This window comes from Desmodus rotundus, chromosome 2, assembly GCF_022682495.2.
Source record: "Desmodus rotundus isolate HL8 chromosome 2, HLdesRot8A.1, whole genome shotgun sequence".
NCBI lineage: Eukaryota > Metazoa > Chordata > Mammalia > Chiroptera > Phyllostomidae > Desmodus > Desmodus rotundus.
Window position 1 is genome coordinate 115307529 of NC_071388.1, and position 72089 is coordinate 115379617.

General features: G+C 40.5%; 2 protein-coding genes and 1 long non-coding RNA gene across 6 annotated transcripts; 2 read left to right on the top strand and 1 right to left on the bottom strand.

The window, feature by feature from the left end:
- Positions 1-10869: 10869 nt before the first annotated feature.
- TSN (translin) lies at positions 10870-22153 on the bottom strand. 2 transcript variants are annotated; one of them, XM_024569694.4, is made up of 6 exons: positions 21841-22151; positions 20627-20720; positions 19337-19433; positions 17577-17692; positions 16788-16867; positions 10870-13327 (listed from the first exon to the last, which is right to left on the bottom strand). In XM_024569694.4, the coding sequence occupies exons 1-6, from the start codon at positions 21904-21906 to the stop codon at positions 13094-13096; spliced, it is 687 nt and encodes a 228-aa protein (XP_024425462.1). In that variant the 5' UTR covers positions 21907-22151; the 3' UTR covers positions 10870-13093. The 2 variants fall into 2 exon arrangements, with proteins under 2 accessions (XP_024425462.1, XP_024425463.1); XM_024569695.4 differs by lacking the exon at positions 16788-16867 and having other exon boundaries at positions 13116-13327; positions 21841-22153.
- Positions 22154-22240: 87 nt separating this feature from the next.
- On the top strand, positions 22241-33059 carry LOC139440698 (uncharacterized). 2 transcript variants are annotated; one of them, XR_011650880.1, is made up of 3 exons: positions 22241-22377; positions 31294-31630; positions 32721-33059. It is a non-coding gene; the product is annotated as an uncharacterized lncRNA (long non-coding RNA). The 2 variants fall into 2 exon arrangements; XR_011650879.1 differs by having other exon boundaries at positions 22247-22377; positions 31341-31630.
- Positions 33060-36949: 3890 nt separating this feature from the next.
- On the top strand, positions 36950-44809 carry NIFK (nucleolar protein interacting with the FHA domain of MKI67). 2 transcript variants are annotated; one of them, XM_024569749.4, is made up of 7 exons: positions 36950-37130; positions 38103-38240; positions 40951-41059; positions 42148-42359; positions 43546-43611; positions 43730-43801; positions 44243-44809. In XM_024569749.4, exons 1-7 carry the CDS (start codon positions 37026-37028, stop codon positions 44420-44422), a joined length of 882 nt encoding a protein of 293 aa, XP_024425517.2. In that variant the 5' UTR covers positions 36950-37025; the 3' UTR covers positions 44423-44809. The 2 variants fall into 2 exon arrangements, with proteins under 2 accessions (XP_024425517.2, XP_024425518.2); XM_024569750.3 differs by having other exon boundaries at positions 38109-38240.
- Positions 44810-72089: the final 27280 nt, after the last annotated feature.

Consider the following 72089-nt stretch of genomic DNA (forward strand, 5'->3'; position numbering starts at 1 on the left):
TAGGTAGAGTACTTAGGAACAGGTGGAGAGGAAAGTGAAAAAGAACAGTCAAAGCTACTCCCAGGTGTTGGGCCTCAATGGCTGAGAGGTAGTGGCAGGTATAGTAAACACTTGGGATTAGCCAGGCTGAGCTGGATTTGAACCACAGACAGGCTGGAGGACAGCAGCTACTCCTCTGCTCTGATCTTCAGTTTCTTCCTCTATCAGTGGAAATAATGGCCAACACAATTATTGTTGGGCAGATTAAATCAAACACTGCATAGAACCCCCAGCACAGTACCCAGCATTTAGTGCCTCTACCCTAGTGCCACTGACAAAAATAGAAATCATGATCAGGAATGTGGGAAGATAAATGGCAAGGTATTATTATTATTATTATTATTATTATTTATTATTATTATTATTATTAAGATACATCCCCAGTCAGGTTGCATATATGAGTCAACCAATGCATTAATAAATGGAACAACAAATCAATGTTCTCTCTCTCCCCCCCCCCACCCTGACCCCCTCTCTCTGAAATCGGTTAAAATTTTAAATAAATAAAAGTTAATATCTGGGTGCAAAAAAATGAAGCCCTAAAATCCATTGATTCTAGTCTTTTTTGACACTGATTATGGGTCTTTGTTTCAGTTACATGAATTCTGGATCTTATTAGTTTCTTATTAAAATAGGAGAGCTCAATTCACTGACTCTGCACTCAAAATAACCCCTTAATGATTAAAACTATCTTGCAGTCTTGCCCCAGAAAGCAAAAACAAACACCTAGCCCTTTGTACTTCCCAACTGTAAAAAACAGCCTGGCTTCCCAATTGTCAGGGTGAGCAAAAAGTTCATCAATGGCAGGTTTGAAAATAGGGACATGACAGAGGAAGCCAAAGGGGAGTCTTTTCTGACTTCAGAAACGGTCTCAATGGAAAGTCCAGCTGGTACATCCAGTTTGTGAGGCCAGATTCTATCACTGAAACAGACAGCTGAAATGGACGAACACAGAACTCTAGCCAGAGCAGACCGCTGTGGGTAAATGTTAATATTAAATGACACCAGATGATCATGAGTAACTAACAGAAGGGAAAGGGTAAACTAAAAATAAAAGGAGGTAACTAATAGCCCAGCTTTCTTGTCTGAGGATTCTACATACTTCCACCGGTGTATTTTCCTTCAGCCAAAACCCCTAAAGTCTTTAGAGTAAGGTAAGGATTATGGCAATAGGAGGAAGCAGTGTACATGTATCACATTTCTATCAGTCCCAGCTCCTGCATGAACAGACATGAACTAGACCTTTTGGTATCTCTGGGCCATACCAGAAGAAAAGGTGTCTTGGGCCACACATTAAATACATTGCAACGTGTAATCACGAAAAAAATCCCGTAATATTTTAAGTAAATTCACGATTTTGTGTTGCATCACATTCACAGCCATCCTGGGCTGCATGCAGCCCACAGGCCACGTGTTGGACACTCCTGAACTAGAGAATGGCACAGGCCTCTGCTCCTCTCCCATCCTCTCCGCAATCTTGAATCCCCTCTACAGGCTCCCTAGGTTGATTACTATTACAGACCTATCCACTTCTCTCCCACACCTCTCCCACCTTCCAAGAGCTCCTTCATAGTCAGAGATTCAAACATCTACTCTACCAACTCTATCTTAAGGACCCTCATCTCATCTTAGGGCCCTAAATTCTGGTCCAAAAAGGACAGCCACTTGTGCAATATCTCACTATTAAACTCAACACTAGCATAATTGAACTTCTCATCTTTCCCCCCCAAAATAGCTCCAACTTTCTCATATTTATTCTTTCAGAAGCTCAGGCACCTTTGACTCCTTTTAATGCCTCTTCCCTTGTCTTAGTCTGTTCATGCTACTGTAACATAAATGCCATAGACTGGGTGACTTAAACAGAAATTTATTTCTTACAGTCCTAGAGCCAAAAAAGTCTATGATGAAGGCACTTGCAGATTCGGTGTCTGGTGAGGGCCCGCTTCCTGACTCAGAAACACCCATCTTCCAGCTGCGTCCTCACATGGTGGGGAGGCTGGAGAGAGCTCACTGGATCCCTTTTATGAGGGCACTAAGGCCACTCATGAGGCGTCCACCCTCATGACTTAATCATCTGCCACAGACCCCACCTCCTAATACCATCTAATTGGGAATTAGGCTTCAATATATGAATTTGGGAGTGATGTAAACCTCAGTCTGTAGCATTTTTCTACCCCCAATTCCAGTCAGCACATTTACTCAGTTTTTTCTGTGAAGTGTATTTCATCTGTACCTTAACCCTGTCATGCCCATCACCAGCTACCCAGGCTGACGCTTATAACCTCAAAGACAGCAGGAGCTTCCTCACAGATCTCCCTGCCTTTGCTCTCTCCGCATGGTAACATAACAGAGCCAGGATTCTCCTGCACCTTCTCCTCAAAACAAAAGTATCCTAGTCTTTCCTTGCCTACTACTCACAGCCCAAATTCCCTAATCTCTCACTTCAGGTTTTTCTAAATTTAACAACCCAACCTTGCCATAATTGTCCCCTCCATTCAAAAGAGTGAAATCCTCATTCCCATTAAATGTCTAATACATTTCTGCTTTGGTTTCAATTATTCTGCCCATCCAAAATCACCTAGTTCCATGCTTCTCTCCTAGTACTATAAATACCTAAATCCTACCTCTTTCATGAACCAGTTCAAATGATACCTCCTAAATTCCTACAGCAACTGTTCACGTTACTTAGCAATGAAGTACTATTATGACACCTTGTCTATGAGCATCTTGAATTTTAACTTATTGTAGGGAACCCTCAAAGATTGCTATTGAAAAAACAGACTGGCAGTTCCTTAAAACACTAAACTTAAAATTACCATTTTTACCAGTCTCCTAGGTATATATCCAAAAGAAACAGAACTATCCATTCACAAAAAGACTTGCACAAAAGGAGGAAAGATGGCGGCGAGATAGGTGGGAGCAGAGTCCACTTCCCCCTGCGCATGGGTAGAACACCTAGCCGATCTTCTGAGGAACAGAGTGAACAGCCAACAGTATCCCAGCATGTATGAAAGACTGGAGGCCAAAAACTGTAGAGGATATTGAAAACTCAGATGGTAAGGGGAGTACTTCAGGACAATAACGTCCCTGGGACCAGAGCAGGGACTGGACCCAGGCCCAGTGCCTGCTGGGTCTGCCCCGGGATTCTTGGCAGAGAGCCAGGTCAGTGGCTCCCTCCCCTGCCAAACAAGGTTTGAGCAGCACCAGGAGGGATCTGGATGCCTGAAGTCACAGGGGGGGAATAAGAACGAAGTGGCAAACACACAGGGGCAGTGTGCACCCACTGAGACTGTGGACACCAGCTGGTAACAGTTGGGCAGTGATGGACCAGATAGTCCCCAGTTTGGCTGGAGAGTTGGGCTGTGCGAGAGGACAAGCACTTGTTTGGAGCAGTAGGCTTGAATAGGAGGGATTTTTCAAAAATAAAAAAATAAAAAACAGGCACTCAGTGGCTGTTTAGGGAATGCTCCTGCAGCAGCCACCCCTGCCTCCTGCACCCCTACGCCCCTGCAGTGGCAGTGCTCCCGCTGCAGCAGCAGAGGCTGAGCACTCATGCCTGCAGCCCCAGGGGCAGAATGCGCCTGACCCCGCTGGCCCTGCAGCAGCAGCAGCAGAAACTGTGTGATCACACCCAAGGCCCCAGACGGCACACACCTGACCCCACAGCCCAGTGGCTGCCCATCTCGCCCCAGCAGCGGAGGTCAAAAGCTCACACCTGCAGCCCCAGGATGGAGCATACCTGACCCTGCCACCCAGAGGCACCCCGCACCCAAACACAGCACCCCAAATGCAGCAGCAGAGGAGGCGCACATCCGCATCCTCAGCGGCAGCCACTGAGGTGCCCAGGCCCTGCACGGCCAACTTGCTCTCTAAGAGGAAGGCGGAGACACCCCTGAAGAGGAGAGCTGCAGGCTCAGGAAATCAGCAATCCCAGGGAAGACTTAACTCAGTGGAGGGGAGTGCTGAAGAGACTCCAACAGCCTAGCATCTAGGACAGCAAAGAGCGAGAAGGTGGCTTGTGAGTTGCCCCCAATTGGTGCACCTCAAGGACAGCACAACCGGTGGGCTAAAGGCATAGGCCTGGCACAGAAGGGCACTGGGGGGCCCAGCAGCAAACAGAGGAACTGGGCTGGAAGCTGGGCAACAGCGAAGAAGAGTGCGGCTCAACCTGGACCCCATCCCTGCAAACCACAGAAAGGGAGAAAAGTGAAACCAATCCCCCCTCAGCCTGCTGCAGCCAGGAAAACCAGCAGAACTGGCTTGGCCAGTTTAAAGCCAACAGGAGGCTTTTATTTTTTTTAATTCCTTCTTCCTTCCTCTCCATCTTTCTTTTTTTATTCTTTCTTCCTTTCTTTCTTTTTTTATTTTCTTCCTTTTTTTTTTTTTTTAAATTCCCACATGTGAGACAATGAAACCTGGAACTGTGAAAGACCCAAGTCAGATCCAAAGAGAGTTCATCCCAACAACCAAGACAGTGAGACAAATTTCACTTTGCTACTCCAGAGACTTGTAAAATTATTGTATATCTGTATTATTATTTCATTATTCTTACATGTTTTCTTTTATTAGTATTTTTTTATTTCTCTTCATTCTGTTTAGTCTTCTTCCCTTGGTTCGTTAAATTGCATTGACTGATTGGAATCCCTTGTTCTCTTTTTCACAGTGTATTTTTAATTTTGTTACTTTCACTTCACTTATGTTCCAATAGCACACTACTCTAGGTCCTGTACCTCCTATTCTTCTTATTCGGATCACATAGATTCTGTCACATGATTGTTGTTCCATTACTATTCTAAATAATTGCTTCCATACAGTTGTCAATACTATACAGCACCCCTCCTGGATCTTAGCTCACTTCACTGTTTCCTAAACTTTAATATTGTGGTGGTTAACTCTAGTCTCTCACACATTACACCTATTTTCTATCATTTATTCTCACTTTACATCATAATCAGACCTCCCACACACTCCCTTTCTAGATTCAACTCATAATCCTTCCCCCTCTAACAAGAGTCTTATCTTTTCTCCACCCTTTCTAAACAGAGGCTACTTGGGTGAAACATCATGGTTAACACTATACATATCCAAAAGATCTCCCATCTCTTCTCTATGGGTCCTTACTGTAAATCCCATAGAATATATTCCCACTCTCTTAAACCATTTTGCCTTCCCCCTTGAAAGGATCACAAAAAAGAGTAGGTGGGAGCTGTGAACACCACTATACCTGCTGGAAGGAAAAACGAAAAACCACCAACAATCCAAAACTTATGGGACACAGCAAAGGCAGTCCTGAGAGGGAAGTTCATGGAGATACAGGCCTACCTAAAGAAGAGAGAAACATTTCAAATAAAACACCTAACCCTACACCTACAAGAACTCGAGGAACAACAACAAAGAGAGCCCAGAGCAAGTAGAAGTAAGGAAATAACCAAGATTAGAGAAGAATTAAATGACATAAACTAAAAGCACAATTCTAAGGATCAAGAAATCCAGGAGCTGGTTCTTTGAAAAGACAAACAAAATCAACAAGACTTTAAGCAGGCTCATCAAGGAAAAAAGAGAGAGGACCCAAATAAACACAACCAGAAATGAAAAAGGAGAAATTACAACTGATACCACAGAAACAAAAAGGATTTTAAGAAATTACTGTGAAGACCTATATACCAAGATATTTGAAAACCTAGGTGAAATGGACAAATTTTGAGGAAAATATAATCTTCCAAAACTGAATGAAGAAGCAGCAAAAAGCCTGAACAGACCAGTAACAGCTGATGAAATGGAAGCAGTCATCAAAAAGCTTCCAACACACAAAAGCCCTGGACCAGATGATTTCACAGGAGAATTCTACAAAGCATTTGAGGAAGAGCTAACCCCTATCCTTCACACAGACTATTCCAAAAAATTAAAGAAGATGGAAGACTCCCAAACTCCTTTTATGATGCCAGCATCATCCTAATCCCAAAACCAGATAGAGACATAACAAAGAAAGAAAACTTCAGGCCAGTATCGCTGATGAACATAGAGGCTAAAATCCTCAACAAAATATTGGCAAACCGCATCCAGCAATACGTTAAAAAGATCATACACCACGATCAAGTGGGATTCATCCCAGGGATGCAAGGATGGTACAATATTCCCAAATCAATAAACATAATACAGCACATCAATAACAGCAAAGACAAAAATCACATGATCATATCAATATATGCGGAAAAAGCATTTGATAAGGTACAGCACCCATTTATGGTAAAAACACGCAGCAAAGTGGGAATAGAGGGAACATCCCTCATTGCAATAAAGGCCATATATGAGAGACCTAGAGCCAACATCATACTCAATGGACAAAAACTTAGAGCTTTCCCACTAAGATCAGGAACAAGAGAAGGATGCCCGCTTTCACCACTCCTATTCAACACATTATTGGAAGTCCTAGCCACAGCAATCAAACAAGAAAAAGAAATAAAAGGCATCCAAGTTGGAAAGGAGGAAATGAAACTGTCACTGTTTGCAGATGACATGATAGTGTACATGGAAAATCCTATAGACTCCACCAAAAAACTACTTGACCTAATAAATGAATTTGGCAAAACAGCTGGATAAAAAGTCAATATTCAAAAATCAAAGGCATTTTTGTACACCAACAATGAAATACCAGAAAAAGAAATCAGGAAAAAATTCCCATTTGATACAGCAACAAGAAAAATAAAGTACCTAGGAATAAACCTAACCAAGGAGGTAAAAGACCTGTACTCAGAAAATTACACAACACTGAAGAAAGAAATCAAGGAAGACACAAACAAATGGAAGCATGTACCATGCTCATGGATTGGAAGATTAACATCATCAAAATGTTCATACTACCCAAATAAATTTACAGATTCAAAACAATCCCTATTGAAGTACCAATGACATATTTCACAGATATAGAACAAACATTTCAGAAATTTATATGGAACCATAAACGACCCCAAATAGCTGCAGCAATTTTGAGAAAGAAGGACAAAGTAGGAGGGATCACAATACCTGATATCAAACTGTATTACAAGGACACTGTATTCAAAAACAGCCTGGTACTGGCATTAACAACAGACACATAGACCAATGGAACAGAACAGAGAGCCCAGAAATAAACCCAAGTCTCTATGGTCAATTAATATTTGACAAAGGAGGCAGGAGCATAAAATGGAGCAAAAACAGCCTCTTCAACCGTGTTGGGAGATGTGAACAGATACATGCAAAAAAATGAAACTCAATCACCAACTTATAGCCATACACAAAAATAAATTCAAGGTGGATAAAAGACTTAAATATAAGTTGTAACACCATAAAAGTCCTTGAGGAAAACATTTGCAGGAAAATCTCAGACATTCCACGCAGCAACATCCACACAGACACATCCCCTAAAGCAAAGGACATAAAGGAAAGAATAAACAAATGGGACCTCATCAAAATAAAAAGATTCTGCATGGCTAAAGATAACAGCATTAAAATGAAAAGAGGACCAAGTATATGGGAAAACATATTTGCCAATGATACCTCAGACAAGGGCCTGATCTCCAAAATATATAAAGAACCCACACGACTCCACTCCAGGAAAACAAATAACCCAATTAAAAAATAAGCCCTTGAACAGACACTTTTCCAAGGAGGACACACAGAGGGCCCAGAGACATATGAAATGATGCTCAGCATCACCAGCCATCAGAGAGATATAAATTAAAACCACAATGAGGTATCATTTCACACCCATGAGAATGGCCATCATAAACAGATCAACAAGTGTTCGAGAGGATGTGGAGAAAAGGGGACCCTAATGCACTGTTGGTGAGAATGCAGACTGGTGCAGCCACTGTGGAAACAGTATGGAATTTCCTCAGAAAACTAAAAATGGAACTGCCTTTTGCCCTGGCAATTCCACTGCTGGGATTATACCCTAAGAATCCTGAAACACTAATTCAAAAGAACCTGTGCACCCCAATGTTCATAGCAGCACAATTTACAATAACCAAGTGCTAGATGCAACCTAAGTGCCCATCAGTAAATGAGTGGATCAAAAACTATGGTACATTTATACAATGGAATACTATACAGCAGAGAGAAAGAAGAAGCTCCTACCCTTTGCGACAGCATGGATGGAACTGGAGAGCATGATGCTAAGTGAAATAAGCCAGGAAGTGAGGGACAAATACCATATGATCTCACCTTTAACTGGAACATAGTCAACAAAAGAAAAAAGCAAGCAAAATATAACCAGACACATTGAAATTAAGAACAATCTTACAATAACCAGAGTGGGGGGGGGAACAATGGGGGAGTTTTAGGAACTACTATAAAGGACACATGGACAAAACCAAGGGGGAGGGTGGAAGTAAGGAAGGGAGGTGGGTTTGGCTGTGGTGGGGGTAGTGGGGGGTAAATACAGACAACTGTAATTGAACAATAAAATAATTGGAAAAAAAAAAAAACAAAGGACTTACACAAAAATGCTCACAGCAGCATGATTCGTAATAACCCAAATACTGAAAGATAAATCCTCATAATCTGATAAATGGGTAAAATGTGGAGTATCCACACAACAGAATACTAATCAGGAATCAAAAATAATAATATGGACGAACCATAAAACATTATGCTATGTGAAGACATAACAGATCATATACTGTATGATTCCATTTATATGAAATATCCAGAAAAGGCTTATTTATGGAAATGGAAATTTAATTACTGATTGCCCAGGGAGTGGGAACAGGGACCTTCGGGGGAGATAAAAAATGTTCTAAAACTGATTTATCAGGATTATTGCACTATTTGGTAACTTAAATCACTGAATCGTACATGTGATGAGTCAGTTTTATATGTAAAATGCACTTTAATAAAGTTTTTAAAAATTTTTAATTACAGTAGGTGCTCTAGTGTTAGTTATTTTATCTTTTACCTGTTTTTATCTTTTCTCACCACCCTCTCTGCTGCAATTATACACTAAACATCTTAAGGTACAAAGCCAGTCTCCCACTTATTTTTATGCTAATTTCAATGTGAACTGCACCTAACCCAAAGCTGTACATACACTGTGTTCGTAAGTATTTGTGGATTTGATTTGTGCCTTGTCAGGCTATGGAGTGATGCCGTCAAGAGCATCAAGGAAGAAATGGTGTGTGTATGTGGAAGTCTGAATCACAGCTGCTCCACTTCATAGCTACGAACTCAGGGCAAGTTTATGAGCCTATTCCCCAGGTCTCAAACGGGGGGGGGGGGGGGGGAAAGTAGTAACTGCCTTATGGAGTTACTATTAGGATGAAATGAGGGGTTCTGGATAAAATGTTTAGCCCGGTGCTTGAAACATTAAGACCTCATTGAATGTTGGTTTAAAACATGCATATACAAACCCTACCACAAACGTTAATACACCAGAGAAATATTTCTCAAACAGGAAACTACCTTCAACAAAGAGGGCAACTACAGATTGAGCTTTCTTCTTGTCATCCACCAGGCATTTCACCTGTGGCAACTGAAATTAAAAAGTAAATTTTAAAATTATAATTTTTTTTTTAAAAAGAGTGGCCCCAGGACTTTTCTCCCTCCCCAGCCCATTTAAAGTTATTGATCACCAGAAATACTACTAATCATTTAATAAAAGAAACTAAACACCTCCCACAACTTCAACAGTGTCTGCCTCTCCTACTCTCTCCAAGGTGGGAATTCACTTCCTAGCCCCCTTGGTGTTTAGCAGGGCCACATGTCCAGTTCTAATTAACAAAGAGAGGGAGTAACATATCACTTTCAAACCAGAGCAGTTGTTCAAGACCCTCCACAGTGCTTTCCCTCTCCCACAGCAACTGTCAACAGTCCAGTCAGTGGCTGCTCTGTGACCTAGATGAGAACGTGCAGCAGATCCCCCAGCATCCTGCAATGCACAGGGAGTGTGAGAAATACACTTCGTTCTACTTCTGTGGGTTTTGGGGGTTGTTTCCACAGCATAATCTAGACTTGCCTACACAAGGTTCTCAGGCTGTGAAACTATCTTAAATCTCTCACCACCCACAAAAAACCTTCTGAAGACTTTATTCTCTGGCTTCTGTGACAAGCCACACTTGCCCTGTGTTCTGGCAACCTAACCATTTCTCCATCTTTTCATGGACTCTACTTCCTCTAACTCACTAAATCCTGTTAACCAGGGTTTTGTCCTCTGGTCATTACTGTTTTCATTCTACATGTTCTCCAGGGAGACCTTACCCACTCGCTTGGTTTATCTACCATATATGCTAAAGCCATCCAAAGTTATCTCCAGGAAGGCTGAGTTTCCCTCACACCCAATGTCCTGCACAACCTAGCCAGTCCATAAGCATCATAAATCCAACATATCCAAAAGCAATGCATCATCTGCCAAGCCTCCTCCAGATATGCATTTCCTCCTACAACCCCTAACTCAAATAACAGCACCTAAATCCACTCAGTCACCCAGATCAGAAACCTGAGTTACACCAGACTCCTCCCTCTCTCTCACCCCACCCTCATTCAACCAACCAGTCCAGTCAACATCACCTCCTTTAAATGTTTGTTAGTTTGAGGGGAAGGGAGATTGTTTATTTTTGTTTATGCTTATTATAGTGAATACTAAGGAAAGTTATTTCAGGGTCTGAATACATCTTATTTTGGTGTCAGCAGTGACAGTCATGCTCTACCAAAAGAGGCAAATAGTTAAGTCCAGACCAAGAAAACAAGAACTAGGATTTGTGAGTGCACAATTATGAACTTATGCCAGTAGCAACTTGAATCTTCAGATCATCTCCTTAGCTACTCGTTTAAGTAATATCTCAGAACAATGGCAAAGCAGCTTTCATTCTTTATTAAAGTCTCTTAAGCATTACTCATAGTACCGTTCAAGTTTAAGACAGGGCAAATCTTACGACGTTTTAAGTTCTTTTCTTCCTCTTCTAAGTCTATGAAGAAAGCAACCACTAATTCATCTCTATTTTCTCTAACCTGCTTGATTTTCTAAAACTGAATAAAGCAATTCTGGTACAGTAAAACCAGAGCCAATGCTTCTCAACAGCTTCAGTTAAAATACTTGCTAATTTCACAACCAAGGTAGATCACACAAATGGTACCTGCACATTACGGTACAGTAATGTGCCTGCTGTCCTTTTAATTATTTTCACTATTACACAGCAGTTTGTGCTTATCACGCCAGTCTTTCCACCTCAAACATTCAGAATTTACTCTGAACTGTAATTGAAAAAATTTTTAAATGTTTTAATTTTAAAAAAGAATTTATTCTCCATAGAGTTCTCACAGCAGCACACTAAATTATGAAAGACCCCCCAAAAAAGTTTTTATTGCTTTACTATAAGCCAGCAACAAACACAAATGAATAATTATAAACATGACACTTCTAAATTCTCAAAGGGAGTTATAGGACCAGAATGTGCTCCTACACTTAAAATGCTTTTGTTGAAACTAAAACCCACAACTTCTGCCGAGAAATTTAATATTTCCAAGCAGAATCAATTTAAGTAAGAGGCAAAGAAAACTATTATCAAATTTACTGCCTAAGTGTGATCGTGTAATTAAAAGTCTATTATACTCAATCCAGACAGCGCTATTACCGCACAATGCAGATGACCATCGTAAGTACTTTATAGATCCTAACTCCTTTTCTAAGAACTTCTGCAGAAAGAGCTGTCAGGAAGTTTTCTAAAATCCAACAACGTAGAGCAATATATGCCTCATTTCTACTTCTTTCCTCACGATGGAAAATTTGGTCAGTACTTCATTCAACCTGATAAAAGCTTTGACTTCCATGCCAAATATCCCACTGTATAAACAGGGAGCTCAAACTGGAATCAGGCAAGAAAGGGTGATACATCTAAAATCTTCAGATTATTCTGGAAATACTACCACCTTCCTTTCAGTGAGCTCCAAAAAACTGTGGATTGTCACCATTTTAATAACTTCAATCCAACAGTAAAAATGACATGGCAAATATTCTTAGTACTACCTGAATATGGGGAGGGGAAGGAGTGTGCCAACAAGATTTACATGACTTGCCCAAAACTATAAATCTAAACCTGACTGTTGGAGAGTCTTTAGCTACCTAAAATTGCTTACTCTAAAACACAGTACCAATCAACTGTTTTATATTGTTTGTTTTTTTTTAATCCAAGGTTTTTCTCTTTCTTCTGGACAAAGCACAGCATTTTTCTCTCAGAACACACCAATCAGGCAAATTAACTTGACTGGGTGGCTTTATACTCACACACCCAACAGTCTAGCTGGCTGCTAGGAAAAAGGTTTCAAATCTTAGAAATTTATCACGTGAAGTGCTAAAGATGTGTCTGAAAATGATTTTTAAATGTTTGCAATAGCAAAATGTTAAGGCAACATCAGGAAACCTAGGTGTTTAAAACTTTAAGCCCTACCCATCTTCCCTCCCAGTAAGTAGTCAAATGATATTACTCAATCCTTTAGTACAAAAACTTCCCAATATCTTGGAACTTGACTTTGCAGTTTAATTCTATATTCTGATGGCAGTGAGAGAATCCTGAAGCTGTAACTCCCTTGCAAAGAATTTCAACATCTGATTTATTCACCAGGCTTAAAATGCAGGAAGAAAATATAAAGTAAGTTTCCTTTGCTTAACAACCATCCTTTTTAATTATCTGTTTTCATACTATATCCAGGCTATACCTCTGTACGGATGGCTAATTTGGGTACAGAAAACATCAAGGACGACTTCTGAAGACTCACAAGACAATAAACTTATCAATTGGTATCAGGGTAAACAAGAAATGAACTTTACCAAGAGACTGACATTTGCACTTTTTGACAGAACTGGAGAGCAAATTCACTGAAACAACAAAGAAATACCTATCCTTGTAGAGGCTATTCTTTTACCCCTAAAGAAGTGTTTGAATTCTGATACACACCATACAACTGGCCAAGAAAATAAAGCGTGGTGCTTAGCAACGGGGCGTGGTAACTACGGTGAGCAGAACTGTGCTCACCCTCACTGGCAACCACTGAGATCAGCAGGGCCAGGCATGGGTAGAGTCTCCTATTTCTCTACACAAGCTGCTGCTGTCTCCTTATTGAAGCCTCGGATGGAGAGATCATAGACCACTTCCTCTACTTTCTTCACATCGTACTTCAAGCCATCATAGCGCTTCCTCAGGGAGTCGTTTTTCAGGTTGAGAAGGCGGAAACCAGAATCCAGCTCATTGATGAAGGTGGAGATGTGAAGGGGCCGGGAGTAGTCTCCAGCAGTCACACTGTTGACAGACAGCCTTGACTATACAAGGAAAAAGAAACTGGGATGCGTTACAAGGTGGCTCCTTCTTAACACGTCCTCCAAATCACAATTACAAGACCCTCAGGCCACAAAACTTTTCCATACTGTCTTCAATAATTACATTTTTGACAAATGCTTAATATTACGAACTTAATAACTTAAGAAATCCTTCCCCTTTTGTTGGAGTTTCTATGGTCTACAACTTATTTTTCTTAACTATTATTAGTAAACCCATAGTAAATACCCTCCTAACAGCTCAAGTTTTCATCTTTAGAATTATTTTTACAACATAATTTCTCAGGAAAGAGACCAAAGGATAAAAGCAAGAATAATTCATAAAGTTGTGTAGGTAAGTTGTTCTTGAAAACAATTATATGAATTAACAGTTACCAGGAACACGTTTTGCCACTATTTTGAAACAGGTATTATCACCTTTTACAATTCACACATCAGTAAATATGCATAGCTACCTCATCCTTAGGACTGGCATTTCTCTGATGATCAGCAAAACATAACACACACAGTGCACAGTCAGTGACTATCTGGTGACCAACAGATGGTTTATAAATGAACAGACGCCCTGAATTTTTGTACCCACTTAAAAGAATGATAGTGAAGTGGGAAGAACAAAAAAGCAAATGGCTCCAGGACCAGACAGATTCACTAGTTAAATCTATCAACATTGAAAGAAAATTAAGCCCTGACTGGTGTGGCTCAGTTGGTTGGGCATTGTCCCACAGAGAAAAAGGTTGCCAGTTCGATTCCTGGTCAGGGCATATGGCTGGGCTACAGGTTCAGTCCCAGGTCAGGGCATGTACAAGAGGCAACCAATAGATGTTCCTCTTCCTCCCTTTCCCTCTCTCTAGAAATAAATAAATAAAATCTATAAAAAATAAAAAGAAAGAAAATGTAATACTTATCCATCGCCAATTTTTCCAAAAAATTAAAGAGGGAGGAATGAATGCTTTCTAAGTCACTTCACATGGCCAACATTATTTTGAAACCCAAACCAGGTAGGGACAACAACAACAACAAAAAGGTTACAGGTCCCTATGTCTGATAAACATAGATGTAATGGTCCTCAACAAAATACTAGCAAATCAAATACAACAATACATTAGAAGGATTACACACCACAAGCAAATAGAATTCACTGCAGGGACACAAGGATGGTTCAACATTTGCAAATCAATGTGGTACACATTAACAAAACAAAGGCTAAAAATCATACGATCATCTAAGTAGATGCAGAAAAAGCTTTTGACAAGATACACCATCCATTTATGAGTATAAAAAAAACCCAGCTCTCAATAAAATCAGTAGAGAAGGAAAAGTACCTCAACATAATAACAGCCATATATGACAAATCCACAGCTAGCTAACTTCATACTCAACAGTGAAAAACTGAAAGCTTTTCCTCTAAGATAAGGAACAAGACAAGGATGCCCACTCTTACCACTTTTATTCAACATAGTATTAGAAGTCCTACCCAGAGAAATTAGGCAAGAAAAAGAAATAAAAGGCATCCAAATTGGAAACGAAGAAGTAAAACTGTCACTATTTGCAGATGACATGATTTTATATATAGAAAACCCTATAGATTCCACCAGGAAGAACTATCAGAAATAATAAACAAAAACAGTAAAGTTGCAGGATAATCAATATACAGAAATCTGTTGCATTTCTCTATGTTAACAATGAACTATTAAAAAGAGAAATAAAGAAAAGGATCCCACCTACAATTACAACAGAAATAAGTAAGGGCCCAGAAATAAACCTACACATATATGAACAACTAGTTTACAACAAAGGAGCCAAGAATATACAATAAAGAATCAATAAATGTTGTTGGGAAAATTGGACAGCCTTATGCAAAAGAAAGAAATTAGACCACTATTGTACACCATATATAAAACTTAACCCAAAATGGGTTAAAGAGTTAAATGTAAGACTTGATCCAATAATATACAAAGACAGTCTTAGTGGTGGTTTTGTGAGTATCTCCAAAGACAAGAGAAACAAAAACCAAAAACAAATGGGACTACATTAAACTTAAAAACTTTTTCACAGTATACAAAACCATCAACAAAACAAAAAAGACAACCTACCAAATGGGAGAAGTATTTGCAAATGGGATTAATATCCAAAATACACAAAGAACTCATACAACTCAACAAAAGAAACCTAATTAAAAATGGGCAGAGGACCTGAAAAGTCGTTTCTTCTAAGGAAGACATACAGATGGCCAACAAGTACATGAAAAGATGCTCAAATCACTAATCATCAGAGAAATGCAAACTAAAACCACAGTGAAATTATCACCTCACACCTGTTAGAATGGCTATTATCAAAAAGATAATTTTTTGCTTTATGTAATGGTTTAATGTACAAAGTTTTACAGGCATTTTTGGGACTTCAAAAAACAGAACAGCGCTCAATGGGTTTAACAGGTTGTGAATAAAAGAAACAATTCCAAAACCAAAATTGAAACAAGCAAACTACATACCAAGATGCACTGAGAAAAATAAGCTGTAATAAAACCTCATTAAATAAAATTCATTAGGGACAAGTTTGGGTGACACTGTAAATAAATTTAAATGAACATTTAAATTCTTCATTAAATGCAAACGTATTTATTTCAAGGATAAAGACTAAATTGAATATATCTAAAAAAACAGTGTGGCCTCATAAAAATCCTTGGGAAAGGTACTGTAATGTAATTGAAAAGAGTGATTCATAATTGGCATATGAACTGGTAAAAGGGTGCCTTTTAAAGACAGCTTTAAAATTACTTAAAATTACTGTTCGGATAATAAGTACTGGTGAGAATGCAGAGGAAAGGGAACCCTCACACACTGCTGATGGGAATGTAAACTGGTACAGTCACCATGAAAAATAGTACGGAGATTCCTCAAAACACTAAGAATAGAACTACCATATGGTCTACCTATTCTACTTCTGGGTATTTATCCAAAAAATATAAAAACATTTATTTGAAAAGACATACACACCGTATGCTCACTGAAGCGTTATTTGTAACAGCCAAAACATGAAAAAAACTTAAGCGTCCATCAGTGGATAAATGAACAATGAAGTGGTACATTTACAATGGAAAACTACTCAGCCCTAAGAATGAAATCTTGCCATTTGTGACAACATGGATGTACCTTGAGGGTATTATGGCAAGTGAAATAAGATAGAAACATAAATGCCATATGTTCACACTTATATGTGGAATTTAAAAAAGTAAGTAAGTAAAACAAAACAAAAACAAACTCTTAGACACAGACTAGTGGTGTTTACTGGAGATGGGGTTGGGGTGATGGAAGTGAGCATGCAAGGGAGTATATAAATACCAAGTTATAACACTGTACACCTGAAATTTCTATGTTATTAACCAATGTTAAATTAAAAAAAAATACAAAAAAAAAGTCAAATTGAAAATTACTAAGCATATTACCAGTTCACTAGCAAGAATTAAAATTCCTGAGAGATAATCTTCTACATCCAGATGAAATCCTTTCTCCCGATCTGGCTCAACTAAAAAAATATCAAAGTAAAGATAAGGTCATGATATGAATACAAATTAAGCCTTAGCATTTTTTTTAATATGTATGTGTGTGCGCGCACACACACACAGTTTCCTCCAAGTAAATGGAAAAGGAATGGATCACAAACCTTTTGTTCTAATAATTTTTATTTTTAATTACAGTTGACATAAAATATTAACCTTAGCAACTAGACCTCACTGCAAATTTTTCTAGTTCTTAAGCAAAATTCAATTTTCCCTTCCATTCTTCTCTCAAAAAGTAATACCACAAAGAATGGTATCTAGTTATGTCAGAGAACAGCTGTTTTCAGAAGATGCAGAGAGAAGCCTGCAACTGACTTCATATGGTTGTCAGGGGCACACAAATGCACACATATAGGCACAGATACACACAAGTGGGGAGACTAAGCAGACTGACAAAATGTTAACAAGTAGTGAGTCTAAAGAGGTGTAAACAGGTGTTCACCGTACTATTCTTCTAATTTTTCTATAGCCTTGTAATTTTAAAAAACTAAAATTTACAAACAAAATACCCAGGTACAAAGAACATATTTTTAGTTTTTGTGTTTCCAAGTAACTGGTTTTCCATATAGTTCTCATTTGTTATCGTAAATAGAAAGTATAAGCCAACAGCCCCTCCCACCAAAAATTAACCTCCCATGCCTGAATCTGCAGATCAACACTAATGAAGACACTTACTGCCAAGAATTTCTGTAACTGCTTCTCGAGTCACTAGTGTTTCTGATTCCAAGTACACAACAAATGCTGCCAGGAAGACCAAGCGCTGCAACACAAACCTCCAGTGCTCGTGAAATCTGCATGAATACAAGCACATTTAGGTTGATGAACTAGAGACCTTAAAAAAAGATGAGTTTAGTACAGTCTGATTCAAACATTTTAGAATTGGAATCCTTTTTCAAATAAAATTTTACATGAAACCTCAATATATAAAATATGTAAGAGCAATATGACATTAAATGTATTAGATGGATTTAGTATAAATAATCCAAGTTCAAATTCATGACCATTACTTATGATCCAATTTTATGAATACAAAAATTTGCAACTGAAGACTACGGATGACAAGTTTAATGAATAAGAACAATGATACTACTCTGAGAAAAATAAATATTGGCAACTGAAGACTGATGAAAACAATTGCACATCAGCTTCAACACCTAACTCATTCCTACACTTTGAGTGTAGGATATCAGGGTAATCCTGATTCGTACATACGAGAAATAACTATCATTGCAATCACTAAAAAAATAGCCTTAAAACCTCAGGATACTACAGTTAAACTAAGCTGGAAGCCTGAAAAAAAAAAAAAAAAGGAAATTACAACCCCTAGATATTTATGATACGCCTCCTGATTTTCAAATATAGCAACAAATTCAGAAAAAGATTTCAACGCAATGTGGGCCAAACAAAATCTCCCAAGGGCGAGATCAGCCGTAGGGCAGCCTGTGTGTGATCTCTAAAGCCCGTGACGGTTCAGCCATCCTACTTTCCTATGCTTCAGTTACTAGCTTAGCAGGGGTTAACACACTTTCTCCTTGAAGGCCCAGGTAGTAAATATTTTAAGCTTTGTAGGCCACTTCCAGTCTGTGTTACATATTCTTATTTGGCTGTTTTTCTTTTTTAACAACCTTGAAAATATAAAAGCAATTTTCAGCTTCCAGAGGCAGCAGGCCACAAGTGGTCTGCCTATCCCTGCTTTAAACAATGCTATGAGATTGTGCTATCCACTCCCCACATACACATTCTATATATTGCCCATATATGTTTCTTATAGGAATTTTTTTCAGTAAGAAAACAAACATAAGCAGAAATTTTAGGTTCTCATATTTACCATATTTCATCAATATTCAGATGCAGTTTTTCTGTTTGTTTAACATCTGTGAAATCAGGATGCATTTTATGATGTACATGTTTCACAATTATGACTGGCAATAATATATCTTCCATGGAGGTACATAAAATAATGAACACCTTAAAATGAATGGTGGTGTAAATTCAACAATATATGGCATAAAATATAAGATAAATATGTTACTTAGCAGTGAAATTCAACCTTTGAGGTTAAACTCAAATCGATGTATATTTTGTCACCTAATACCATAACCCTAATAGCACAGATATGGTTCATCCAATTTCACAAGTAACTTAAATATACTAAAAAGATATTCTCTACTTTGACTTCATACAATAAATATTTTCAACTGCTTTTTCATTGCAAAAATCACACATTTTTTAAAAAATTTTTGAAAATAAAATCACTAATTTTGTCACCCTCAAAATACCACCATTAACAGTTTCTTTTTCTTTTTGTTCTATATAAAGAGATTTTTACCTAGTTCTAGGCAATTGTTCAGTACATACTATTTTTCTGCCTTTCTTTTTTACTTAACATTATAAAATGATGCTACTTTTGTTTTTTTTTGTTTTTTTTTACAAACCTGTAATACTGTTCAGCAGGGAATTTGGTCTTCAAAGACATTAGATGGGTTTTTACAGTACCAAAATATTCTCGAGCTTTCAAACACCTCTTTGGAACTGATCACACAAAAAAGATAAACATAAAAATTCAAGACTTAGCAAATTTCAAACACAGTTCTTGCTTAATAATCTATGCAGTCTACCTGGAAATAAACGAACTTCTTTTACAAAAGCTCATGACTAAGTATAGGGTATGCATCTCTTCTTTTCAACCTGACTTTTGAAATTTCACCTCTACTTTCTCTACTGAGTAACCAATGCTGAAAAATAAATAAGAAGTTTGCTGAAAGGGAATGTTAGGAAACACACTGGTAAACTATCATAATCTCATCCTTACAGGGATGTGCACCAGATGCATCCCTAGACAGTCTTCAAAGGAGGCTTAAAGTTGAACTGCTTCTAGCCCTCATTATTTGGTCACAAAGAAGTTTTATCAATTATTCTCAATTAGGCTGACCAACTACAAATCATTAAGAAAAATGACTTGCCCCCAACACCTGTAAATTACATTATTACATAATTCTCTATCTGAAAGTGTATTTCAACTCTTTCAGTTGTGCTGACTGCACCTTACAAGGGAGGTTCTATGTCCTAATTTATTATAATTGATCTCCATTCAACAGACTAACTGTAAACACATTCAGAACACTTTACACTGGCCATTTCATATCTACAAATGCATATTAAACCACATTAAGCCCTGGCTTGTGTCTCTCAGTGGACTGAGTGCCAACCTACAAACTGAAGGGTCACTGGTTTGATTCCTAATCAGAGAACATGGTTGGGTGGCCCGCCAGGTCCCCAACTGGGGCTGTGTGAGAGGCAGCCGAACCATGTTTCTCTCCCTTTTTCTCCCTCCCTTCCTCCCTCTCTAAAAAATAAGTAAAATCTTTAAACCATATTCAATGACTGAAAGGTTTTGACTGGGGCTTTTTTTAAGTGCCAATAAAAATTGCTAGATACACAAGTGAGCTATGATACTACTACCATTATCATCAACAGAAATCTATCACAATAGAATACATTCCGTATTATGTGAAAGTGGAAAATCAACCAAAACACAGCTTTCTGTAAACCTGTGAAAATGATCAACTCACCTACTTCTCCAATTTTTATTCAACACAAAGCATGAGGAACATTTTTCACAATAAAATTATACAAAGTGGAAATGTCTTTTGGATGGAAAGTAACTCTTTAAATGAGATTAATCAATTGGATTAAACCCTTCAAAATCAAAACAAAGCACTTACTGTCTTGAAACCCAGCACCCTGATGGACCCCTTGCAGTAGAGTTAAAATCTCCCGAGCTGTTTGTTCTAAACTCTGTACTACTTTTCGGATTTCCTAGAAAAAGATAAAAATCAAAGTAGCAGATAAATTAAACATAATTATTATCATAACCTCAAACCAATTCAAAAAACTAACAATCTTTACAAGTCCTGAACTAGTACACAAAACACCCAGGTTTGAATCCTGACTTCTCCACTTACTTTCTCTACGAGACCTTCAGGGAGTCATTCAAAAGCCTTAGGTTTCTCATGTAACCTTCAGAGGATAAGAAATACCCACCCACCCAAACTATGCCACAGGAACACTAAAAAAATTAAAGGAGATAAGGTATCTAAACATAATTTGTAAAGAGAACAAAGAAATGCAAGACAAGGGATGGGTATTTTTTCATTCATTCATTTTACAAATATTCACTGAGTACATTCATGTGCTACGTATTGTGTAAATACTGTAGAACCAAGTATAGTCCCATTCTTTCCGGCAGTTTAGAGAACGCTGAGGGAGACAGACGCTTAAAAAATAAGAATTGCAGAAATTTCTTAAAATGTTAAGGCGTTACCAGAAGGCATGACAAGCAAAAAGGTCATTTGAACTGTGAAATCAAGGAGATGAATATAAGATAACCAGGAAGAGAGGACCGAAGCAAATTTCAGGAACGGCAGAGTACCTGCAAAAACTCTGAGGCATGCGACTATTTGGGGAACTGGAGAAATGAAAGGGAGGCAAAGTGAACATAATATACAACAGAGGATAGCATAAAATGAGATTGGAGACAGGAACACACACGCCCACACGCCTGTGGGCCACACAGTGTTGGACTTTTATCCTACGTAGAATGAGAAGCCACAGTTTTAAAGGCCAGGCGGTGCTTTGAAGACATGGACAACACATAAAACACACATTGAGTCGTAAGAGCTAACCGAGTCATTGACATAAACTAATGCTAAAGAGGAGGAAAACTGACACTCAAATGAGGTAGGTGACGCCGAGAAGACGAGACCAGAATCGGGAGTGGGAAAAGGAACGCTCCCTAGGCTGACACAAGAGCGAGAGCACCCCACTGTCAGCGGCTTCCCCACCGCTCGAGACTGAGCAACGGAGAAGGGCTGAGGGCTGTGACCCACCTAAGCAAGGAAAGGGAAAGGGAAAGGGGATGGAAAGAGAAGGGGCTCACCTCCCGGATATCCTGCTCGGCAGCCAGAAAACCCTGCAGCTCCACGAAGATCTCGCTCACAGACATGGCGCCGGCTGCACAACTATCAGAGAGTGTGGCAAGAGTAGCCGGCTAAGTGCATTCACCAGGCAACCAGTCTACAGTGGGTCTGAACGGCCGCCACCACCTCCGCTTCGTCTGCTGGGGCCTGAACTACTGCCGTCGCTGGGGTCCTCCGAGGCCCTGGGCGCGCAGGAAACCGGGCTGTCCGCCGCGATGCCTAGGGTGCGGCCCACGGCCTCTAAAGCGGAGGAGCGCGCTCAAAAGGCTGGGAACGGCAGAGGCGGGTAGGCGGGGCTTCCCTCGAGGGATCTTCCAACAAGCACGGCCGGAAACGGCTCGGAAAGAGGGCCCTCAGGGCAGGTGGGACTGACGGAAGTGGGGGCGTGGCTCGGAGGTGGTGCGAGCACTTCAGCTAACTTGATGTGGAGATTACAGTCTAAGAACGAGAAAGAAAGCGATGCTTTACGTTTGCAAAAAATACTGGGGAAAGTAAGAGTAAGTGGGATGGGATGGGAGCAAAAATTTTATCCTTGCGCTTTTAACGCCTTCTCTGTGTTAATATTACCTATTTTTACCTGTTTTTGAATTATATGACTTCACACATCTTGTTAACCAGTGGTCGCTGGTGCCAATTCAACGCCAACAGGAATCCCCAATTTGGGGTGTGGTGAAAAAGGAAGCTTTATTCAGTGGAAAACAGCAGTTATGATGTAGCAAAACTGTGAGGAGGTCCTGGGTCCATGCTTCTTTCTGCTAGACAGTTCTGCTCTGTTTCATGCTGGTCTGTCCAGAGCTGGTTAGCTCCCAGAAAAAGGAAACACAAGCTGGGGAAAGTGCGCTTCCAGAGACTGGGGGGGGGGGGCTTATGTAAGACAGAAGACTCCAAGGCATCTGGTTCCTAAAAGGTCTGTCCTCATGCAAATGAGGGCTCCAAATCCTCACAGTCTGATTAGTTCACAAGGCACTGTCCTGATTGGTCGGAATGGGGCCACTCTGGGAAGTGATAAAGTGAATATAGTTTGCACAGCTCCAATCGGATGGGGCAAGGCTCAGTCCTATGAGTTGAAATAGGATTCCAGGAATTCCTCCGAGGTGTTGGCTCAGATGGCAGAAACACAGTGCAGTCAAGCAATTCAGTTCAGAGGCAGTTCAGCGCAGCTTTCTCCCTGAAGTGCAGTTAGCATGAAAAGTTCCTATGTAAACACGACTGCTAGGCTCCGGTTTGTTTGTGTGTTCTCTAATTTGAGCCCAGTTGGCCACCAGTAGCCCTTTTTAGTAGATATTTTCTTTCTTTATTAGTGTCCATAGTGTACAGTAGGTAATTTCTGTTATACTCAACTAACACCTGCCCCCAATTCCACTTCCTTAACAAAAGCCCTATAAAGATTTCATTTGTCCTTGCATATCAACTAAATGATAATTTATTGTTTGCTTTGTGTCAGACATTATTCTAAAACTTTTCATGAAGGATCATATTTTATCTTCCAATACTTCTGTGAAGTTGATACTGTTGTAAGTGAAGTAATCATGGTAACAGATTGACTTTCCAAAGGTCGTAGGCAGCTAGTAAATGTTAAAACTGTTAAAACATAAAACCTAATGGTTTGTCTTAATAACTACACTATTATCATCTACCTACCATTTAACAATATTTATATAGGCCTTAAATACCTTATCTAACTTGACTTCTACAATCCTATGAGGTAACAGGTTAGAAAAATTCAGTTTTAGCAACTTGCTCAAACACAAGATATATGCATACATCTTTATGTATATGCATATATATATTATGTATATACATATATATGTAAGCGCCTATGGGCTTCTGACATCGTGTGACCTTTTGTAGTCCAAAAATTTAGGTAGAACTTCAAAACATACACAAAAAGGATGAAAATGGCAATAGGAGCTAATTTTTATTGATTTAATACCTGCCAAATTGTTCTTAGCACCACTTTTTATGTACTACCTGACTTTATTCAAAATCAAATTCATTTTTCAAATCCTGCAATGTATTTCTCCATGCTACCTCAAAGACTGTGACTTTTAAATTCTAGCACAAACAGAAATCTACCAAATCACTTTATTTCTGAAAAATCTAAAGTGATTTTTAAGCATCCCATAAGAGAGTCTTCTTATTTGTCCCATTAGAATTAGTGATACCTATCTCTAAAAGTTATGAGGATTAGCAATAATGTGTGTAAAAGACTACTTTCTATCTCTGAATTTTACTACTCAGGTGCCTCATAGAAGTGGAATTCATAATGTATTTGACTTTGTGACTGGCTTACTTCACTTACATAGCATAATGACCTCAAGGTTCATCCATCTTATCCTTTGTGTCAGAATTTCATTCCATTTTAAGGCTGAATATCCCATTTTATGTATATACTACATTTTGTTCATCTACTCACCTGTGGATGGACATTTGGGTTGTTTCTACCATTTGGCCATTGTGACTAATGCTGCTATGAACATGGATATACAATTATCTGCTTGAACCCCCAATTTTAATTTTTGAGATATATAACCCTGAAGTGGAATTGTTGGATCCTATGCTAATACTATATTTAATTTTTGAGGAACCTTCATACTGTTTATAAGCCCTTTTCATGGCTTTTTTTAAAAATCCTCCCACAGAACATGTTTCCATTGATTTTAGAGGAAGAGAAAGAGAGACATCAACGTGAGAAAGAAACATCAATTGGTTGCCTGCCATATGCGCCCCAACCAGAGTTTGAACCTGCAACCTAGGCATGTGCCCTGACTGGAAATCAAACCGGGCAAACTTTTGGTGCACGGAACAATTCCCCAACCAACTGAGCTGCGCAGCCAGGGCTTTAACAACTATTTCTTAATAACTATTTTTATTCAATTTCTCCCACGAGAATTTTAACCCAACATAAAAATATTTATTATTTAAAATGTTTTGATTATCTACCATAATCCCCTAAAAGTTAATATAAGTTAAAATGCGAACTTTTTATTATGCTAAGGAACTAGATGTTAAAATTCCTTCTAGATTATCATTCAGCAGTAGTACATAACAACATAACAACATACAAGTGTATTATGCATTTTATAAATAGTAAACAAGAAAAGTAAACTTTCAGTGGAATTGATCTTTAAATTAAATGAATAGGGCTATGCGTTTTTTTCCAATTCATGTAGTTGTAAATCAATAGTCTATAAATAGGTAGGTAGGTAGGTAGGTAGATAGATGGATAGAATTGCTAAGAAACTGAATTCACAGTAATTATTCCCTGGAGACTTCCCCCATTATTCTTTACAAGAAGTAATGTGGAAGCCTAGCAGATTCTCAGTGCAGAGTCCTACGTGACATCCTCACTGTATGAATAAATCCCACTGGTCCCTTGGCCTCCCCTGGAGCATGGGTTAGGCTTCAGCACTGCCTTCAGTTATGCTTTTTTTAAAAAAGATTGTATTTATTTATTTTTAGAGAAAGGAAGGGAGGGAGAATGAGAGGGAGAGAAACATCAATGTGTGGTTTCCTCTTGCACGCCCCCTACTGGGGACCTGGCCTACAACCCAGGCATGTGCCCTGACTGGGAATCAAACCAGTGACCCTTGGGTTTGCAGGCTGGCACTCAATCCATTGAGCCACACTAGCTGGGGCCAGTTATCCTTCTTATAGCAGCTTCAGCCCAGTTCTAACTCCCCTACCCAGCTCATAGAGGCTCTGGATTCACCAACAGCTTCCCAGAGTGGTGTGTACGTAACGTGAAAGTGTGTGAGGTTAACGCGCCAGAGACAAACTTTGAACAGTGAAAGACAGGATATGGTTACAAGCCCACGGATAAATTCCTTCCCCTTTTTCTTCCTAACAGACTATTCCAAGAAAAAATAGTTCTATGCAATCTTTCCAGAAATGCAGAAATGTCCCACATAACTGAGCAACCAATCAGGTTTCTTATTAGACTGTGACCAGTGTAATAACGCACAATGTTGTATTTGCTTTCTGTCCCTTGCTGCCTGGCTTCCATTTGTCCCTTACTCTCTCTCAATGACATGAAATTCACCCACCCGCCCAAATAAAATGTTAGCACCTAATCTTTGTTTTCAACTTTGGCTTCTTGAGAATTCAGTCTAAGACATTCATGAAAGTGGAAGGAATGGAAGGAGTTCTCTTACAGGAATTTCACTCAATATCTTAAATTCCTTGCCAGATGTTGTCCAAACTAACAGTGATTTCTCATCCAAATTTGTTTTTATAATAATTAGTGGGCATTTAACATAGGTTTTCCACCAATGCTTTTGCTTTTGCGAGCAAAGAATTAGATACCAACTTAACAAAAAACAACTTACAAAATGTTGTGCTATCAACCATTAGATTATCCGCTTTCCCAACACTTACACCAATATTTCAAATTATTCCTTTGTCTAGCAGCCTAAAAGTTTAAGCACTCAGTGACAATTCACTAAGCAATGCATGGTAGTTAGATTTGAAAGGATTAGAGATTTTACTTTCTTTTGTAAACTACAAGAAAGTCCATGTTGAGAGCTAGGAAAGAGGGCTAGACAATTATAAGCATTGCTAAGCAGAAAACCTCTTGAAGGTCACTAGAATGGATAAGGAAGAGAAACAAATCGTCATCCGAAATAAGCTTATCAACAGGAGACAGACAGATAGTTCCTCCTGAACCCAGAGCAAAATTCCTCCAGAGCCCAGAGCTATGCAGAGATAACAGCAACTCCCGCTTTTGTAACTTGCTTGCTTGCTTCTCACTGTATAAAAGAGCTAGCCTGTGAGCGTTCAGCATGGCTCTCATCTGCAGCTCTTCAGAGCACCGTGTCTCCGGGACACATCGAGAGTCCGCCCCTGCACAGGTTAAAAGAATTGGCCATTAAAGTAACATCTCTGAAAACGTCCTGAAAGTCTCCGAACATCTGTTTCTTGCGTCAGTGGGTGCAACAGTCCACAGCTCAGGCAGCCTTATTTGGTGAAAAATTGGATTTGTATCATATCCACCAAAGTAATGAGCTAAGCATCTGTTCCTTCCTATCCCTCTTGGGCATTGGCTAATTTCATGATGGCCATATGTTGAATCCATAAACTAATCTTATCTGTGTTATTGCTGGTCTCACTGGGTGGCTGATGTGGGAACGTCCCATACTTTCCTTTATGATTTAATACCTTAATTGTTGTTAACTACACCAACATGAGGCTTTGCATAATAAGTTTTAGGTACTGAGAAGCTATGAAGAACCAGAGAAATTGCAAAGCAGAAGAAAAAACTTAAAACTTCACTGTTCCCTAGTCCATAGAAAAAGCAAAATAAAAGAAGCAAAGAGCTTGTTACTCTTTTACTATCCTTTTACTTACAACCTGCCTATATAATTGTATTTGAAGTAAGTTTCTTGCAGAGAGGATATAGTTGGGTCATGTTTGTTTGTTTGTTTTTTAATTTGACCAATCTCTGTCTTTTATGGGTATATTTAGGTCATTTACATTTAATGTAATTGTTGATATGTTAGTGCTTAAGTCTTCCATTTCCATTTTGCTTTCTGTGTGTTCTCTGTTCTTCATTTCTCTGTTTTCTTTTTCCTTCTTTCTTGTGAATTTTTAAATAATTTCACTTTATTTATAGTTTTTAATAAATCTCTTTGGATAGCTTTTTAGTGGTTATTCTAGGTATTGCACTACACACACACACACACACACACAGCTTATCACTGTCTACTGGTATCATTTTACCAGTTCAAGTAAGGTATGGAAATCTTACTTTCCTATCTCCCTTTACCCATCCCCCCATTTACAAAATAACCGCTAAGTATTTCCTCTACCAACAATTATAACCACATCAGTCAGTGTTACAATTTTGCTTCAATAATCAAACGTAAATTAGAAAACTCGGGAAAGAAAGTCTATTGAATTTACCATATTTTTGCTTACCATATTCTTCCTTCCGGATGTCCAAGTTTTTCTTTATTTCTTTTTTCTATTTAGAGAATTTTATCACCTTTCTTTTACAGTAGGTCTGATAGAAATAAATTCTCATAGTTATCTTTAATCTAAAATATCTTGATCCTCCCTTCATCCCTGAGGTATATTTTCACTGGGTATAGGATTCTGAATTTACAGTTCTTTTTTTTTTTCAGGCTTTGAAATATATTCTGCCCCTTCCTTCTGGCTTCATGGTTTCTGATTAGAAGCCCTCTATCATTCTAATGGTTGTTCCTCTATAAGTAAGGTATCATTTTTCCCCTGGCTGCTTTCAAGATTTTTTTCTTTTTTTTAATTTTTAGAAGTTTAATTATAAAGTGCTTTGTCACAGATTCTTTTAGTTTATTCCTTTTGGGATTTGCTTACCTTTTAAATCTGCAAGTTTATGTCTCTCGCCAAATTTTAGGAGTTTTTAGACATTATTTAAGTACTTTTTTAGGCCTGCCTTCTTGCTTCCTCTCTTTCTGGGACTTCAATGACAATAATGTTAGATATTTTGTTGTAATCCCACAGCTCCATGAAGCTCTGCTCTTTTTTTATAATCTGTTTCTCTCAAGTTTTTTTTGAATTGGTAATTTTTATTTTCCTGTTTTCTGGTTCACTGATTCTTACCTTGTTTTCTCCATTCTGCCCAACCACCCCACTTTTCACTTAAGATATTTTGTTTTTAATTCTAAAATTTCCATTTGATTTTATGTTTTTTATTTTATTGCTAAAACTTTCTATTTCTTTGCTGAGTCTATCTCTTTCATTCATTTCAATTATGTTCATGATTGCTTACTGAAGAATTTTTAGCATGGCTGCTTTAAATCTTTGCCAGATAATTCTCTTTGTTACCTTGCTTTTGGCATCTATTGGTTATCTTTTTCACTCAGTTGACATCTTCCTGGTTCTTGGTATGACAAGTAATATTTTATTGAAAATTGAACATTTTAAATTATGTTATGAGACTCTGGGTTTTATTTAAACTTTCTATTTTACCAGCTTTCTCTGACACTGCCCCAGCAGAGAAAGGGTGATACTGCCTTGTTACTGCCAGAAGAGCTGGTTACCCACTTAGCTTCCATTGATACCCAAAGGTAGGGGCTTCTCATTATTGCTAAAAGTGAAAGTCCAGTGTCCCCATAGAGTGGGGTTTGAGTGATCTTGACTGGGCTGGGCAGTAATTCTGTAGTTGATGTTAGCTGAAATAAACTGGACAACTTTACTGTACTTGGCAGGACTTGCTTGTATGACTCAGGGTCAGCTAGTGTTAGGCTACCATAGGCTGGTCCAGCTGGTGTCCAGCTATGTCCCTTCTCTCTCTTCTTCCTTCTGGGAACAGCAGGAAAGCCCAACAGTGGCTTTTCGTGGCAATTACAGAGGCACAAGCAAGCCACTAGAGAGCAATTACAGTGGTCCTTCCTTATCCATGGTGGATATATCTTCCAAGATTCCCAATGGATGCCTAAAACAGCCGATAGTACCAAACCTTATATATATAGTGTTTTTATTCTGTATATATGTACTATGATAAAGTTAATTTATAAATTATGCACAATAAGAGAATAACAATGACTAATAAGATAGAACAATTATAACATACTTTAATAAAAGTTATATGAATGCAGTCTCTCTCTATAACAATACCTTATTGCACTGTACTCACCCTTCTTCCTTTTCTCCTCCTTCTCCTTCCCCTTTTCCTTGCCATTCCCCTTGTTGTTGTTGTTGTTCTTCTTCTTCTTCTTCTCCTTCTCCTTCTCCTTCTCCCTCCTCCTTTTTCTTCATTCTTCTTTCTTCTTCCTTTCTTCTTCTTCCCCTACCTCCTCCTTCTCTTTCTTCCTCTCTTCCTCCTTCCTTTTTCCCTTCATCTTCTTCTTTTCTCCTCCTCCTCCTCCTTCTTCTTATAATGATATGAGATGATAAAATGCCAAACCTATTCCAGAATCTGTGTAACCATCCCCTACTTGCAGTAAATGTGTTGGTGTCACTCATTTCAAGGATCCCTTGCTGAAGTCTTTCTTAGGCTCAATGCTTTCTGGTTCAATATGTTGCCATCAGTTGGAACATGTTTTCTGTTCATGTCTTCCATCCACAAATTTAATGCCTTTTCTTTCCATCATAACTAAGCACTTATCATGCCATAACTTTTGCGGTTTGAGGTATAACTGCAAAACTAGCACAAATTTCTTTTTCCCTCATCACAATTTCACAGATTTTTTCCTTAGCAACCTCAGCACATGATATTTTTTCTTTCCTTATAAGTCAAGAACTTTCACAATTTCACTTAAAGGAAGCACTTTATGGCTTCTCTTGGCATATCCAAATTGCCAGCATCACTACTATACTTAAGTGGTTATATAATTGTTCAAATAGAAGCTCAGTAAAATTATAATTCTTTTTTTTAATTTTTTTAAATTTGTATTGTTATTCAATTACAGTTGTCTGCCTTTTCTCCCCATCCCTCCACCCCACCCCAGCTGAACCCACCTCCCTCCCCCACCTCCACCCTCCCCCTTGATTTTGTCCATGTGTCCTTTATAGTACTTCCTGTAATCCCCTCTGGAGTGGGGAGGGGACAGTGGGGAGAGGGGATTACAGAAAAATTATAATTCTTAAATTGTGTGTTATAAATGCAGTTTATTTTGAAACGCATTCCCTGAGTCATTGTTTCCTTTCCTTCCATTTTCAGATAGTGTAAGAGTTGGATTCTGATTTTTGCTATTTACCAAGTCCCCATAACATGAACAGCAGTAGGAGTTTCCCATGAGTAATCTTGTCACTGGGTACATTTGGAACTCAAAATCCATTTCTAGAGACCATTTCTAATGGCTGAATTGACTCCAGTGATAGGACTAACATGTTCACCCAATAACTTTTCCTTATGCCCTCTGATTGCTCCCACTTGCTTAGGTGAAATCCAAGCCCTTTTCCCTGGTGTCTATGGTCGTTCCTGGGCCAGGCCCCTCTACCTCATGCTCCCTGTGATCCAGGCCCCAGGCCAACACAGCTCTTCCTGCTCTGCCCACACAGGTCCTTCAGCCTGAAACACTTCCCCCTACTCTGCTTCTTACTCTTACTGGACCCCAGGTCTTAAATGTTATGTCCTTGGAGAAACTCTCACTGACTTCCCATTTGAAATCATTGCTCCTGCTCCTCTTTTTCATCCCACCTTTCAACTTGTCATTAAGGGCACTTATTTCAACATACAGTCATACAGTTTTTGATGTGATTATTTGTTGACTGTGCACATTTATCACACAGCTCCATTTTTTCTTTTCTCTATCTGGTGTTTTTGGGGCAGAGACTGGGGACGCTTAAGGTATTTGGAGGGGCAATTCTTTCCTGTTCAATGTATTACTCAGATTATGCCTTGATGATAATGCTTAGCAAATAAACTCCAAATCTCAGTGCTCACTACAAATACTGATATCCATTCATGGGTCTGGCTTGGCTGTATTTAGCCAGACTCAGCTCTGTTTCCTTCTCTCACATCTGGTGCTCATTCAAGGATCCAGGCAGAAGGAGCAATGGCTGCCTGAGTACATTCTACTTATGATCGATGGCACAAGAGAGTGAGAAGAACAGAGGATTCTTCTTAATACCTCCATCTAGAAATAGCACAGTCTCAAGTCTTCCCACATTCCTCTGGTAAAAGCAAATCACATGGCCTAAAGTCAGTGGGTGAGGAGTTTGGCCACACCTACAGGCGAGCACAGCAAAGAGGAAAAGAAAGAATAAACAGTGGATGAAAATGCTGGACTGTCCCACTCAGTAGAGGATGTGAAGTATCTACAAAAGGTGGGTACTAAATATTGGTGGTACCACCAAGTCAGTGTAGAAACCCTAAATGCCCCCAACATTTCCAAATGCTCCTAAGGGGACTAAACCACCCCCGCCCCACCCCACTGAGAAGCCTTCTCAATGCCTGGCAGACACTCAGTAGATATGTGGTGAATGAATTAACTTTGCCAGATTGCCCTCCAGTATCATTGTAACAATTTATACACTGTTTTAAGGTGTAAATGTCTTTTTAAGTAATTTTTTAAATCCTCACCTGTGGATTTGTTTTAATTGATTTGAGAGAAAGAGAAAGAGAAGCATCAAAGTGAGAGAGGAACATTGATAGGTTGCCTCCTGTACACACCCCAACCAGGGACCAAACCTGTAACCTAGTTGTGTGCCCTGACAGGGGAACCTCGCTTAATTTTTCAATGCATGTTTGAGTTATTTTTTTAATGTATACTGAAATTTCTTTTGGGAATTCTCTATGTTTTTTACATATCTTCCTATTAAACATTTTACCTTTCTCTGTTTTTAAAAAAGATTTAATTTATTTACTTCTAGAGAGAGAGGAAGAGAGAGAAAGAGAGGGAGAGAAACATCAATATGAGAGAGAAACATTGATAGCTTTCCTCTTACTCTGACCAGCGACCGAACGTGAAGCCCAGGCATATACTCTGACCAGGAATTGAACTGACAAACCCTTTGTTTTGTGGGATGATGCCAAACCAACTGAGCTACACCAGTCAAGGCCTTTTATCTTTCTCTTATTCATCTCTAATAACTTTTATCATTAAAAAATAACATTTTATCATTTTTATAAGTTTTTTTAAGTATTTGAAACAGACATTGTTAATGTGATTTTATTTGTGAAATGGACATACCATGTTTATTATCCCAGTCAGTCCCTTGTCAATAAGCTATTTTGGTTGGTTCCAATTCTTTCTATTTAAATAGCATTGTGATGAAAGCCTTTGTAAGCCTTTATCAGGCTTTAAGATGATTTCTTTTGATGAGCTCTGGGGTTTTTCTTAGCAGAATTTTATAGTTTTATTAATACAAATACAGTCTGTACACAAGCTGTCTCTTCATTTTCTCTGCCTCACAGGCTGGCATTGGGATTGGTGACCCTAACGTCCAGCTGGGCTGCACTGTTCGCAATGGCTTTCCAGCTCATTGAGGAGGAGACGTTGTGAGGAGTCTCAGTACAGTGACATTAACACACATCAGCAGCACTTCCAGCTCCTTGACGTTGCCAGGAACTTCTAAAAGCCACTGGGCAGCATGAACTTTGTTTTCGTATTGCTTCCATGATCAGTGTTGGGCATCAAGATCTGGCCCTTGAATCTTCAATGCACCCTATTGTCAATGCCTCTGGGTTTCCACCAGTTCTGCTTAATTTTGACATAAATTGGTCTGACTGGTACCAGATGAACTTGTTAGTCTTCTCTTTGATGATCTTGGGTTTCATGAGGGGTCTGACGGAAGCCACTGTGCCCAGTAGGCGATGGTTGCCACCTCTCTAAACAGCACCCAGGAAGAAAATGTTAGGTTCTATTCTTAAAGTTCTTGACGTATTCTGCCACATCACTCTCCAGAGAGATTAAACTAATTTCCACACCCTTGTCCACCAGCTTGGCTGTACTCTTCCCAATGTGAACATTAGCACTGCAGACATTCTGGGCTAATATAAGGGTGAAATTATACCTCTTTTAATAATTCAGAAGATTATGTAATGGATGGTGCACTTCTGCAAGGTTTCTTGAAGGGCAAAAGGGGTGGAAACAAAAGACTGATTGGGAGGTGTGGCCTGCAGTCTGAGAACAGGGCTTAGAAAGTCAGAGGAAAGAAAGAGAAAAAGGAATGAGCCTCAGGCTGCATCTCATTTGTACCTGCAGGATTTTAATTATAGAGATGATAAAGAGTGACAACATGGAAAGGCCAATGTCATTAAAAGAAGAGTTTATTACTTACATTTCTCAGGAGAATGGGGCACACCGTGCCATGCAGGGCCACATGGGAAAAGCAGCAGGTTTGGTCAGGAAGCAGGAGCAGGAATGAGAGGAAGGCGAGGCAGAGCCTTTATTGGGGTTTCAATAGGATGAAGATAGGAAATTTCCCATGATCATGTAGCCATCAATGTTTCACTTATTGAGGATGCACTGTTGAGGCTAGTGACAGAGATGAGTTTCTCCCCCTTCTTTCCCTGGAATTATCCTTTTCAGATCCATCCTCAGAAGCCCTGTGCCTGAGCAGATCTGAGCAGGCTGACGCCAATAGCTTGACTCCCTATCAGGGTGGCATGTTGGGATGACTCCACAGGAACCAGGCAGAGTGGTAGGAAGAGCGAACAGAGGAAGGGAAAGGTGGACAAGGCTAAGTAGGCACCTTGGCCCCTCCCAATGCCCACCATGTGTCCCTTCTCCTGCCATCCCTTACATTCACACCACAGAGTTCTCTCCTCCTAAGGCCCAGCTCCTGAACACTCATCACACTCTCTCTCACCTGCTGCCCACCCAGCTCTACTGCTCACCCTACCTCATATCCCAGCCACCAATGCTCAACATGTTTGGCTCATCCAGCAGTTGCACTAGCCTATAGGTGATGATGGTGGTAGCATGGAATGACATGCCATTGTTCTGTCCCAACAAAGGCGTGGCATGGGAGGTCAGTGGAGAAAAGGGAAGGAAAAAATACGCAGTGAGCACACTCAACAGTCCACTCGGGAGTGTGGAAGTGCCTGGAGGTATTTTAGTTATTTCAGTGACTGGCAGTTAAGAGCTGGAGGACAAGGTACCAAAGTAGTATGCATGGGACAGTCCAGCTGAGTGAAGAACTGTCCCACCCTAGGTGTCTCTCACTTCTACATGTCAAAACACAAAGAAGGAAGGGAAGGAGGGAAGCCGAGAAGGAAGGAAGGAAAGGAAAATGGAGGAAAAGAAAAAGTAAGGACAAACACACGTGGCACTAGCCAGTCACCTGGGCATGAGGAAGGCCAGCTGTTATTCTGAACATTAGTCATGTTGCTGCTGCCACTAAAGAGCACAACCTCACCCAAACTCTTTATAGATGTGAAACGTGAGGCCCAGTGAAGAGGATTCCCACAGGCATATGGCGGGGGGTTTACAGATTTCTGGACACTCTGACCAGGATACCATATCAACTCCTGTGACCACCTGCCAAGTTCCCAGAGTTATCTTCAGGCCTAGGGCAACAGAGGCACAGGGGAATGAGATATTACCCTGCGGGATCAGAGCATGCATCACTGGAAGTTACTGGAAGTCCCTGTCAACTAAGAGTTACCATAGCTCAGAAGGGTTCAAAAAAAAAAAAAAGCAGATTCAGTCTGGACTGCAGTGAGGATCTGGGGTTAGACTCTGTTCCAATTAACAGCTGCCTTCTATTGTCTGGTGAAGGGCCAAGGAAAGGGTGCCTGGCATTCTTTGTGAATATCCAGGAGCTAGCTCTTCCAGCACCTAGACCTAGCATGCCAAGACAGATACATGACAGTGTTTTCCTCAGAAAACCATTTCAGACTGCACCAGTCATGGAGACCATACGGGTTTCCTAGAGCTGCCATTACAAGTGACTAACCCTGCAAAGGCCCAAAACAAAAGTGGAGTGCAGGGGAGAAGGTGGAGCGAAGAGAGACAATATCAACTGTGATGTCCTGAGAGTTTCTCACCTGAGATAGGTCTGAGCTGGGGGAGAAGAGATATTTGATATCAGATTTTGAACACCTGGAAAATGCTTCTATTTGCTAACACCTGAACAACTCTCCCCAAGATTTCATCCAGGGGGCCTTCCTCATGCCCAGGTGACTGGCTGGTACCACATGTGTTTGTCCTTGCTTTCCCTTTTCCTCCTTTTTCCTTCTTTCATTCTTTCCTTCCTTCTCTGCTTCCCTCCCTCCCTTCCTTCTTTGTGTTCTGACATGTAGCGGTGGGAGACTACCCACACCTTGGGTGAGATGGTTTGTCATTCAGCTATATTGTCCCATGCATACTACTTTGGTACCCCATGAATTAGAAAGAGTCTGTGAAAAGGAGGAGTCCTGAGAAAGAAAAAAAATTGCTCTCTGCTTGCACTCTCCTGACAATTCAACCTGTTCATGAAAACACAGTTGTAAGAAAACATTTAAGGGAAAGAGCTGACCCAGCTACACAGTCATAGAAGGCTAGCCCTGAGGACTGAGGGTTGAATTGAGCTGAAGGAGACTGGGGAAGGAGACAAAAGCAGGCATGGGAGGCTAGTGCCTCCCAGAGGAAGCAAGCTGGCCCTCATCTGTACAATCTCTCCCATGCCATTCTACCCTACAGACTCATCTCCACTCTTCCCGCACATATGCCTGCGCACCAGCTAAACTTGGCCCTCACTTGTTCCAGAACACTTGTTGCCATTATTCCCCAGACCAGCTCTGCTTAGACTATTCCTGTAGCCTCCCTCTCTCTGCTTCCTCTGCAATCCATTCTTCCACCCTTACTAGAGGGATATCCCTTACTACTTTATCCCTTACTAAAGGGATAAAATCCCCAGCCATGCTTAAAACCCTCACATTCCCTTTCATTTACAGGAAACCTCAAGTTTTAAACCTTGACACACACAGCCCTGGAGTTCCAGCCTGCCCCTTGCTTCTCTGCCCTCACTCACTGAGCTCCAACCACACTGGATGGTTACTTCTCTCCAACCCTGAGGATGCTGCACGTGCTGTCCTCCTGCCTCTATGCAAGTGGGCTTCCAGGTCTTCATGTGCTGCTCCTTCCAGCCTTCAGGTTTCAGCTCAAATTGCACTTCCTCTGTGAGGCCCTCCTGAGTCACCCAGTGTGCCTCTTTCCCACGGAGCTCTTACATCTCTCCCTAGTACCAATCCCACCTTCAAACGTGCTTTATCCAGCCCTTCTCCCAGTCTGGAAGTTTTCTAAAGGGAAGCAGCACATGAACACACACTAAAGGGCTCACAAAACGAGTGAAATAAGGAAAGAGAATGAAAGAACGGTTAGCAAGACTTCAAGGTCACGGATATTATTTTGGAGTTTATTTTTTTAAACGCCCTCCTACCCCCCTCCAAATTGGCTGACCACAAAGTAGGCGCGAACAAGTTACCAAGGCCAGTTTAGACAAATGGCAGGTATGAGAGCAAGTGGCTCTCCACCAGCAGGAGGCGCCCGAGCTCGCCTCGCCTCGCCTCGCCCCGCCCCGCCCCGCCCCGCCCCGCCCCGCCCCGCCCCGCCCCGCCCCGCCCCGCCCCGCCCCGCCCCGCCCCTCCCCTCCAGGGCTTCGCCAAGGCCCCCACACCCCACGACCCGCCTCCGCGCCGCGCACTTCCGTCGCCTCCATTTCCGCTGTGGAGGAGTTCTGGGCTCGTAGTTTCCGGTGTTACCACGTGGAACTCTTCAGCTTGGATGCTTTCGGCATGGCGGTTTTTGCAGGCCCCGCCAAGCCTCTCCTATCCCTGAACCCGCAAGAGGAGGCCAAGTTTCACAAGGAGGTGGCCCAGGTTCGCCGACGCGCAACTAAGGTGAGCGGCGTCCGCGGGCGGACTGCTGGAGGAGGTGGCTGGCGGGGTCTGGGGAGTCTCCCGGGCCGCGTCAAGTGCTGTGCTGTTCCCTCTTCGCGCGCGCCTCTGCCTCCTCACGCCTCTGCTACCTCCAGGGCCTCCCAGGGCGGCCCGCAACCTCACAGAGCTTGGAGCCGAGGTTCCCGGAGAAAAGGAGGTTTAAGCTAACCGGGAAATGATGGGTTTTGCCGGGTTAAGGGTCCTGTGATGGGTTAGGGTCCTCCTGTGGACCTAAAGGACCTGACGGAAGAGGAGAAAAAGACAGCCGAAGGCTCGGAATGGCTTTCTCCTACCGCAGATTAACCCTAGACTGCAGCTGTCAAGTTTCTGCCTTGCCCCCGAATTCTGGAGGTTTGTTTGCTCGGGTAATGATTTGGGGGTTCTTAAAAGACATTATTTGCGAAGTTTATTTGTGGATAGGGCCCCTTACATCCAAGTTATATTTGCCTTGGTTTTTAACATGAAATACACGTTTGGAAAACTTAAAAGTTCTTGTTAAGGCAAGCGCGTGATGACTGAGATTTTGAAAGGTTTGTCGGCATTGTGAAGGTTAACAGTTGTCTGGAAATTGTTGGATTGGGTGGGTGCGAATAAACGGTCTCCATACAAAAATGAAGGGTATGTTTATGTGGAGTTTTCTGGCCAGATAATTTAAAATACCATGTTAGAGATTTACTTGTTGAGCCATTGCATCAACATACAGTAATTGGGCACTTACGTTGTGCTGGCGCTGAGAAGACAATCTGCTTGACTCTTGTCTTGGTGGGAGGGAGACGTTAAACAACTAATCCTTTAGTTACTGCCTTGGTAAGTGGAAATCTGGGGAAGGTTCTTCATCTCTTATTTTGGACTAAGAGCTCGGATTTTGGAAGTTTTGTTGCAATGTGATTTTTTTTAATTAAAAAAGTATTTTCCTGGCTTTTATGTCGTCAGCAACAGAAGCAAGAAAAACTTACACCTGGAGTAATTTATGTGGGCCACCTACCTCCAGCACTTTATGAAACCCAGATCCGAGCATATTTCTCCCAGTTTGGCACTGTTACGAGATTCAGACTGTCCAGAAGTAAAAAAGTAAGATTTTTGTGTTGAAGTAGGTTATTTGTTTTATTTTTCAAAAGTATGTCATCCTTCACAGTTTAGAGAGCATGTTCACATGTTATTGCTTATCACACTTCACACCAGAAAAGAGGGACATGGGTGAGGTTTAGAAAATGAAACAACAACAAAAACAAAATCACTATTAATGTAAATATTTATTTTGCTATTAAATAAAGTTGTTACCCCAGATCCTCAAATTAAATTGACAGTTTTGGTAAATGAATCATATTTGTCCTGTGGCTACCAAGTCAGCTGTACATGAACTTAAGTTTCAGGAACAGGTTCATACATCTTGAATTAATTACCCTCTGGTGTATGCATCCCTGTAATAGCAAAAGTATATATAGAGGGTTGTTAAGAATACGGACACTGGAGCCGGCTGCCTATGTTCAAGGCCTGGCCTTTATGGATTACTAGGTGTATGACCTTAGACAAATTTTATACCCTCTCCATGCTTTAGTTTTCTGATTTGTAAAATACGGATAAAACAGCATCAACTTCCTAGGAGTATCATTTCAAAGATTAAACGAGGTAATGAATGTAAGGTTCCTAGAACAATGCCTGATACACACAGTAAACACTGTGTATGTGTGTTATTGTTACGTCATCCTACCTCATAATTACAAAAGGTTTATGGGTTTGTTTCAGTAATGGAGGAATGGCTCACTTTTTTTTCTTACCATACACATATACTTTTATTGGTTGTAATCATAGAAACCTCTCATTGTTGAAATCTCTGTTTTTCTTGATGCAGTTTTTCCACAATTTCTCCTTTGAGTTAACAACAGATCAGAGTTAAATTTTACATTTGATTTGCTATGTGAGGGGGTTAGGTACGCATCCACCATCCACCAGTTGTCTAAAATTGCAGGTACTAAGTTTTGTCAAAGCAGGATGTCAACATTAAAGGGGATATTTTAAAGATTTTATTTATATTTAGAGAGATGGGAAGGGAGGGGAAAGGGAGGGAGAGAAATATCAATCCATCACCTCTCCTACATGCCCCAACCTGGGACCAAAACTGAAATGCAGGCATGTGCCCTGACTGGGAATCAAACGCTTTGATCAAACGCGGGATGACTCCCAACCAACTGAGCCACACAGGTCAGGGCTAAAGAGGATTTTAAATTTAAAATACCTGATACCTCATCCTAACCAAAATAACACATTTTCTGTGTATTCCTCCCCTTTTTTTCATTTGCCTATTTGTAATGGTTGCTTCAAACATCCTGATGTCTACTAGAGAATGATCTAGTGAGTTTTTAGGTTTCCACCATTTCCTTTTTTCAGTTGTCAACTTGATCTCATATCAGATCTTCAGATCTTCATTCTTTCCAGAATAGATTTTAGATATACTTGAGGTCCCTTTTGTACCCTTTCCCAGTCCTGCACTTCTCTTCCTCCCGTGCCCAGGAAATTACTGTTCATGAACTCGGTGTTTTTCGTTGCTGTGTGTGTTTTTGAAATCTTTACTACATGTATCAGCAAAGGTTGTATAGTATTCTGTCATTCTGCAACTTAATTTATTCAACAATCTGTTTCGAGCTTTAACTCTAGTACATTCCTTGTCATTTCTGTAATTATACTCAAGTTTATCTACCTTTCTATTAAACATTAGGTTTGTACAGTATTTCACTCTTATAGGTGAAACTGTTGGGAACATTCTTTGCGCAGGTATAGGCAACTTTCTCTAGAGTAGTATATTTCAGACTTTTGACCTTATAAGAAATAAGTTTTACAGCAGAAATCGGCACATATATACATGTATGTAAACATAACTGAAATAAAAGTCATATGAGACACTACTTTTCAGTTGTTTAAAAATACCTTTTTGGCCCTGGCTGGTGTAGCTCAGTGGATTGAGTGGGAGCCTGTGAACCAAAGGGTTGCTGGTTCAATGCTCAGTCAGGGCACATGCCTGGGTTGCAGGCCAGGTCCCCAGTGGTGGGTGCTTGAGAGGCAACTACACATTGATGCTTCTCTCCCTCTCTTTCTTCTTCCCTTACCCTCTCTCTAAAAATAAATAAATAAAATTTTAAGAAATAAAATAAAAATACCTTTTTTGACTTACTAAATTGATTTTGTTGAGTGTCATTATATGTTTATTAGCTATTGGAATTATCTCTTCTGTGAATTGCCTATTTGTATCTTGCCCTTTTTATTGCCTTTTTCTAAAACTTTTCTGCCTTTTGTGAGATATTTCATAAAGGTTTGTCTTAATATACTGTAATATAATCATTGTTTCCCCCAGCTTTGTTTTTAAAATTTTTCAAGTCTACAGAGAAGCAGAATAATAATACAATGAACATCCCTACCTTCTTCTGAGTTCACCCATTATAACATCCTGACACATTAGCTTCATGTCTCCATAGCTATAAAAATATATACACTTTTTTTGTTTACTGAACCTTTTGAAGAGAGTAGCAGTCATAAAGCTTTAAATACTTCATCATAAATCGACTAGAAATCAGGTCATTCTTCACAACCTCAGTATAATAATCTAGCATGTATTTTCCATCTTCAAATATTCTCTAGTGTATGAGTTGAAGTTGGAATTAAAGGCGCCATAATGTTATTCACTAATAAAGCTAGTGTGCATTATTTAAATTAACTGCAATTTAAAAGTTTAATGATGCATTAGAGTTTAATTGTTGTAGTTTTGTCTTGGGTTTTTTAATTGCAGACTGGAAATAGCAAAGGCTATGCCTTTGTGGAGTTTGAATCTGAAGATGTTGCCAAGATAGTTGCTGAAACAATGAACAACTACCTTTTTGGTGAAAGACTCTTAAAGTGTAAGTGCTCTTACCTTACCTTAGGGTTGCCTGGTTGCCTACTGCTGATGGGTGACTGTAGGGTGAAGGACAGATTTCTTAGCTACTTGGACATCCCACTTGATTTCTGGGATTAAGTGCATTTTTCAGACAGGTTCTGATTAGAATTTTAAATCTTCCAGAATAAGAGCTGTTTTTACCTTAAGGTGGAATTAGGACAAGTAACTTTAGGAATCCATAGAAAGAGCAACTAACCCACCTTAATGGAATGTGGAGGGCTTCCCTGAGGAAGTATCCTTTAGTTTGAAATCTGAGGATATAGGAGTGAGCCAGGCTTGGGGGAAGAGAATAAAGATTGTGATCCTGGTGGAGGGAACAGCAAATGGCAGAACTAGAAGTGACCGAATTTGCCTATGAGGGAATGTGAGGAGAATAGCAAGACATGAGGCGAAAGAAACAGAAGAGATAGGAGGTCGGGTCAGTGAAGTCTTTATAAATCTGGAAGTTTGGCATGTATATCCTGAGGACAGTGGAAAACCATATGGGTTCTAGATAGAATAACAATAAAGGTAAGGAATTACATTTCAGAGCCAGTCTGAATGATGTTGGCTGAAGCTCTTCTGAAAGAGAAGCCTTAAGGAGTAGAGGAATGGCAACACCAGATTAGAAAATCACCCTACAGAAAGTAGAGCTGACTTTATATTCCAAAGCACACCTGTGTGGATCCCAGTGCCCTTCAGAGGCAGAGTTTAGTTTCTGGGTGCTCGTGGTGGAGTGTGACATCCCAGGTACTTAAGTCACGCACATCTGATCAAGTAGCTGATGAGGCTGCTCAAGTAGCATCTCTTTATCTCAGTTCCTATTGCTATGACAGAGAATCCAGTAGCTATGGGGGGGCTCTACCCGTAAGCCCCCCACCCCCGTCCACCATGGATAAGAATAAATCCGCCAAGACATGATCTGCTTAGGGAGGAAAGGTGGCCAGTCTCTCAAAGGAGAAGGGCCTGGAGCCTTTTCCTCCATGGGCTTTTATTGGGACTGCATGTGCATGGTCAACGCTGTGCTGTACCTCCCCCACTTGGTTGAAAACTTTCCTTTTTTACCCACAGGTCATTTTATGCCACCTGAGAAGGTACATGAGGAACTTTTCAGAGAGTGGCATATTCCGTTTAAGAAGCCATCATATCCAGCAGTGAAAAGGTATAATCAGAGTCGGACACTTCTTCAAAAGCTGCGAATGGAGGAGCGATTTAAAAAGAAAGAAAAATTACTCAGGAAGAGATTAGCTAAGAAAGGAATTGATTATGACTTTCCTTCATTGGTAAATATTCCTTCATGAAATATATTTTGTGGTTTTTCTTGGGGTGGGCTTTGTACCTCACTAATTGCAACATGGTTACGGTTTCGTGTATGAAGTATCTAGCCCCGTGCTTACCACATCCTAGGGTTTGACTAAATTTTTGAAATATTGCATTATTTTAAAAGTATGTCAGAGCAGACCCAGTTAACGACATTGTGTAGAAGAGGAAATTCCAGAATGGGATTAGCTGATTTGAAAATTTTCATGTTTTTAAATTGAAGTTAAACCACTAACCAAAACCGTAATACTCATACATTGCTATTAAAAGTGTCATGACAAGAATTAAATGATGTTTGGTATTATTATATGTTATCAATAACACCAAGACTATAAATTGACCATCCTTTTTATGCCATTCTAATTAAAATTTTGTTTCATGTTTCTTTAAATTGGAAATATTCTTAAAATGTATATCAGATTTTACCAGTAAGTATCATCTCTGAATTAAATGAGCAGGAGTTGAACTATAGCAAACCTACTTAATGAAAATAAGTTTGTACAGATTTTCATACAGCTCTTATATCCTTGCTTGTTTATTCTGTCCTCCCTCTTTGAGACTAAAGAGAGCTGTGTGTCTTTTACTAGAAAACAAAAATGCAGGTCATTAGGGTGTGGCTGGTATAGGTGAAGATCATATTTCTTGTCTTGACTAAATCTCGAGGATACTTTGGATCTTTCATACACCCTTTCTCAGCTACTTTGTTGTAAGAGGTGGCAACTATTCCTAGGGTGACTGACTAGAAGACTAAGTTATCCTCTTCTGGCTCAACTCCAGATTGTTAAGTCTTTGCCTAAATCCCAAACATAGTTTTTACCAGAATGTGTTTAAAAAGCATGATGTCGCAGTCTGTGGGACTGGTACTTTCATAAACCATTTAGGAGCTGGTACACTGAAGCGGGCTTCTACGGGCCAGCTCCAGGCTTCAGCCCTACTTCAAGTTCTGCAACTTCTGCCCATTCCTCTGGCCCCTCTGCTAGTTTTTGCCCTTTCTTAAGATCATTCACTGTATTTGCAGATACTGCTTTTTTAAGTTGAAATGCTCTGTCACTTAGGAAGTGTCTGCTAATATGTATAAGGATCTAATGCTAAGTTAAAAATGGGAATATGTGTTACTGTCAGTTTATAACTTCTGTATGTTTGTTTAAGATTTTACATAAAAAGGGAAAAAGCAATGCTTCAAACACTGATCTTCGGAAATCCACAAATAGCCAGGTAAAATTTTTCTGTACATTACATGCCCGGTATTAGAGAAAGATGAATGGGAAAATATATTCTACTACTGTAACTGATAAATATGTAAATTGATGAAGTTTCTTAAAATTTATTGAAGGTTTTACATAAGAAGAAGGAAAAAAAGGTTTCAGTCACACCTAACACTCCTGAGAAGACTATGAGTAGCCAGGTAAAATTGTCTTCAATATTTTGGGAAAAGCAATTTTTGCTACTGTCAGTTTGTTAAAATTTCAAATTTAATCTTGTGACTTTAGCAGATACAGTGAGCTTACTAGCAAAAGTTATCATTGTGAGTTTATTATTGCAGTTTTTACCTTTTAAGCCAAGTGACTCATCAGAAAGGAGAAAGGAGGCCACTGTTTTTATAAGCGTAAGATTAGAGTTTTCTACCACATACTCTATAATAGGACATATTATGTTACAATTAATTATGAATTTTCATACTGAGTTTGATAAGCACCTAAGCTCTTTACTATGTGCAAATACTGAATGATGGAAATAGGCCATAAGTAGTAACACAGCACAACTTGTAAAAATAGAGGGGAGATGTTTGTAGGGGGAGAGGGTAAAGTCATTCCTCATATTAGAATTTTTTACTTGTTGAATCCAGGACCCCACACCAGTTTGTACACCAACATTTTTGGAGAAACGAAAATCTGAAGTGGCTGAAATGAATGACGATGAAGATAATGAAATAGTTTTCAAACAGCCGTTATCTGGCGTAAAAGAAGAAATACAAGAAACGAATACACGTTCAAGGAAAAGAAGACGAAGAAAAAGCAATCAGTAATTCTGAATATACCATGTATACTTTCACAAAATGTGACTTTATTATGGGGCTGGATTTTTGTTTTGGTTTGGTTTGGTTTTGTATTTAAATGAATAAAGTAGAGTGCTGGGCTCTTGACAAGATCAGAAGAAACACTGTTGGCTCATGTCCGTAAGGAAAGGAATCAGTAATTGTGGCTTGCCTGCCCTAGTGGAAATACAGGAGTGCACACACCATCTTACCGTAGCCAAGCTCAAGGTGCCTCTGTCCCAGTCTCTCCTAGTTTTCTTTGCAGATTTCATTGCTGTCTCTAGTGGCTCTCCCTGGATAGAAGGCTCACAATTAACTGCAAGTTTAAGTACTAAATTGCAGTGCTTGTTAACATCAAATAAAGAAAATAAAACCTTGCTTAATTGACTACATGGTTTTCTTGTTAGGCTGTGCACATTTAACCCATAAGGGTACTTTAGACTTCAACATGAGATGGTTGAAACTAGAAGTTAAATTCTGGAGAGCGAGAAGGCAGTCCATCTATTAATACAGATTTATTATTTATGTATATATGCTCATTTACTAATGTTCAATTAGTTTTTGGTATACTAGCATGGGTTACCAACTACCATTTTGTATCAGTATCATCAATGTGGAGTTTTATTGGTGGTTCAAACTGTGACCAGCAAATAAACTTTATTTTTTATAATTTATTTGTATGCAAGTGGGACTTGGGTGTCTTGAAGTTAAGTGGGTTTTCATCTCAAGTACTTTTTAAGTTTCTGGTGCCCTTGAAGTGTGCTTTTGAATTAGCTAATCCAGATTCATTAAAAACTGTCATCAAACATTTTTTCATCCAGTATTTGTTAAATCTTTAATGTGATAGTGACTAAGTTGGTTGCATTTGTGCTGTAAGAGTTTAGTTGTGATAGAGACCATGTATGGTACTCACTGCTAAGTGCTGCTGGATACACTACAGATGGCAGTGACATGGTTTTGGCGTGATGTACTTTGTATGCCACATGTATTATGGTGCCATGAAGTTTATGTACTTTTGTTACCGATGCATATCCATCGTATCAAAAGGACAGAAAATGAAGTTAAGCACACAGTGGACTGGATTATTTTATAAATTCCAGTGACAAAGCATTTGGTCTATTTTGCAGTGATACTTTAGCTGTGCTCAAAGAATACTTGTTGATATTACCAGACTAAGCGCTTATCACAATGTTCCCAATTTACAAAAAAGCAACAGTCAGAGAATTAAAATATTTTAAATGGGTATCTCACCACCGTTTTTTGATAAAAATATTACAAGACTATAACAACTTTACAGGTGGCTTATTAGCCAAGCAAGGAAAGCCCTTTACCAATGACATGGTATTTTAAATAGTGTTCGTACCCACTGTAGAGCTAGGTCCAGACAAAATGGACTTTTTAAAACAGCCTTTAAGCAAGAAAGTTACTTGAAGAGTTAAAGCAACATAATAGTCAATTTAAAAATAAGGCAAATGACTTCTGGTCAAAATGGCATAGGCAGATATGGCTCACCTCTGCACAACCACATCAAAGTTAAAATACAGAACAACCACTCAAAACTGTCAGAAATCAAGTTAAATGGAAATTGACAAGTATGGAATTAAACCACATCTATCCATCTGGTAGGAGGGGTGCAGGCGGAACAGGTCAGTCCCACACACATGTGATGGGTAGATCAGGAGGGGTATCACCGGAGCAAGGAGTCCCAGGCCCCCCAGCCTGGGGTTCCAGTGCCAGGAAGATAAGTCCCCACAATTTGCTGCAAAAAACCAGTGAGGATTGAGTCAGTAGAAGAAACTTCTGGAGCCCCAAGCAGTTCCTCTTAAAGGACCCACACACAGACTCAGACACTAAGCTCCAGTGCTGGGGTAGTTTGAAAGGTACCAGCTCCATACAGGGAGACACTGAAGTGTCTGGCATCAAGGCAAGTAGAGGCCATTGTCCCTTCTCTAAACCCTCCCCCCACAGAGCCAGCAAGCTGGTGCCACATCTCAGACTCCACCAACCTGGATAATACTATTTGACTCAGCTTTGAGATATCCAGAGACTGCACCACCCAACTAACGGGCTTACCCGAGCTCCTTTTCCATATGAATGGCTGGTCTTGGCTCATGCTTCACAACTTCCTAAATCCCATCAAATGAGCAAGAGCTGACCTTAGTCCAGGCCCAGCACTAGCAACGGTCAGCCTACATTCAGAGCTTGGCTTTACCCGGGAGTCTCCAAGACCAGCATAAGTACCATGGAACTCAGATTGCTTTATAGATCAGGCAGGGTGGCCCCAGGCGAAACACATGTAGGGGTGGATCTTGGCCTGCACCACCTAAGTACTCCAGGACCAGTGTACTGAATGTACAGCTGCAGACCCCATCAGAACACCACCACCCTGCCCCTGCACAGCTGGTACTCCATGGAGGTTCGAGGTTGCTGGTCAGTGGTCACAACCAATCCTTGCAGCTGACTAGCCTGGGTAAATCCCTCCTATTGGTCTGCCAACAGCAACCAGGGCTCAACCACAAGAGAAGAGTGTACTTGGCCCACACAGAGGGCTCACCTCAAGTACCCAGCATAGGTGATAGGGGAGGCTGTGCCACTGGAACCAATGGGGCACTTCCTATAGTAGGCCACACTACCAAGACATGGAGTCATAGCAGCGCTACCTAATACATAGAAACAAACACAGGACTGCCAAAATGAACAAACAAAAAAACATGGCCCAAATGAAAGAACAGATCAAATCTCCAATGTAGGGAGTATGAAGTCTTGATCTAACCTATCCATCGCCCTTCAACCCCATGAGCTCAGCTCGCCTGCCCTTCTTGATAAAATTCTTAGTAGCCATCACATTCCTGCTTTTCAACTTAGAAATCGCACTCCTTCTCCCCCTACCATGAGCCTCCCAAACTAACAATCCAACAACCATACTTCCCCTAGCTCTGGCACTGACCTCCCTCCTAGCCATCAGCTTGGCCTACGAATGATCCCAAGAAGGACTGGAGTGACCCGAGTAGTGATAATTAGTTTAAATAAAACAAGTGATTTCGACTCACTAGACTATGATAATCATAATTATCTAATATAACTAACCTACATAAATATGTTCCTACCATTCACAATCTCCCTAATGGGCCTACTAATGTACCGATCCCACATAATATCCTCACTTCTATGTCTAGAGGGCATAATATTATCACTATTCATAATAATAACAATAACCATCCTAAATACTCACCTAACCCTAGCGAACATACTGCCCATCATCCTACTAGTATCGGCAGCATGCGAAGCAGCCCTAGGCCTCTCCCTTCTAGTGATAGTGTCAAACACCTATGGAACAGGTTATGTACAAAACCTGAATCTTCTCCAATGCTAAAAATTATTATCCCCACAATTACAGTCATCCCCCTCATATGAATGTCAAACACCAAAATAACCTGAATTAACACCACAATACACAGCCTAATAATTTGCATCTTATGCCTTCCCCTCACCAATCAATCCACCGACAACAGCCTCAACCTCTCCCTCCTATTCTTTTCTGACTCGCTATCCACCCCCCTGCTCATACTAACAACATGGCTCCTCCCCCTAATAATCATGGCCACCCAATTCCACTTAGCCAATGAGTCCCCCAGCCCAAAAAAAGCTACACATTACAACACTAGTGCTTCTCCAAATTTTCCTAATCATGACCTTCACAGCCACAGAACTTATCATATTTTATATCCTACTCAAAGCCACATTAATCCCAACCCCGATTATCATTACACGATGGGGCAACCAAGCAGAGCGCTTAAACGCAGGGTCTTACTTTCTATTCTATACACTAGTAGGCTCCCTACCCCTGCTAATTGCACTAGTCCACATCCAAAACTTAACCGGCACCCTAAACCCATAAATTATTTTATTATTATACAGTACTGAGCTGACCCCCTGCCAACCTCCTGAAGCACAGTCCTCTTATGACTAGCATGCATAATAGCCGTCATAGTAAAAATACCACTCTATGGCCTCCACCTATGACTACCAAAAGTCCACGTAGAAGCCCCCATTGCAGGCTCCATGGTCCTTGCAGCAGTACTACTCGAGCTAGGGGGCTATGGTATACTACTTATTACAACTACTCAACCCCCTAACTGAATTTATAGCGTACTCCTTCATAATATTCTCCCTATGAGGAATAATCATAACCAGCTCCACCTGCCTATGCCAGACAGACCTTAAATCACTCATTGCTTACCCCTCAGTAAGCCACATGGCTTTAGTCATCATCGCCATCCTAATCCAAACTCCCTACAGCTTCATTGGAGCCGCAGCACTAATAATCATACACGGCCTAACATCCTCAATACTATTTTGCCTCTCAAACTCAAACTACAAGCGAGTGCACAGCCAAACAATAACCCTAGTCCGAGGCCTACAAACTCTCCTGCCCCTTATAATTGCTTGATGACTCTCAGCAAGCCTTACCAACCTCGCCCTCCTGCCAACCACCAACCTAATGGGAGAACTATTCGTAATTATATCAATATTCTCCCGATCTAACCTATCCATCATCCTTCTACCCCATGTAGCCCCCCTCTGTGTTAAGAGTCTCAAGGAATGGACCCTGGTGGGCTGAAGTCCTGTGAGTCTGTGTCAGGGACATGCTCTTGGACACTGCTGGGAGGCACAGAATAGTGCATAGACTGCATTCCCCCTGGGACCCTCTGAATATGTGGCTCACATGGGTGACATTACTTCTCTGGAAATTGGACAGGACATTGTACCTGGAGATGGCCCTATTTGCCTGTCTCCTAGTCACTTGATGCTGTAGTCTATACTGCTGTTGTGGTTTATGGGTGCAGGCCTTTGCCCTCCTCGCCAAGAGACCCTCACAGAAGACACCCTCACATAGATTGTACGGTGAGAAACCCTGAAGGGGTGGATTGTAGTGAAAATAAAGTCAGTCAGGCTCCCTCACGTAGATGTCTAGGCAACTAAGAGAAACAGTATTCCCATAACCTTGAGAATGGGCCCACATGCACAGAATCATGTTTTGTTATATAATATTTGGCACCCTGACAGCTTTGTGTGCATTTAGTATATAAAGGAGTTGGGACTTTCCTGTGGTGTGACATGCAGTGGTACATGCAGTGTTACTTGGCTTGTGGCATGCCTGGATCACCCCACCCTTGAATAAAGGCATGTCAGGCATTCCCATGGCTCTGCGAATATTCTTCCATCTGTCCAAATCTTGTGTGAACCTGTCCAGCCTTGAAAGATTGCAACACATCCCCAAAAAGAACTAAATGAAATAGAGATAAGCAATCTTTCAGGTGCAGAGTTCAAAACACTGGTAAGGATGTTCAAGGAACTTAGTGAGGATCAAAACAGCATAAAAAAGATGCAGTCAGAAATGAAGGACACACTAATTGAGATAAAGAACAATTGACAGGGAAACAACAGTAGAGTGGATGAAGCTGAGAATCAAATCATTGATTGGGAACATAAGGAAGCAAAAACCAACCAATCGTAACAACAAGAAGAGAAAAGAATCCAAAAAATGAAGTATAGTACAAACAGCCTCTGGGAAAATTTCAAGTGTTCCAATGTTTGCATAGTAGGGGTGCCAGAAGGAGAAGAGAAAGAGTATGAAATTGGAAATCTATTTGAAAAAATAATGAAAGAAAACTGCCCTAATTTGGTGAAAGAAATAGACATGCAAGTCCAGGAAGCACAGAGAGTCCCAAAGAAAATGGATGCAAAGAGGCCCAATCCAATAAATATTATAATTAAAATGCTAAAAGTTAAAGAGAATATCTTAAAAGAAGCAAGAAAAAAGTAGTTACCTACAGGGGAATTCCTATAAGAGTATCAGTTGATTTCTCAAAAGAAACTTTGCAGGCCAGAAGGGATTGGCAAGAAATATTCAAAGTCATGAAAAGCAGGGACCTACAGGCAAGATTGCTCTATCCAGCAAAGCTATCATTTAGAATTGAAGGGCAGATAAAGAGCTTCCCAGACAAGAAGAAACTAAAGGAGTTCATCATCATCAAACCATTATTATATGAAATGTTAAAGGGACTTAATTAAGAAAAAGAGGATCAAAACTATGAATAATAAAATGGCAAAAAAATACAAATCTAGATCAATTGAGTCAAAAAACAAACTAAGCAAACTGGAAGAGCAGAGACAGAATCATGGATGTGGAGAGCATTTTGATGTTTGCCAGATGGGAGGGAGGTGTGAGGGAATGGATGAAGAGGTAAGGAGAATAAGAAGTACAAATAGGTAGTTATAGAATATCCATGGGGATGTAAAGTACATTATAGGAAATGGAGTAGCCAAAGACCTTATATGCATGACCCATGGACATCAACAAAGGTGGGGGATTACCTGAAGGAGTGGGGGTACTTGGTGGAGGGCGGGTAAAGGTGGAAAAATCAGGATAATTGTAATGGCATAATCAATGAAATATAATTTAAAAGACAAGGCATATGAAAATAGTGATGGAAGGAGACTTAAGTTGGTGAACACACAAAAATAAATATAAAAGTAAATTATTTTGAATGTTTTCCCATGGCTCTTGAGTTAAAAGACCTTACTACATTGTTCAGCTGGCTATTCAAAAAATCAATGCCATGTTTGAAGTTCTAGAGTGACCAATTCATCCTGGTTTGCCCAGAACCTTTCTGGTTTGAACACTGGAAGTCCCATGTTATGGGAACCTTCTTAGTCCCAGGCTAATTGGGACAGTTTGTTACCACTGAAATGACAGAATTAGCTACTATGCATTGCCTGTGTTGAACAACTATAAACAAAAAATATTTTCAAAGTTGAGAAAAAATTCATTCAGTACAACTGAAGTAGAATCTTCCAAGATGTGCCACAGCTGATGGTGGTAAAAAAAGCAATGTGGAACAGAAAGAGGCTTAGACAAATGTAGATTTTTTGAAAATATAAGGTGTTTAAAGCCTGTTCATTGTATTATTAACCAGCAAGTCCTTAAAAAATATGTGAACCTATCCTGCATTATTGAACCAATTGTGGCACTGGTGTACTTCATTTGTTGTGGACTTAGCCATCATTGATTCCTTGTGTTTCTGACAAATAAAAGCTAAATCTTCTGACTTCCCTACCACACAGCAATTGGATGACTTTACAGTGGTAAAGTTTTATTGAGACTCTCTGACTTCATGACCAAGGCTGCAAGTTTCTGAATGAGAAGAGCCTCCCTTGAACACTGAATGGCTTTAGAAATTAACTTTTGCTGCAGATTTGATGTTTCTGAATGAATTTAAGTCAATGAATTCAACTTAAAATCGCGAGTCAGAGCACCACTTATATTTGAACCTTCTACAGTGCTAAAGTCACTTTGATGACAACACTTGAATAAATGTCACACTGCTTTCTATGCTGTCAAAAGTTAAAACGAGATCTCCATACCCACACAAATTTGCGGCAGATATATTTTCCAGCCTCAAACTACAGTTCCAGACCTCAATACAAGTGCAAAGGAAATTTTTATGTTCCAAAATGTATTTAACTAGTATTGCAAAACTACCACCTTTCAGGTGAAGGTGCAATGTAATGAATGACATGCTAAAAGGCAAATATCAAGACAAGAAGCTAACACAGTTCTATAAATGCCTTACAAGTGAGGAATATACTAAAAATCATATGTTTGGGGACTGATATCAGTACTTCACAGTACCCACCTGTGTGAAAAAACATTTCAAAAGATGAAGAACAGGGTTGGAAGATGGCGGTGAGATAGGTAGGAACAGAGTCAACTTCCCTCTGCACCTGGGTGAAACACCTACCCATTCTGCTGAGGAACAAAGCGAACAGCTAAAAGCAGCCCAGCATTTATGAAGACAGGAGACCAAAAAGTACAGACGACACTGAGAAAACAGAAGGTAAGGGGATTGCTTCAGGACAAAAAGGTCCCTGGGACCAGCACGGGGACCAGGGCGGCTGCAGCCCCAGGCCTGCCCCTGCCCAGCCTGCAGCAGGACTCCTGGGAGACAGCCGGGTTAACAGCCCCCTCCCCTGCCAAACAAGGCCCGAGCAACACTGTGAGAGACCTGGTTGCTTGAAGTCACAGGGAGGGGAATAAGGACGAAGTGGGAAACCCACAGAGACCATAGGCGCTGGCTGTGGAGAATAGAAAGTTGGGCCATGTGCAACCCTGACACGGACAGTCCCCGGCCTAGCTGGAGAGGTGGGCTGTGTGAGAGGACAGGCCCTTCCTTGTACAGAGGGAGCCAGAGGATTGAGCAGGAGGATTTTCCCAAAAAGAAAAACACCCTCGGGGGCACTTTGGGGAATTCCCCTTCAGCAACAGCTCCAGTGTCCTCTCCACCCAGACATCCATCTGGGAACTTTGCTCATCGACTGGGGAGTGTCCGCACTTCATCTCAGAGGGAGCTGAGACTACAGGCACCAACCAGGGGAGGGTGCCCAGCGATCGGGAGTGTGCCCAGCGACTGGGGAGTGTGCCTACCCACCAGAGTCTGTATGCACCCACTGGGGAGTGTCTGCACCTCATCTCAGCTCATCTCGGAGGGAACTGAGACCACAGGCATCGGGGAGAGGATGAATCAAGGAAGGCTCTGCACGCACACCCATAGCCCGGAGGAGGCCTACCATAAAAAAAGAGTGGGTAGAAGCTGGAAACACCAGGATACCTCCCAGAAGAGGAAACCCACCAACAAAGGAAACACCAACAGATAAGAACAGAAGAAGGTGAAGGAGGGAGTGGAAGTCACACTAAGTCAACCCAGGACCTATCTGAAAATACAAATAAATAGTGAAGAAATTACTAAGAACAAACAACTGAACAAGAGCAAGAGAAAAGCCTCAAAATCTTGTACACACAGAAGAACCAGCTCCAACACAACCTGCCCACACCTGCACAACAGAAAACAAGAAGTGGGGGACAGATTGACCCTCAGATAACCAGCTGGTGGGAAAGACCCACCAAAGAAAGACCCAAAAAGAACCACAAACCAAAGACATACACAGAGCCAACATAAACCACAGCCCAAGATCAGTAAGATAGGGAGATCAAGGAGACTGTACACTAAATCTCACAGGTATTCTATCACAGAAGTTTACACCAAAAAACCAGGGAGTCAGAACAGAGCAACTTAAGAAGCAGAGGCTAACAGGAAGAGTCTCACAAACAATAGGAAGACAAAGAAACAATCCCCAAATGAAAGGAGAAGGGGAAGTCTCAGAAACACTGCTAAATGAAAAAATGGCAAGTCAACTATCAGATAATGAGTTCGAGGAATTGGTTATAAAGAAGATTTGTGAGCTCACACAGAATTACCAAAAACTACAGGGAAACTACAATGAACTCACTGCAAACTATATCAACATGAAAAAGGAAATAGAAACTATCAACAAGGGCCAAGAAGAAATGAAGAATACAATTTCTGAACTGAAGAACACAGTAGAAGGAATCAAAAGCAAGCTCAATGAAGCAGAGAATCGGATCAGCGAACTGGAGGACAAGGTAGAAAAAAACACCCAGAATGAGCAAGAAAAGGAAAAGAGGCTCAGAAAGAATGAAGAGGGATTAAGGGAAAAGCAGGACAACATGAAACGCAGTAACATGCATAGAATAGGGACACCAGAAGGAGAAGAGGAACAGCAAGGGATAGAAAACCTGTTTGAAAAAGTAATGATGGAAAATTTCCCTAATTTGATGAGAGAAAAAGTCACACAAATCCAGGAAACACAGAGACTCCCAATCAAGAGGAACCCAAAGAGGCCCACTGCAAGACATATCATAATTAAAAAGACAAAGTTCCAAGACAAAGACAGGATCTTAAAGGCAGCAAGGGAGAAAAAGGAAGTAACATACAAGGGAGCCCCAATAAGCTTAGCAACTGACTTCTCAATGGAAACGCTCCAAGCCAGAAGAGAATGGCAAAAAATATTCCAAGTAATGAGAACCAGAGGCATGCAACCAAGACTACTTTACCCAGCAAGGCTCTCAATCAAGATAGAAGGCCAAATAAGGAGTTTCCCACACAAAAGAAGTCTAAAAGAATATACCTCCACCAAACCAGCTCTGCAAGAGATGCTAAAGGGACTGCTTTAAGGAAAGGAAGGAAAAGAGAGAGAGCGAGAGAGAGAGAGAGAGAGAAGAACACAGGTACAAAAAATTGAATAAGTACCTATCAATAACAACCTTAAATGTAAGTGGATAAAATACTCCAATCAAAAGACATAGAATAGCAAAATGGATGAGAAAGCATGACCCACAAATATGCTGCCTACAAGAGACCCACCTCAGAACAAAAGACCTACACAGACTGAAAGTGAAGGTCTGGAAACAAATTTTCCAAGCAAATGGACAGGAAAAAAAAGCAGGGGTAGCAATACTTATATCAGACAAAATAGACTTCAAAAAAAGGGCCATAAAGAGAGACCCAGAAGGTCACTTCATAATACTCAAAGGAAGATTCCACCAAGAAGACATAAACATTGTAAATATATATGCTCCCAACATAGGAGCACCCAAATACATAAAGAAAATGTTGGTGGACTTCAAGAAAGATATTGACAGAAACACAATTATAGTAGGGGATTTTAATACCCCACCGTCAAAGATGGACAGATCTTCTAAACAAAATATCAACAAAGATATTGTGGAATCGAACAACGCCCTAGATGAAATGGACTTAACTGATAGATATAGAGCCTTTCATCCCAAAGAAGCAAAATACACATTCTTTTCAAATGCACATGGAACATTTTCAAAGATAGAGAACATGGTAGGACACAAAACAACCCTCAACAAATTCAAGAAAATTGAAATCATATCAAGCATTTTCTCTGACCATAAGGGACTGAAACTAAAACCCAACCCCAAGGAAAACACCCCAAACATTCAAAATCACAGACACTAAATAGTGTGCTATTAAACAATGAATGGGTCAAGAACGAGATTAGGGAAGAAATCAAAAACTTTCTGGAAACAAATGAAAATGAACTTACAACAACACAAAACCTATGGGACACAGCAAAGGCAGTTCTGAGAGGGAAATTCATAGCAATACAGGCCTACCTTAAAAAGATAGAAATATTTCAAACACACAACCTAACCCTACACCTACAAGAACTCGAGGAACAACAACAAAGACAGCCCAGAGCAAGCAGAAGGAAGGAAATAACCAAGATCAGAGCAGAGTTAAATGACATAGAGACTAAAAGCACAATTCTAAGGATCAAGAAATCCAGGAGCTGGTTCTTTGAAAACATAAACATCAAGCCTTTAAGTAGGCTCATCAAGAAAAAAAGAGAGAGGATCCAAATAAACACAATCAGAAATGAAAGAGGAGAGATTACAACTGATACCACAAAAATGTAAAGGATTGTAAGAAATTACTACGAAGAACTGTATGCCAAGATATTTGAAAACCTAGGTGAAATGGACACATTTATTTCTAGAAAAATATAATCTTCCAAAACTGAATGAAGAAGAAGCAGAAAGCCTGAACAGACCAATAACAGCTGATGAAATTGAAGCAGTCATCAAAAAACTCCCAACACACAAAAGCCCTGGACCAGATGGTTTCACAGGAGAATTCTACAAAGTATTTAAGGAAGAGCTAACACCTATCCTTCAAAGACTATTCAAAAAAGTCCAAAATGATGAAAGACTCCCAAACTCCTTGTATGAAGCCAGCATCATCCTATCCCAAAACCAGATAAAGACACAACAAAGAAAGAAAACTTCAGGCCCATAACTGATGAATATAGACGCAAAAATTCTCAACAAAATATTGGCAAACCGCATCCAGAAATACATTAAAAAGATCATACACCATGACCAAGTGGGATTCATCCCAGGGATGCAAGGATGGTACAATATTCGTAAATCAATAAACATAATACACAACATAAATGAAAGCAAAAACAAAAACCACTTGATCATATCAATAGATGTGGAAAAAGCATTTGATAAGATACAGCACCCATTTATGATAAAAACCCTCAACAAAATGGGAATAGAGGGAGGATTCCTCAACATAATAAAGGCCATATATGAGAGACCTACAGCCAACGTCATACTCAATGGACAAAAACTTAGAGCATTCCCACTAAGATCAGGAACAAGACAAAGATGCCCTCTCTCACCACTCCTATTCAACATAGTATTGGAAGTCCTAGCCACAGCAATCAAACAAGAAAAAGAAATAAAAGGCATCCAAATTGGAAAGGAAGAAACAAAACTGTCACTGCAGATGACATGATAGTGTACATAAAAAGTCCTATAGACTCCACCAAAAAACTACTTGACCTAATAAATGAATTTGGCAAAACAGGTGAATACAAAGTCAATACTCAGAAATCAAAGGCATTCCTGTATACCAACAATGAAACAGCAGAAACAGAAATCGGGAAAAAATCCCATATGATATAGCAACAAGAAAAATAAAGTACCTAGGAATAAACCTAACCAAGGAGGTAAAAGACCTGTACTCAGAAAACTACACAACGCTGAAGAAAGAAATTAAGGAAGACACAAGCAAATGGAAGCATGTACCATGCTCATGGATTGGAAGAATTAACATCATCAAAATGGCCATACTACCCAAAGCAATTTATAGATTCCAAACAATCCCTATTGAAGTACCAATGACATATTTCACAGGTATAGAACAAACATTTCAGAAATTTATATGGAACCATAAACGACCCCAAATAGCTGCAGCAATTTTGAGAAAGAAGAACAAAGCAGGAGGGATCACAATACCTGATATCAAACTGTATTACAAGGCCACTGTAATCGAAACAGCCTGGTACTGGCATAAAAACAGGCACATAGACCAATGGAACAGAACAGAGAGCCCAGAAATAAACCCAAGTCTCTATGGTCAATTAATATTTGACAAAGGAGGCAGGAGCATAAAATGGAGCTAAAATAGCCTCTTCAACAAATGGTGTTGGGAGATCTGGACAGCCACGTGCAAAAAAATGAAACTCGATCACCAACTTACGCCATACACAAAAATAAATTCAACGTGGATAAAAGACTTAAATATAAGTTGTAACACCATAAAAGTCCTTGAGGAAAACATTGGCAGGAGAATCTCAGACATTCCATGCAGCAACATCCTCACAGACACGTCCCCTAAAGCAAGGGACATAATGGAAAGAATAAACAAATGGGACCTCATTAAAATAAAAAGTTTCTGCATGGCTAAAGAAAACAGCATTAAAATAAAAGATAACCAACAGTATGGGAAAACTTATTTGCCAATGATACCTCAGACAGGGGCCTGATCTCCAAAATATATAAAGAACTCACACGACTCCACTCCAGGACAAACAACCCAATTAAAAAATGGGCAAAGGACTTGAACAGACACTTCTCCAAGGAAGACATACAGAGGGCCCAGAGACATATGAAAAGATGCTCAGCATCACTAGCCATCAGAGAGATGCAAATTAAAATCACAATGAGGTACCATCTCACACCAGTCAGAGTGGCCAACATAAACAAATCCACAAACAAATGTTGGAGAGGATGCGGAGAAAAGAGAACCCTCGTACATTGTTGGTGGCAATGCAGACTGGTGAGGCCACTGTGGAAAACAGTATGGAATTTCCTCAGAAAACTATAAATGGAACTGCCCTTTGACGCAGCAATTCTGCTACTGGGATTATACCCTAAGAACCCTGAAACACCAATCCAAAAGAACCTGTGCACCCCAATGTTCATAGCAGCACAATTTACAATAGCCAAGTACTGGAAGCAACCTAAGTGCCTATCAGCAAATGAGTGGATCAAAAAACTATGGTACATTGACATAATGGAATTCTATGCAGCAGAGAGAAAGAAGGAGCTTATACCCTTTGCAACAGTATGGATGGAACTGGAGAGCATTATGGTAAGTGAATTAAGCCAAGCAGTGAGGGACAAATACCATGTGATCTCCCCTTTAAGTGGAACATAGTCGACAAAAGAAAAAAGGAAACAAAATATAACCAGAGACATTGAAGTTAAGAACAATCTAACAATAGTCAGAGGGGAGTGGGGAGGGGATAGTGGGGAGAGGAAATTACACGAGCTACTATAAAGGACACATGGACACAATCAAAGGGGAGGGTAGAAGTGGGAGAGGGAGGTGAGATTGGCTGGGGTGGAGTGGAGGGATGGGGAGAAAATGCAGACAACTGTAATTGAATAACAATAAAGATTTAAAGAAAAAGGAGATGAAGTACACATAACTACATTACTGGTTTGATCCCCATTTGGGATGTGTACCCGAGACAACCAATTGATGTTTCTCTAACTCGATCTCTCTCCCCCTTTCCCCTTCTCTCTCTAAAATCAATACACATATCCTTGGGTAAGGATTTTTTTTAAGATGAAGTAGATAAAATGTTATTACAGATTTGTATTAAAAATAAACATTTGCAAGTGGCTTTGATGATAGAAAACATTAACTTCACACCTTCTACTAAAATTAACTCAAAACATATCGTAGACCTAAATGTAAAACATAAAACTATAAAACTTTTAGAAGTAAACATTGGAGAAAAATCTCCATGATCTGGTGTTATGCAAAGAGTTCTTAGATATGATGCCAAAAGCATAATCCATTTAAAAAATGATAAATTGAATTTAAAATTTAATTTGCTCTTTGTTTAAGACACTGTTAAGACAATGAAAAGATAAGCTACAGACAGGATGACAATATTTGCAAAGTACTTTTTACCCAGAACAAACCTCTCAAAACAGCCCAGATTATCCGGGAACCCCAATTTTGCCTCCTGACCATAAATGGAAAGTAATATAGACTATTTTCATCACTTATATTCCTATTAAGGACTCAAGCATGATTTAAGGTATGTGATAACTAACATTTATTAAATATTTGAATATATCAGATACTGTCAACATTTTAAATATATCAACTCAATTAAAAAACCCTACAAAGTAGATATTACTATTCTCATATAAGATATGAGGAACCTGAAGCCCCGAGAGCTTAAATAACTTGCCTGAAGATAGTATGTGGTCAATGTGTAGCCAATTAAGCTAAAGCCTTAAAGTTTCCTTTCAACAGGATGAGCATGAATACTAGGGTGTTAGTGGCCGTTTTAAAAAAGAAAGATGTGAAATCCTTGCACTTACAAGACCTGGTGACCTTTTGAAATGGAGGCAGAAATGGGACACCTGGAGAAGGGTGAGAAGGGGAGGCAAATGAGAGTTCCATTCTTTATGTTCTCAGCTGTGAAATATTGAAAACACTGTAACATTAGGTGGCAATAGATCCCAGGCACCTAAACCTACAGTCAACTCATTTTAATTAAAGACATTGGTGAAATAGCATAATTACTAAAGGGATTTAGACCTTAATGTTAACAAACTAAACCCCCCACACATACACACAAAAAAAACCCCAGAAACAAAAAATGCCACCTCCCTGAGAAGCATCACTAAAACATATGGCACCAATTTCTACACAACTAGAGGGCAGAAACTGCTACTATGAAATGACTCTTAAGCAACTGGGTGCTTACCCTTTGGATACCTGGTTCCTGTTGAAAAATATATTTGCCAAAGGACTCCAAGTCACCAGCAATGTGACATACTGATGACATAAACCATGAAAGTTTTTAACTTATCTAATTGCATGTAAATGTATGAGTAAATATAGCTTACCTTAATTGTGCAATAATGTGAGCAGTTTTATCATTAGGTGTTCCCCAGTGCATATTAGAATTTGGTGACTCTGTTTAAAAAGAATATTTCAACTGAATGAAAGATGGTAAAGGGATTATCCAAAGTACTTACATGCATAACCCAGAAACACAGACAACAGTGTGGTGATGGTCACGTTACAGGGTGCAGCCAAGGGGGGGGGGCCGCAAATAGGGATTTGTAATGGGGTCCAGAACTCAGGGTCCAGGAAATATTAGAAAATATATATATATGATATCCTCACCCCCATAAGTCTGAGCTGGGGGATGGGATACACGGAGCACAGCCACTGAGAGCTGTTTTGAATAGCAACAGTTTTGCAGATAACCTCTAGAACGATCGTTTAACATATCTATAACTTTTAACTGGTTGCATAGATATATTAAATAGCTGTGGCCATGCTTTGAGCCAGGGGGATGGGAGTGACTTCCACCCAGGATGTAACTGGGAGGCAACTCCCCCTGGTTAGAGAGCCTGCATAAGAGCCTGGAGATGATTGGCTCCACACCCTGAGGCCACACCTGCCCAGACTTACTATGGTAGCCCGGTAAAGCTTGAAAAACACGGGAATGCTGGCAGCTGTGGCCAATTGTGGGAGGAGTCAGAAATGGTGCTGAGAGACTGGTGCTGGGATTAAAACCCAGGCACAGCATCCATGTGGGGAATTTCTGGGGTCACATGGCTTTGGCAGAGAAGAACCACAGACTTCTATTTCTTATCTGATATAGTGTATCCCCAACTGGGAAGAGGGAGAAGGAAGGATTGTGCATTTGTGGGTATTCTAAAGGACTTTGGGATCTCAATGAAGACATTAAGTCATTACTCTTAAGTTTGTATAACTCTTTAAATAAATAATCCCTTTCCTTTTCACCAATCTGTAGCATTGAGAGACATCTTTCCCTGGTGGAGGGCAAGGTGAACCTAGTAGGGTGGGGGGACCCCTAGAGTACAAGGGTGGGTCCATTCAGTAATAGTATATCATTCCGCCCCTGCCTCCACCCCCAGGTCTATTCTGGAACAGTTAGAGGGCAGAAGTGGAAGGGGCTGGGCAGAGGTAGTCAAAGAAAAGTGGGGACATCTCTAATAGTGTCAAAAATAAAAATTAAATAACTTTTAAATTAAATTTAAAATGAAAAAGAAAATTTCATGTAAGAGAACTTTTTCTAACTACCATAATCTGAGTGATATTTTTAGCCAATGGTGTTCAGAGTATTTCCTATTTTCCACTCTCTGTGCTCACTGAGGTTTGTTTGACTTATTTATTTATTTAGGCCTGAATTATTAGCATGAAGTAAAACACTGGACTTAGAAGTTGAGGCTTTTTCTACTTCCATTAATACATTTCAATAGTTTGGAATTATTTTTTCAAGTTATATCTAGGCAATATATTTCTAGCCTTTTTTCTCCCAAAAACAACCAAAGAAAAAACCCATAGTTGCTTGGGAAGTTAATGATTAACTAGGGTCAGGAGACAATGTCCCATTTATCTGCTTCTGGAATGTTTCACATACCTATCTACAAATTTCTCCAGTTCCAGTAACCAATTTGTTTTATAATTAAATTACTTACCAAGTATCCAGGTGGTCAGCTCTGCTTCTATTTGTGCTAACAGAAAGACAGAAATGAATTTTCATTTCATTTGGCAGTGGTATTATGGAAGTTCCTTTTTTGTGATGATAAGTGGCCAATTTTGGAATCTCCCCTGTTATAAATAAATGCTGTCAACCATACAATGCCTGGGAAAAGAAATTCAGACATTTGATATGCCATGAATAATGCCATTGTCTTTGGCACTCCATTCACACATGCTCCTGTGGTTTTGAGTATTCCAGAGCAAATGCGGGAGTGTCAGTTTGAAGGCAAGCAGGATTTTTGCAAAAGGAACTTTGAAAAAATCCTAGTTATCTGTCCAAAAGAGAAACTATTCAGGTGTTTTCTGGCAGTGATACTGGGTAATCATTGGCAATTTTTTTCTTCTGAAGGATTGTGTCAATTTTTTTTTCTTCTATTTTTGCTTTAACACTTAGCTAGATGATCAATGTTGTAGCCTTTTTCTAATCAGCTTTTTAAAAAAAATTATTGCTGATTCATGCCTGGTATAACACAAAAGGCAAACAAGTAGTTTAGTAAATGCAAATTGTATAACTGTTTCCCATGTTCCAAATTTGTACTTAACTGTTTATCTGATTTGGTGTTAATATAGAAGCAACCATATAAGTTATTCATCTGGCTCATTATTTATGAATTCCTTGTGACTTTTTCATTTTATTTTTTAAATTTAATTTATTAGCTGAATAGGTAATACATACAAAAGGTACAAAGCTTCAAAAGTTCCAAAAGGTATGGAGTGAGAAGTCAATCTCTGTCCATGAGTTGCTCACCCTGCTCCCACCCACTGGCATGTCACTCAGTAGAGAACAGCTCTCCCATTTCAGCACCTGCAGCAGCTTATCTCACCTTCTCACTCTCTGGAGCTACTATGCTGCCTCATCTAGAGGTGCTTGCTGCCCAATCGCTTGAACAAAGGCCCCTGTCGATCCCCCCCCTTTCTTTAAAGTTTATTTTTAAGTACATTTTATTGATTATGCTATTACACTTGTCCCATTTCTTCTCCCCTCTACCCTATACCGCCCTTCACTCCAGCATTACCCCACTTAGTTCATGTCCATGGGTCATACATATAAGTTCTTTGGCTTCTCTATTTCCCATACTACTCTTAACCTCCCCCTGTCTATTTTGTACCTAACAATTATGCTTCTTATTCCCTGTACCTTCCCCCCCATTCTTCCCCCTCCCTCTCCCCACTGATAACCCTCCATGTGATATCTATTTCTGTGATTCTGTTCCTGTTCTAGTTGCTTGCTTAGTTTGTTTTTGCTTTTGTTTTTAGGTCACTTGTTGATAGTTGTGAGTTTGTTGTCATTTTACTGTTCATAGTTTTTGATCTTTTTTTTTCTTAGATAAGTCCCTTTAACATTTCATATAATAAGGGTTTGGTCAGGATGAACTCCTTTAACTTGACCTTATCTGGAAAGCTCTTTATCTGTCCTTCCATTCTAAATGATAGCTTTGCTGGATACAGTAATCTTGGATGTAGGCCCTTGACTTTCATGACTTGGAATACTTCTTGCCTGTCCCTTCTTGCCTGTAAGGTCTCTTTGGAGAAATCAGCTGACAGTCTTATGTGAACTCCTTTGTAGGTAAGTATCTCCTTTTCTCTTGCTGCTTTTAAGATTCTCTCCTTATCTTTAATCTTGGGTAATTTAATTATGCTGTGTCTTGGTGTGTTCCTCCTTGGGTCCAACTTCTTTGGGACCCTCTGAGATTCCTGAACGTGTATGTCTATTTCCTTCACCAAATTGGGGAAGTTCTCCTTCATTATTTTTTCAAATAAGTTTTCAATGTCCTGCTCTTCCTCTTCTCCTTCTTGCACCCCTACGATTCCAATGTTGGCACATTTAAAGTTGTCCCAGAGGTTCCTCACCCTCTCCTCATTTTATTGAATTCTTGTTTCTTCATTCTGTTCTAGTTGAATGTTTATTTCTTCCTTCTGTTCCAAATCATTGAGTTGAGTACCAGTTTCCTTCCCTTCACTATTGGTTCCCTGTACCTTTTTCTTTATTTTACTTTTTTATAGCTTCATTTGTTCTTTTATTTTATGTCCATACTCAATCATATCTGTGAGCATCCTGATTACCAGTGTTTTGAACTCTCCATCTGATAGGTTGGCTATCTCCTTGTTACTTAGTTCTTTTTCTGGAATTTTGATTTCTTCTTTCATTTGGGCCATATTTCTTTGTCTTGGTGCACCTGTTACATTGTAAGGGGTGGAGCCTTAAGTATTTGTCAGGGTGAGGGAACCCTGTGTTGGCTGTGTTGTGGCACTGTATGTGGGGGAGTGGTCAGAAAGAGAACAATGCTATTTGCTCAGCTCTTACCCCACTCTCAGTTACTTACCCCATTACCCACAAGTGAATTGCACCTTTCTGTTGCTGATTCTCAGGCGGGTGGGTTTCTCTACATTCTAGGACCTGTTGGTCCCTCCAATAGACTCTCCTGTGAGACTGGGAGTTTCTCCTGCTACCTCAATTCACAGGTTTTTACAGCCAGAGGTTTTGAGGCTTTAATTTTCCACTCTCGAACCCTGGGTTGCACAGTCTCTCTCACTCCCCAGTTGTTCCTCCTGTTTGTCTGCACGTGAATGTGGGACCACCTGGTCTGCCAGCTGCCAGCTGCTGCCTTGCTGCACATCCTCTTCACTCTGACTGCCCATTTCTCCCTTTCCTACCAGTCTGGATGAATGTTTCTTCTCTAACTCCCTGGTTGTCAGACTTCCATATGGTTTGATTTTTTGGCAGTTCTGGTTGGTTTTTGTTTTTAAATTGGTCATTGTCTCCTTCTTTTGGGTGTGCAAGGAACTGAAGTGCATCTACCTATGCCTCCATCTTGGCTGGAAGTCTCTAATTTCCCCCTTTTTATCTGTTTTCTGATTATTGTCTGTCCCCCACCAATACCAAGTACCCACATTTCTAAGGGCAAGAGCTTTGTTGTTCATACTTATATCCCCAATGGTTAAGAAAATGCTGGCAATCATATTTGTTTCATTAGTACATTCAAAACATATTTGTGAGTGTCAGATACTGGGGATTAGCAGTGAACAAAGCCAGGAAATTTTTTGTCCTCAAGCAGCTTACATTCTAGTATTGTGAAACAAAGCAATTATCAAAGAAATAAAATAAATATACATCATGATAGAAAGCAGTTAGTGTTGTAAAGAAAAATAAAAGAAGAAAAGGGTACAGGAACTACTAGGGGTGGATATGGGATTGCCATTTTAAGGGGGTGGTCAAAGAACCCTCACTTCAAAAATGACATTTGAGCAGAGACTTCTTAAGGAGAGGAGGGAGGGATCCATGCAGAGATATCGGAGGAAAAGTGTTTCAGGCAGAAGGGAACAGTAGGTGCAAAGGCCCAGAGGTAGAAATGGGTGTGGTTATTCTAGAAATCTCAGGGAGACCAATGTAGCTGGAGCAGAGCTCACAAGGAAGGAAGTGGTAGGAGATGAGGTCTTCAGTAAAGCGAGAAAGTAAAGAGATGCCAGATGGAGTCCAATATAAACCTTGAGTGGAATTCATAGGTTGATTTACATTTTAAAAACATCACTTGGGCTGCTCTACTGAGCATCAACTATAAAGACACACAGGAAGAACTGGGTGCTCTTGCAGTCATCCAATGGATGTCTCTGGTTGGTTGGACAAGGGTGATAGCAGTGACAGATAAAAAGCACTCACATTCTGGACATATTTTGAAAGTGGCCAATAAGATTTGCTGATGAGTTTTATATGGGTGTGAAAGAAAAAAAAAGAGGAGTCAAGTCTGATACCAAGGATTTGGACCTGAGCAACCAGAAGAATGGAGATTCACTTATGGAGAATGAGGGAGAGGTGATGTTTGAAGGAACAGTGGAGGTCAGGAGTTACATTTTAGACATGATAAACTGGAGACTGAGTGTGCAGCTTGAGATACAAGTCTGAAGTTCAGAGGAGAGTTCTGAGCTGGAAACATAAACTTGGGTTATAAGCCATGAGACTCACAGAGCTCACAAAGGAGCAGTGCCCTGGAGCACTCTAATGTTTAGAAGTTGGGCAATAAGCAGGAACCCCGAAAAGGAGAAATAGTAAGATTGGAGGAAAGACAAGATGGAGGGGTCCCAGAAGTCAGGCAAAGAGAGTGTCGTCAAAGAGAAAGAGTATTCCACTGGGCCCCATGCTGCTGGAACATCAAAGGAGACAAAGGCTAAAGATGCACTTTTGTATTTAGCAATGTGGCAGTGACCTTGAAAAGGATATCTAAACTTGTTTTCAGACCTGAGATTCTATAATTATCCTTTTAGTTTAAACAAGTTATCATATTTTCAATTGAACAATTAAATAGTGAAAGAAGAGTCAGAATAGGCTAAAGTGGTCCCCTCAGCAGAAGTAAATTGACACCTCCCATAGTGGAGAGCAGCAGTAGGAAACTTGGAGCCCTCCAGCTGTTCTCAAAGCCATTACTGCTCTCATCATTCCTTGCCACAATAACTCTGCTTAGGGACAGTGGCTTTAGGATTAGAGTCAGGATTCAAAACCAATGCAGCCTACCTCCAACATCTTCCTCCTCATTACATTTTTATTTCTTTTTAGAGCAAGATGTTTTCAGCCCTGAAACTTTTGGAACTTACAAATCAGCTTCTTCATTTTTGCTCTGCTTTAGAAAATGTTGACACTGTCATAGAGAATGTTGTTTTATTTTCATTCAAGCATTTTTTATGCTGCTGATTGGTCTGAAAAACATCATTCCTCTAATCCATAATCATGATGTTTAGCATCCAAACTGGTATAGCATAATTCCTCCTATTTGGGTCCTTGGCTTGCCCTTAACCATGCATCTATCCTTGGCTTTTATTTTTCTTACAGTCCCTTGGGGAGTTCTATTTATATGCCATGTATTTGACCACAGACATTCATCAATGGTGTACCAGAGTTTCATGGACAGGGTGCATTCTTTCCTAAGGGAACACAAAATAACAGTCTTACAATCCCCAGGTGTCTCCTTTTCAATAAATTATGATACAGCCACATGCAAACTGACATGCTGAGCCCCTATGCTACTGCAAGTGCCCATTCTGCGTGCCCCGCAGCTCTCTGCTTATCTCTACCTCTTGTCTTAGCTCCCAGCCCACCAATTTTTTCCAGTCAATATTAGCTATTTATTATTTTCTCTTTTTTGATGTATTTATTGATTATGCTATTACAGTTGTCCCATTTCCGCCCCTTCACTCAACTCCATCCTGCCCACCCCCTCCCTCCCACATTCCCCCCCTATAGTTCATGTCCATGGGTTATACATATAAGTTCTTTGGCTTCTACATTTCCTATACTATTCTTACCCTCCCCCTGTCTATTTTCCACCTATCATCTATGCTACTTATTCTCTGTACCTTTCCCCCCCTCTCCCCCTCCCACTCCCCTATTGACAACCCTCCATGTGATCTCCATTTCTGTGGTTCTGTTCCTGTTCTAGTTGTTTGCTTAGTTTTCTTTTGTTTTGGTTTTAGGTGTAGTTGTTAATAACTGTGAATTTGCTGTCATTTTTACTGTTCCTATTTTTTATCTTCTTTTTCCTAGATAAGTCCCTTTAACATTTCATATAATAAGGGCTTGGTGATGATGAACTCCTCTAACTTGGCCTTACCTGAGAAGCACTTTATCTGCCCTTTCATTCTAAATGATAGCTTTGCTGGATACAGTAATCTTGGATGTAGGCCCTTGCCTTTCATGACTTGGAATACTTCTTGCCAGTCCCTTCTTGCCTGTAAGGTCTCTTTGGAGAAATCAGCTGACAGTCTTATGGGAACCCCTTTGTAGGTAACTGTGTTCTTTTCTCTTGCTGCTTCTAAGATTCTCTCCTTCTGTTTCATCTTGGGGAATGTAATTATGATGTGCCTTGGTGTGTTCCTCCTTGGGTCCAGCTTCTTTGGGACTCTCTGAGCTTCCTGGACTTCCCGGAAGTCTATTTCCTTTGCCAGACTGGGGAAGTTCTCCTCCATTATTTGTTCCAATAGGTTTTCAATTTTTTGTTCTTCCTCTTCTTCTTCTGGCATCCCTATAATTTGGATGTTGGAACGTTTCAAGATGTCCTGGAGGTTCCTAAGCCTCTCCTCATTTTTCCAAATTCTTGTTTCTTCATTCTTTTCTGGTTGGATGTTTCTTTCTTCCTTCTGGTCCACACCATTGATTTGAGTCCCAGTTTCCTTCGCATCACTATTGGTTCCCTGTACATTTTCCTTTGTTTCTCTTGGCATAGGCTTCATTTTTTTTATCTAGTTTTCGACCAAATTCAACCAATTCTGTGAGCGTCTTAATAACCAGTGTTTTGAACTGTGCATCCGATAGGTTGGCTATCTCTTCCTCGCTTAGTTGTATTTTTTCTGGAGCTTTGAAGTGTTCTGTTGTTTGGGCCATTTTTTTTTTTTTTGTCTTGGTGGGTCTGTTACTTAAAGGGGCGGAGCCTTAGGTGTTCCCTGGCGGGGCAGGGTAAAGCTGATTGCTGTGCTGATTGCCATGCTGATTGCTGTGCTGTGACACTGTACATGGGGGAGGGGCCGAGAGGGAGCAATGGCGCCCGCTCCACTCTCCACCAGATTGCAGTCACTTCCTCCACTACCCACAATCAAATTGGGCCCCTCTGGTGCTGGTTTCCAAGTGGGTGGGCTTGTGCACACTCTAGGCCCCTGTGGGTCTCTCCAACGACCTCTCCTGTGAGGCTGGGAGTCTCTCCTGCTGCCGCCCGAAACCCCTCCGTTTTCAATCAGAGGTTTGAGGCTTTATTCCCGCCCCCCCCCCCTCCCCCCCCCCCCTCCCCCCCGCACTGGAGCCCTGGGTTACGTGGTCTGCTTTGCTCCCTGCCATTCTCCCCAGTTTATCTGTGTGTGACTGTGGGGTCGAGGTGCTACCCCCTGCTCTGCCTGCCCCGTTCTCCACCACTCTGAGTCCTGCCCTCTTGGTTTATCTGTGCACGAATGTGGGGCCACAGGGTCTGCTAGTGGTCAGACTGCCTGCCCCATTCGTCCCACACTCCACCAGTCTCGGTCCTGCCACGGCCACATGAGTCCTCTCTGCCCTGGTGCCTGTCTCCGCCCCTCCTACCGGTCTTGATGTATGTTTCTTTTTTATCTACTTGGTGTCGGACTTCCTTGCCATTCGATTTTCTGTCAGTTCTGGTTGTGTAAGGAGGCGCAGTGTGTCTACCTACGCCGTCATCTTGGTTCTCTCTATTATTTTCTTATTACCTCTATTTGTACAATGGAAATATTTTTCAGTAATTCATCTTACATTTTTGGTACTCTGCAAATCAAAGCATTGCCTTTTATTTCTTTTCTCACATGATTAATTTTTTTTCCCTCCCAAGAAATGAAATTGAAATACATTATATAAAGCCTGAACCTCCGTGTTGGTGGAGGCCGGTGCCCTGGGGAGGAAGTCAGGGATCTGGGTCGTCTTCTGGACATGCAGGAACTCACTCACTGAGCCTGGGTTTTTGCATTATGGAAAGAAGGCACTGAGTAAATTAATATCTGAGGTCCTTATAGCCCTGACTTCTGGAGTTCTTCATTTGACTCTACTGTACATCCTCACTAGAAAAACTCTGCTGCACCCCAGTATACCCTGGGGAGGGAGAGTTCTGAGACCAAGCAGGCCTGAGAAATCTGTGCTTCTCTAGTGTGGAGCAAAACCTCACCTCCCAAGACCACGCCCCTCCACCATTCAGGTCTTCCCCAGTCACAGAGCAGTCTAAAATCCACAGAACCTTTCTGAGGTACAAATAATGGGAACTGGGAACACAGAAAAATGAGCATGAGCTTCCAGGAGCCAGAGGACACCCCACCGTAGTGACTATTTACTTATCTGTCTCTTTAGGACTGGGTCTTGTTCAACTTTGTGCCCACCCTCACCCCCTCTTCCATACTCAGCAAGCAAGAGCTCAAAGTAGGTACTGAGGAAATGCCTAGTGAGTGAATATGTCATACATGGGTGAGTAGTGACAGTATAAGTGGGAGATATGCCCAATTAGCTAATTGAGAAGGATAAAGCAAAGGAGGAAATTATCTGATGCCACCATGGGAGTTAGGGAAGATCTAAGATTCAGGACATGACAACATGCTGGGAAATTATCAAGAAATGAAAAAGGACTGTGGAAGATATGTGTGTTGTTTTTGCTTGCCCAGCTTCCTTCCCTTGCATTAGCACCCCAATTTTCCTTGTGATTTGAATGGAGTGATTCTAGCCTGAGGTGTTGTAGGTGGCCACTAGACCCAGTCACAGGGGCAGGCATGTTACAGAATCAGAGCAGCTTCTCTAAAACTTTTGCTGGAACAATTGAGAATAAGCAGGCTTTCCATGGGGTCTCTGAACTCCCAGCATACAGCTCTTGGGCTGGTGGTAGACCATTTATTACCACAGGTATCTCCAGCTTGAGAAGAAAGCCAACTCAAAAAAAAAGCTGACCAAAAATATGGAAGGAGATGGATTCCTAGCACAGTTCACTTGTTTGAATCCCTTGCTCCAGCCAAGTCCAACATCCCGTGGACTTTTCAGTAAGACATACTAATCATTTCTCCCTCCCTTAAATCAGTTTAAATAAGGTTCCTACCACACACAACCAAAAATATGCTGACTAATACAAGCATACAGATTTTCCCAAACAGGCAGATTTGAAATAGTTGCAAGTTTAAAAGCATAAAGTGCTATCATAGCAAACAGCACTGGAAATTATACTATCACAAGTGAGCTAGAGAGCAGTGCCAGGGCAAAAAAAGGTGTCCAAAGCCCTCCCTGGTCCTGCTGGGCTTATGTGGCTGGAGTTCAGGGGTTGCTATAGGCTGTAGAACATTCCTCTCAGCCCAGTGACATCAAGAAATAGGAACCTCACTCTGCCTGTCCTCCTGTTAGCAGGTGCTGCTGTCTTTAAAACAGCACTTCCAAAGGTCTCAGCAACCTGATAGCTAGGGCTCCTGGAAGCCTATGGGGGTGGTTGACACCTGTTTGGCTAGTGAAGTACAAGGAGGCCCACACATAGTGTTGTCACCCTGAGTGTGACCATTGGGAAAATTTCTCCACCTGTCCCACACGTTGACATGGTAAACATGTCTCGCATAACTTAGCCTCTCTTTTTATGGTTAAACATTACACACAGCTGCTTGCTAGATGGGAAAAAGCCCAACAAATCACCAAGCAGGTATGTGTCAGTGAAGAATTTCCTACTAACCAGTGGGATATTGACCATTTTAACAGCCTGGGGCAGGAGGCCATAAAGTCACTTGTGGGGAGGGTGTGGAGTGGCAAATAATTGTTCCCTCAGCTTGGCACATGAGTAGAAAGCAAGGGCTTTCTCTAAGGCTATAATGACCAAGCAGTAGGCAGACCCTTTAAGCAGACAAGATAGGCCCAGTGGTAAAGTTTTCATTTGTTTTCCCCCCAAAGCCATTTTCTCATATTAAAAATTTATTCTGCTTCCTAGTGCATTGAAACTTTCCTATGTGTTCCTCAGAAACAAAACAGAGGAGAAGAAGAGGAGAGGAGAGATTCTAGAAGAGAGGAGAGATTCTAGACAGCAGAAAACTAAATGGATGTTATACTCACCTTCTCCCAGGACCAAACTAGATTTACAACTAAAATTTAAAGCAATCATCCTGAATAGCCAACTAAAGACTAGCTGAATGAAAATCTTATAAGTATGATTTATAGAAGAAGCCACATCAAGACCGGCAGGAGAGACTTCTGGTCAAGAAGCTGGTGTAGGTAAACATGGCTCGTCTCCTCACACAACCACATCAAAATTACAACTAAAGTATAGAACACTCATCACTCAGAACCATCAGAAACTGAGTTAAATAGAAGTCTGACAACTACAGAATTAAAGAAACCACATCCATCCAGACTGGTAGGAGTGGCGGCACCGTGGAACAGCTGGTCCCACATCCATGTGTAGTGGATAAAAATTCAGGAGATATATCTCAGGAGTGAGGAGTCTCAGCCCCACACCAGGACCCCCAGCAGGGTTCCAGTACCAGGAAGATAAGTCCACATAACTTCTGGCTGCAAAAATCAGTAGAGACTGAGTCAGTGGAAGGAATTGCTGGAGTCTCAAGCAGTTCCTCTTAAAGAACCCACAGACAGACTCACCTACTCAGACTCACTCCCTCTGAGCTCCAGCAATGGGCTAGCAGCTTAAAAGGTACCATGGGGATAGAAGGAGGAACTGAAGTGTCTGGCATCAAGGCAAGAGCTGGAGGACAGCTTTCTCCTAGACAGAAAGGTGGGTTGAGGCCATTGTCCCTTTTCTAACTCCCTCCCCGCCCCCTTAGAGCCAAAGACCCAGCAGGTAGGTACCATATCTGAGACT

Bases quoted from the DNA above. Each gene is read 5' to 3' on its own strand.
- TSN (XM_024569694.4), bottom strand. From the start codon at position 21,906: ATGTCTGTGAGCGAGATCTTCGTGGAGCTGCAGGGTTTTCTGGCTGCC. The intron at 20,721-21,840 runs GTGAGCCCCTTC...ATCTTTTTCTAG, and splicing joins CCGAGCAGGATATCCGGGAG to GAAATCCGAAAAGTAGTACA. The intron at 16,868-17,576 runs GTAAGTGTCTTC...ATATTTTTTTAG, and splicing joins AGTTACAGAAATTCTTGGCA to TTGAGCCAGATCGGGAGAAA.
- NIFK (XM_024569749.4), top strand. From the start codon at position 37,026: ATGGCGGTTTTTGCAGGCCCCGCCAAGCCTCTCCTATCCCTGAACCCG. The intron at 41,060-42,147 runs GTAAGTGCTCTT...TTTTACCCACAG, and splicing joins TGGTGAAAGACTCTTAAAGT to GTCATTTTATGCCACCTGAG. The intron at 43,612-43,729 runs GTAAAATTTTTC...AATTTATTGAAG, and splicing joins GGAAATCCACAAATAGCCAG to GTTTTACATAAGAAGAAGGA.